This window comes from Pinus tabuliformis, chromosome J (assembly GCF_031772625.1).
Source record: "Pinus tabuliformis cultivar Carrire ecotype Pingquan chromosome J, CPIR1, whole genome shotgun sequence".
Lineage (NCBI taxonomy): Eukaryota > Viridiplantae > Streptophyta > Pinopsida > Pinales > Pinaceae > Pinus > Pinus tabuliformis.
The window spans coordinates 1,317,576,347-1,317,648,435 of record NC_142295.1 but is presented as its reverse complement, the minus strand read 5'-3'; the positions used below and the strand labels follow the sequence as shown (position 1 = coordinate 1,317,648,435).

General features: G+C 36.3%; 7 long non-coding RNA genes and 1 pseudogene across 8 annotated transcripts; all 8 read right to left on the bottom strand.

The window, feature by feature from the left end:
• Nucleotides 1-14,918: 14,918 nt before the first annotated feature.
• On the bottom strand, nucleotides 14,919-20,420 carry LOC149232113 (protein TPR3-like; annotated as a pseudogene). The gene is made up of 16 exons (XR_016248123.1): nucleotides 19,710-20,420; nucleotides 19,453-19,522; nucleotides 19,187-19,259; nucleotides 18,952-19,047; nucleotides 18,767-18,862; nucleotides 18,444-18,513; nucleotides 18,034-18,295; nucleotides 17,787-17,894; nucleotides 17,586-17,662; nucleotides 17,022-17,308; nucleotides 16,834-16,944; nucleotides 16,537-16,716; nucleotides 16,179-16,309; nucleotides 15,962-16,057; nucleotides 15,325-15,833; nucleotides 14,919-15,188 (listed from the first exon to the last, which is right to left on the bottom strand). The product of XR_016248123.1 is annotated as a protein TPR3-like (transcript).
• Nucleotides 20,421-45,537: 25,117 nt separating this feature from the next.
• LOC149232112 (uncharacterized) lies at nucleotides 45,538-46,683 on the bottom strand. The gene is made up of 4 exons (XR_016247521.1): nucleotides 46,527-46,683; nucleotides 46,305-46,386; nucleotides 45,803-45,878; nucleotides 45,538-45,587 (listed from the first exon to the last, which is right to left on the bottom strand). It is a non-coding gene; the product is annotated as an uncharacterized LOC149232112 (long non-coding RNA).
• A 172-nt stretch (nucleotides 46,684-46,855) lies between these two features.
• On the bottom strand, nucleotides 46,856-51,007 carry LOC149232111 (uncharacterized). The gene is made up of 10 exons (XR_016247520.1): nucleotides 50,931-51,007; nucleotides 50,709-50,785; nucleotides 50,208-50,287; nucleotides 49,912-49,988; nucleotides 49,335-49,665; nucleotides 48,758-49,194; nucleotides 48,536-48,617; nucleotides 47,809-47,885; nucleotides 47,229-47,554; nucleotides 46,856-47,088 (listed from the first exon to the last, which is right to left on the bottom strand). It is a non-coding gene; the product is annotated as an uncharacterized LOC149232111 (long non-coding RNA).
• A 155-nt stretch (nucleotides 51,008-51,162) lies between these two features.
• LOC149232110 (uncharacterized) lies at nucleotides 51,163-52,043 on the bottom strand. Its single transcript, XR_016247519.1, has 3 exons — nucleotides 51,966-52,043; nucleotides 51,389-51,719; nucleotides 51,163-51,248 (listed from the first exon to the last, which is right to left on the bottom strand). It is a non-coding gene; the product is annotated as an uncharacterized LOC149232110 (long non-coding RNA).
• Nucleotides 52,044-52,792: 749 nt separating this feature from the next.
• On the bottom strand, nucleotides 52,793-53,777 carry LOC149232109 (uncharacterized). Its single transcript, XR_016247518.1, has 3 exons — nucleotides 53,475-53,777; nucleotides 53,018-53,333; nucleotides 52,793-52,877 (listed from the first exon to the last, which is right to left on the bottom strand). It is a non-coding gene; the product is annotated as an uncharacterized LOC149232109 (long non-coding RNA).
• Nucleotides 53,778-54,050: 273 nt separating this feature from the next.
• Nucleotides 54,051-55,500, bottom strand: LOC149232108 (uncharacterized). Its single transcript, XR_016247517.1, has 3 exons — nucleotides 55,195-55,500; nucleotides 54,972-55,053; nucleotides 54,051-54,127 (listed from the first exon to the last, which is right to left on the bottom strand). It is a non-coding gene; the product is annotated as an uncharacterized LOC149232108 (long non-coding RNA).
• A 988-nt stretch (nucleotides 55,501-56,488) lies between these two features.
• Nucleotides 56,489-58,107, bottom strand: LOC149232107 (uncharacterized). The gene is made up of 4 exons (XR_016247516.1): nucleotides 57,791-58,107; nucleotides 57,215-57,650; nucleotides 56,993-57,074; nucleotides 56,489-56,571 (listed from the first exon to the last, which is right to left on the bottom strand). It is a non-coding gene; the product is annotated as an uncharacterized LOC149232107 (long non-coding RNA).
• A 517-nt stretch (nucleotides 58,108-58,624) lies between these two features.
• On the bottom strand, nucleotides 58,625-60,109 carry LOC149232106 (uncharacterized). Its single transcript, XR_016247515.1, has 4 exons — nucleotides 59,809-60,109; nucleotides 59,351-59,668; nucleotides 59,129-59,205; nucleotides 58,625-58,707 (listed from the first exon to the last, which is right to left on the bottom strand). It is a non-coding gene; the product is annotated as an uncharacterized LOC149232106 (long non-coding RNA).
• Nucleotides 60,110-72,089: the final 11,980 nt, after the last annotated feature.

Below are 72,089 nucleotides of genomic sequence, written 5' to 3'. Positions count from 1 at the left end.
TATCTTCTTATCTGACTTAAACGCGGATTTATTGAATTTAAGTCCAACTTGGTGAAGTATTTAGCTCATTGCAATTTATCCAACAAATAATCTATCCTAGGTGGGGATACCTATTCTTGAGCGTAATTTTTTTTAACACCATGTAATCAATACACATTCACCAATACCCATCCTTCTTTGGCACAATGATGATGGGTGGCCCACATGGTGAGGTACTTGGTTGAATGATACCCTTTTCTAGTAGTTACTGCAACATCTTCTTCACCTCACTTGCTTCTATAACATATTATATCATAATGTTTGGAAATGGAGATTCTGGCAATAATTGGATCTTGTGCTCTACTTCACTCTTGGGAGGTTTCCCTTTAGGCTCCTGGAATAGACTCTTGTATTCCTACAACAAATCTTATAGTTTTTGTTTATGTTCCTTAGTACATCCCTTTAAACATGGCTTTTCTTTCACTGAATCTTTATAAATTGGTTTTCTCTTATAAATATCAAAGCATACTTCTTGCTAGAATTGATCAATTTCTTCGATTAGTTGGCACTTACTAGTGAAATTTTGGACTTGACCTTGTGTGCATTGATGGTGAAGGATTTTCCATTCTTGATGAGGAAGTACTAATTGGCTCCACGTGAATATTACATCCTACATGTACATATGGTGACTTCCAAACACCACTCCACATACATCAAGGGGAAATACATCTTGTTCTACTTCATCAATAAAATCAACATTGATAGAAAGTCTAATTTTGCATTATTTGGTTACTGTTATTTATGCATCTTTATTTACCCATCCCAGTGGATATACACTTAGATGATCAAGGACTTCCAATCCCAATCTGTTGACCAACTTTGCAAAAATGCATTTTCCTATGATCTTGAGATGAATATATCATCAATCTTTGTCTTCTTGACTTGTATCTTTACATGGAAGAGTTTGGTCATTTCGTACTCTTCTTGTTGTTGAAAGCTACTCAGGTTCACCCTCTTCTGCACTAATGTATAGAAAATCTTCTCACCAATGTCCAAGTTTCTTTCCACCTGATTACTCAAACCTATGGCCATGAGATTTTTATTCTTAACTGTAATGATGCCTTTTGCTTCAAAATCCTTTTGAATATGTATAAATAAGATTGAAAAAGGTTCACAATTTGCACAAAATATTTTGGTGAAAGCAGTGTAAAGAGACATAGAGCAAAGTTTAATGATAACTAATTTTGAGCATAATTGTTGCAATCTTTTTTTTCAAATGTCTTATTCAATCAATCTAAATCAATAAGCTTCATTATCTTAATATCTTATTATACTCTTACTGATTAATTTTTGTAGATAATTTATTTTAGTTAAGTGATTGATGTATAATGTACAAAGAGTTGGGGTTATAATAAAAATGTATACAAGATGAATGAAAAATAAGCTCCATAATAAATGTTGATATAGAACTACAGTCAATGTAAAAGGAAGATTTCATTTATTTAGGGATTGAGGTTAAAAGTGAAAAGTAAATGAAATTATTAACTCAAAAGTAAGGGAAATGATAATGGAGATTATGACTATGATGATTTCTTTAAAAGCATGTTAGTGAAGAAAGGAAGTGTTGATGGTGTTGGACCCACCAACATTCAGGGGATCTCCATGATATGAAGTCCCAACTAGACCTCACACCGTTTGGTGTAGGAGTCTCATCCGGTACGATGGCCTGGTTGCCATTATCTTAGAAATTTTCCTTAGCTCTTGTTGTTTAGCACATGAGAGTGTTATGCTTGTAACTTCAAGAAAATGAGGTGAGTGTGCCTGGTGAGTGCATAATTTAACTCTGTGTCTGGGTTCTCTTACTGTCAAAAGGGGGAAGTAAAGTGAGCCTCCTGATGAGAGGGAATAGTCCCAACCCAGGAAGAAACACACACGAATAACAAGGGTATTTCTAGCATCCAACGGAATAGTTTGCAGCAAATGTGACAGTCATGAAAAACAAAGTTCAAGGGAAAACACGTACACCATCCAGTGGAATAGTCCACACGGGATGATGATCGTTAAAACCACAAATACGGTTTGTCTAATGTCCAGCGAAGTAGTCCACACGAACGGGACAGCAATGATAAATAATACAACACGTTTTCAACAAAATGAGTACTAAAATAATTGAAGTAGTTCAACTATCTTAGTACAAGTTAAGAAAACATGCATTACAAGCGTTTAAAGAATAGTCTTACAAACAAATACAAAACATGTGTGAAAATGTGTTGGCTTGAGACAGGCTTCTGAATTAAGCAAAATATCCAAGACACGTATCTACACCATACATCACTAGTCCCAGTAGTGGGACGTTGGAGCCACTGCTCGCTCCTCAAAGAACAGATTACAAACTCTCAAGGCTATGTGGGAGGAGCCAAGGTGAAAAGTCCTTTGCTCATACAATGAGGGGGTATATATAGCCAAGGGGGAATAACTGACCCTTGTGACTCTTCGAATTCCCTCATGATTGTTTGACTTCCTATGACTTTTCAACTTTACATGACTCTTCAACTTCATATGTGGGTCTCTTGGACTTCCACTTTACATTACATTGATTACAACAAGTATGGCCCATAATAGTGATGTGGTCGAGACAACTCATGACACAACTCGACATGACACTATTGACATGTACTGGCTAACTGTGGTGTCCGTGTCGAGTTGTTGCACTGTTGAGTGATGTTATTCTCTCAATGTAACATGTCTTCACCTCCGTATGCAAAAGTGCCCAGGGTCTTTGATGGTCTTGGTCTTTGCTTTATGGTGCATGTGTATGTGTCCCTTTTGCTCACTCACTCAATGTGATTTGTGCGTTTGTTCAACTCTAAGCAAGTCTTTTAGCATGCGCTCCTTCTCCATCTCATTCATCGTCGCGCCATGTTTCATGGATGTACTTGTTCATGCAATCACTCATGACAAGATGACATCAAATCCAAAAAATCTCCTAGTCTAACATGATGCATTGTTTTCTGTTTCGGTGCAAGTGACCAAGAGAGGGACAAGACATTGAAACTGCGCAGAGCACAACACAGGCCTGGATGCGATGCTCTAGAGCATCGCCAGGAAAAACTGCAGAGATGTCGCTAGGAGGAAAATTTGCACAATCTGAGACAACAGCGACAGCTACGAGGCAAAACCCAGCTGGGACGCAGAATTACGTAGTTTCCGGGAGGAAGGCCATGCAGGGTTTCGAGGAACTGCCAGGCCAATCTACGCAATTTTTAAGGGGAGCACTGGGCAGGGCATCTAGCTGGGATCTGCACAGTTTCTCCGTGGAAGACAATGCGGGCAACAAGAGGCATTGGCAGAAAAATCTACTCAGTTTTCCAGAGGAGGACAGGATCGAGCTACAGGAGCTATTGGTCAAAATTGCACAATTCTGGGAGACAATCTGGGCCCGGACATAACTGTGCAATTTCTGCGATGATTGTAGAGCAGAGCAGAAGGGCAAGTGACAGACAACTCTGCGCAATTTCTGGGTTGATTATAGAGCAGGCTAGCAGGGAACCTACCTAGAAGATCTGTGCAATTTCCTGCGACAGTGCAGTGACAGGTAGAAAATGCATGCCCCACATGTCTGCGCGTTGCTACAGGGAATGTAAGGCAGTCAGGCTGCACAAGTTCTGCACAGTTTGGAGATTAGTGCAGCCCTGGGTTACTGCTCAAGTCATTTTTTTCACTTAACCAATGAGAGGCTTGATGGGAGATCTTGCAGGAAGCACAAACTAGATCAGGTTCTGGGACAACTTCTGCGCAGTTCTGGGAGATAGTCAGCTGACTCCTTTTTGGAATTATGAAATGCAAGCTGCCCAGAGGACAACCTCAAGCTCTGCGCAGTTCTGGGCAGCAGTGCAAGGTCACTAAGATCGAGGTTCGGTTGGAGGGTTGTCTGGTCGACAGATTTTCAAGAAAATAACTAAGTGTGAAACTAAGTGTCATTGTGCATACATGAAAATGTGATCACACACTTAGCACGACTCGATGACAAGACACCTCAAACCAACAAGAAAAACATGTGCTCAGTGAGATTGACTCAAAGGTTAAGAGCGACAAGTGTGATAGTTGGGATATGTCTTCGAACGACTGTGACGACACTTTACAACTTTGTGTGTGAGTGCAATCGATGTCGACAAAGCGAAAACAACTCATACACACAAAGACAGACCTTCAAAAATGCCACAACAAACTTGCAAGCATAGCATAATGATCAACATGCCAAAAGACGATCGATGGTCGATCAAGCAAAAAGGGTGTAATAACTCGACAAGAGCTTATGGGATGAGCCCGAGTGTTTGCAACCATCAAGGGGGGAAACCAAGGAAGGCTCTGAAATTTGGATACAGGCCAAAATTTTGGAGGGTGTTGCAGCCGCTACAATAGGAAGATACAACAAAGTAATTAGCATGTTAGGTCGAAATCAATGTAATTAATTATGATGATTCTAAATGCATACAAATACAAATGGCTTGAATTGGGACAAGATATAAATTGTCAATATTACACTAGCATGTGGTTTTCTTGGAATGGTACAAATCCAAAATAAACTAATCATATAGCACAACTTCAAACTTACTATGGATGAGCCTTTATCTTTATTGATTAAATTAATGGCAATGTCACCTTTGGACTAATAAACATGATAATCAATAATAGATAGGAGATAGGAGGATAGATGGGCAAATCTACTTCCTTCTCGTGTACACCTAAGAACTACTATCTATGTTTTAACACACTCAACATACATACATATGTGTGACACTTTTTCTAAAACAAGATTAATTAATTAACAAGAACCTCTTAGTGTCATAGTCATTCAGACCTTCCAAAATAATATGAAAATATTGATTTATACAATCATCGTGAATAAAAAAATGTTTGCACAATGTTTTAGCTTTCAACATTGATTCTTACCTACTTTGCATATAATTTAAGGCTACATGAGCAATCTATATGTGGATTCTGATGATTCGCAATTGTGTAGTGCTTTGTAAGATTGAACCCCCACACTAAAGCACCCTATGACATATTTTAGGCAGTTGTATATTTTTTATTAGTTCATGGTTATATATTTTAGGCAATTGTATATTTTTTATTAGTTTCTAAATGCCTTTTCTTATTAGTTCACATATTTGTTTACAAGAAAAGCATGTTGGATTGCTTGAGTCATATGTTAAGCTATTTTGTTGGGCTTGGTCCAATAGCTAACTAGTGAAAGTTTTTCAGTTTTTCTACATTGACCTATAGTTGATTCCTAATAGATTTTGCTCTTGCATGTGGCCTAGGAGTTTTCTGACAATCGTGAGTTATAGTTATATTAACACTAGTCCAAATCCAATAAATTTAAGTAGTATCTTCAAGGGATCCAAAAAAATAAATTCCTTACTCCTAGGAAAAAGCAAGAGAGAAAAAATTATAAATACTATTATTCCAACTAATAATATAAAAACATTAAAAATAAATAAAAAATTAAAAAAATCATGTGATAGAACTTAGAGATAAATGCATAATTGCTGACTGATAATGTATAGCGAGGAATAAAGTGAAAAGACCTTAGCGTATGTGATAGATTTTTAACCCTCCACCCATGTTGAATGGTATATATTCAATTTTTTTTAGCTCTATTTGAAGCATTTTTAACGTATGAACTATTTAAAATCAATTATATATATATATCTAGCGTCGTTTATTCAAGATTACAGGAGAAACTCCAGCGAAATATTTTATGGTATTTGAAAATGTTTCAATCTTGAATTTATCAATCTTTTCCGTCGACCTTTTGCAAATCACTCTAAAATTCTCTGCGCAGTTATTTTTGCATTCGCTACCATGTTTATCTTCGACTGTCTGCTCTTTTGCAGGTCAATCTTTAATTCTCTTTGCAAATTTTATTGTTTTCTCTGTCTCACTGGTTTGGGCATGTGATAAAATTAACTGCATATATAATCCTATATGATAATCCTATGCAGCGCCGGTAAATTGTGCCTGCCTTACAAGCTAAAACTATTGAATGCGGATTTTTTCTGAAACCGATATCGAAGCAAGTAACGAAGCCCATTGGAGTAAGCAAGTGTTGTATCCGAGTAGGCAAGCCAAGCCGATTATCAGCCGAGTAATGCATCAACGATAAATGGAGGGGAATAATGAAGTTAACAGCATTGATGATATATCCCACATGGTAAACACTACATGGTTACCGCCTCTTTATAATTCGCCGCTGTGGGAAACGTAATAAACGTCTCCAGTTTAGCGCAGAATCTGATGTCGTGGCACCCCACGTAGAAGGGATCCAGATTTAGCGGGAGTAAGATCGGGCGGACATTTTGTCAGCGATCCAGATCGAGCTCGCCACTTGTTACTAATCGGCTGTCCAGATCGCCACATGTTATGCCTCGTCCGCCCGATCGTGTGCTGACTTGTCAACCATTGGCTCGCCAATTCGGTCCCCTGAGAGGCTGATATTTGTCAGCAATCCGGTTCTCGGTCGCCTGCAGGGCCGCCACTTGTCACCCATCTGTCCGTTGGCCAGATCGAGCGCCTGAGAGGCCGCCACTTGTCACGCATCCAACGGCCACATCGAGCGGCTGAGAGGCCGCCACTTGTCAATCATCCGATGGCCAGATCGAGCGGCTGAGAGGCCGCCACTTGTCAGCCATCCGTTGGCCAGATCGAGCGGCTGAGAGGCCGCCACTTGTCACTCATCCAATGGCTAGATCGATCGGCTGACAGGCCGCCACTTGTCACTCATCCGTTGGCCAGATCCAGTGGCTTACAGGCCGCCACTTGTCACTCATCCAATGGCCAGATCCTGTGGCTGACAGGCCGCCACTTGTCACTCATCCAACGGCCAGATCCAGTGGCTGACAGGCCTCCACTTGTCAGTCATCCGTTGGCCAGATCGCGTGGCTGACAGGCCGCCACTTGTCAGTCATCCGTTGGCCAGATCCTGTGGCTGACAGGCCGCCACTTGTCACTCATCCAACGGCCAGATCCAGTGGCTGACAGGCCGCCACTTGTCAATCATCCAATGGCCAGATCGCGTGGCTGACAGGCCGCCACTTGTCACTCATCCAACGGCCAGATCCAGTGGCTGACAGGCCGCCACTTGTCACTCATCCAACGTCCAGATCGAGTGGCTGACAGGCCGCCACTTGTCACGCATCCAACGGCCACATCGAGCGGCTGAGAGGCCGCCACTTGTCACGCATCCAACGGCCACATCGAGCGGCTTACAGGCCGCCACTTGTCAGCCATCCGTTGGCCAGATCGAGTGGCTGACAGGCCGCCACTTGTCAGCCATCCGTTGGCCACATCGAGCGGCTGACAGGCCGCCACTTGTCAGCCATCCGTTGGCCAGATCGAGTGGCTGACAGGCCGCCACTTGTCAGCCATCCGTTGGCCACATCGAGCGGCTGACAGGCCGCCACTTGTCATCCATCCGTTGGCCAGATCGAGTGGCTGAGAGGCCGCCACTTGTCATCCATCCGTTGGCCAGATCGAGTGGCTGAGAGGCCGCCACTTGTCATCCATCCGTTGGCCAGATCGAGTGGCTGAGAGGCTGCCACTTGTCACTCATCCAATGGCTAGATCGAGTAGCTGAGAGGCCGCCACTTGTCACCCATCCAATGGCCAGATCGAGTGGCTGACAGGGCGCCACTTGTCACGCATCCAATGGCCGGATCGAGTGGCTGACAGGGCGCCACTTGTCACTCATCCAATGGCCAGATCGAGTGGCTGACAGACCGCCACTTGTCACTCATCCAATGGCCAGATCGAGTGGCTGACAGGCCGCCACTTGTCACTCATCCAACGGCCAGATCCAGTGGCTGACAGGCCGCCACTTGTCACTCATCCAACGGCCAGATCCAGTGGCTGACAGGCCGCCACTTGTCACTCATCCAACGGCCAGATCCAGTGGCTGACAGGCCGCCACTTGTCACTCATCCAACGGCCAGATCCAGTGGCTGACAGGCCGCCACTTGTCACTCATCCAACGGCCAGATCCAGTGGCTGACAGGCCGCCACTTGTCACTCATCCAACGGCCAGATCCAGTGGCTGACAGGCCGCCACTTGTCACTCATCCAACGGCCAGATCCAGTGGCTGACAGGCCGCCACTTGTCACTCATCCAACGGCCAGATCGAGTGGCTCACAGGCCGCCACTTGTCACTCATCCAACGGCCAGATCGAGTGGCTCACAGGCCGCCACTTGTCACTCATCCAACGGCCAGATCGAGTGGCTCACAGGCCGCCACTTGTCACTCATCCAACGGCCAGATCGAGTGGCTCACAGGCCGCCACTTGTCACTCATCCAATGGCCAGATCGAGTGGCTCACAGGCCGCCACTTGTCGCTCATCCAATGGCCAGATCGAGTGGCTCACAGGCCGCCACTTGTCGCTCATCCAATGGCCAGATCGAGTGGCTCACAGGCCGCCACTTGTCACTCATGCAATGGCCAGATCCAGTGGCTCACAGGCCGCCACTTGTCACTCATGCAATGGCCAGATCGAGTGGCTGGCAGGCCGCCACTTGTCACTCATCCAACGGCCAGATCGAGTGGCTGACAGGCCGCCACTTTTCACTCATCCAATGGCCAGATCGAGTGGCTGACAGGCCGCCACAGTGAAGTTATATAATGATAACTTATTAGTACATAATTTATTATAGATAAGTTCTCTAATGATAATTTATTAGAATATAAGTTATCACTGATAAGTTTTATATAAGTTATCTAATGATAATTTCTTAATATATATATCGATAAGTTATTATAGATAACTTATAAACAGATAAATTGTATAGATAAGTTATCAACTATAAGTTATTATATATAAGTTGTCGAAGATAAATTATCACAATAAGTTATCAACGATAAGTTAATGAATAGAAGTTATCAGTAATAGGTCCTCTGACAATAAGTTATGGGCATATAAATTATCAGCAAATAACTGGAGGCGAGGAACTTATCGGTGGTAATAACTTTTCAGGCAATAATTTATCCAATAAATAATATTTCTCTTAATTCCCAGGGTTATCTGTCCGGCCATGGTCCGCTGGTTTTCTGCATGGCCAAATTCGCACGAGGCGTTCAACGCGCAATATATGGCCTCCATGAGCGGCGCCTCTGCAGGCGAAAATTGCAGGCTTAGAACTGGGATTTCGAAGGGCACTTCGCCGGCGACCTGGTTCATTTTTTGACTGTGCATGCCTACCATGGGTTAATTAATTTCAATAACTACAACAACAGCATATCAAACATCTTCAGCTGAGCCCTGTGCTTGCAGGGATTTTGGAGAGGATCGGTCAACGGTTCGAATCACGCGAACGATCTAGAGGCCTCTGAGTCTCTTATGCATTACTAATATTAATCATGAAAGACTCTGAATATCTTTAAGAATCGGTTTCATAGGCCAAGATAATAATAATTTGACATATTTTAGATTTATTTTTTTTATGATCAAGATATTTTAGAACGATAAAGGAGGAATGTTATTTCGTACCAAGGAAATCTTTATCCCAATCAAAATTTTATTGTGCAATATTCTATGCATTTATAATGGTTTTTTTTAATTGGAATGAGATTGCAATATTGGGTTATTTAAAATATGTTTTTAATTTTATATATGGTTTCACAAGAAATATATTAAAATTATTGAGGCATTTGGATTATGTAAATAACATGTTTAAATATTTATATTTGGATTTTACGTAGAAATTTATAAAAAAAAAAAAACACATGCTGGAAAAAAATAAAAATATAAAAAAATTAAAGTGTGATTTAAATATGTTTTAATTATCAGATTTTGAGTCAAATTTATTGAAAAAAAATGTTAGGAAAAAAAGAATATATAAAGATATTAAAGTGTGATCTAATGAAGATGCACTTTTTTTTAATTATGTACGAAAAATAAAAAAGCTTAATTGTCTATTATTATTATTATTATCTAATTTTTAAGTTCACATCCAACTCTGACACTAAATTAGTGTATGAGACCCCTTTATTTGTGAGACAAGGGACCCCTATTTGACTACTAGGCATACATACTCTAAACCCATTTGGTTTTGACCCTACGACCTTTTAGGAGGAAACACATACTCTTAACTTAGGCCTCAACTCATTATCACCACACTTAAATGGCCTGGTCTATAATAATAGAATATAATAATATAATAATAATAATTATTATTATTATTATTAATTAATAAATTTTATTTTATCTTATAAAAAATTTGCTTATTTTATTTTATTTTAATATCTATTTTATATTTAATATAATTTATATTTTAAATAAATTAAATTTAAATTTAATATATCAATATTAAAGAAATCCAAAGTTAACTTAATATAATTTATATTTTAAATAAATTTAATTTATATTTAATATATCAATGTCAACATCTTTTTTTTATATTTAATATAATTTAGATTTTATATTTCAACATCCACATATCATTCCTTCCCTTCCTTCTTAAGAGGTCATAATCTTTTTATAATAATTTATAATTATATTAAAAATAAGGCAGGGAAAAATATTACCATAATTTTATTAAGTGGAATATGACATTAAGAAAATTAAGAATTTTTTTATGGAAGAATATGACTGAGGCCAGGGTTTAGAATGGTAGAGAAAGGCAAGTGATGGAACATTGTGCAACAAATTATGTGGCATATGTGACATTGTCGCCCCTTAGTATGTTACTTCTAAGAATATCTTATTTAACTACTTAGGTGAGGCACAATTCTACGACATTAAAATGAAATAGTTGTTTCCAGATTCATGATGGGTGTAACAAAAGAGAATTGTGATCACTCACTAGGCTATAATAGATTCTAGATTTAACATATTGAGGCATATTCATGATTTAGTATGTGAGATTGACCATGGTGATGGTATTTTTAATAGTTCCTTTTGTCAAGACTTGAAGCACAGTTATGGGGAAACCTCCAACTTGAAGTACAGTTTCGGGGAAACCTCCAACAAAAATATTGAAAGGAGATCATTACAATATGTGAAGACTGGGAGTAAATTTTGAAGAAATTTCCACTAGAAATTTCAAAGTAGTCTTCTTTAGTAATTATATGTTGCTTGGAAATTGTTAGATGGTATCCTAATACCCAACATGTTAGGTTTTAATTACATGGAGGTAAATTTTAGGATCACTAGTTGATAAAGACCTCAATCCCTGCTTTACATATCTAGGTCACATTGGAGATTGAGATTGCACTAATAGTTGATATATTAATCAGAGCATCTTGTTTAGTTATCTACTAGAACAACGATATCAATCATGAATATGCAAATGCCTCCAAAGATTCCTTTGGCTCCCATCCATAAAGATCACCATCTTCCAATAGGTTATCCTATGTTGCCACATCTCTAAATGGTTCCTATGGCATGTGGACCATCCAACATTCTTGTGGTAAATTAAGCTTTTTTTCCAGTAGAACTTCCCATATTTTCAAAGGATCTCTGGAATAGATAATTTGATGGACGTTCCAATGGATGTGCCTTTGGTTTTGCTGTCACCTTCCATAGTCCACTACATTATTAACTATGAGTGACATATCATTGAGCCTAACCTCACTAATGTTAAGTAGTCCTTTTCTCATCAATGCAGTAAATTTATGTGTTATTGGCATGCCCTTTAGATGGTAACTTTTCCTCTAATGATGCTTCTGGTGGTCCAAGTGGAATTGGCACATTAACATGAGTCCAAATGGGGAAACTGGTGGTGTAATTGATTCTTTTAATTGACTCTCTCATTTGTCAATTACACCTTACTGCATATTTAACTCACCTTACCTCAATTCAATTAATGTCATCCTTTGGTGGTGTAATTGATTCTTCTAAATCACTCTCTTAGTTGTGTAATGCCATCCTTTGGTGATGTAAGTGATTCTCTCAATTGTCAAGTACACTGACTACATATTTAACTCACCTTACCCCAATTCAACTAATTCCATCTTAGAGAGTGACTTTGAAGTATTTTTTGTCTCATCATTCCTAGCATTCCTTTACCTATTGGACCTAGTCATTCATGAAACATTATGAAAAATCATGATTGTGTTGCTTTATAAGTGGTAGTGGTAGTGGGCCACTTGATCAAAAAAATTGCACTAATAAAGCTTGTAATTTATGTAAGATAGTTCATAATCAAACAAATGAATATAATAAATTGACAGTGGCTAGCATTGTAACCTTCTTCACTTGCATTGAGATCTCAAACAACTACTCCATTAGGTTCATCTATTGGTTATTTGGATCAATCTTTGTGGCTGGTGCAAATCATTTTCAGTGTTGACTTGTCGATTTATCTAGGCTTCAACAACTTGTACTCGCAGCGCCTTTATCAAACATTTATCTAGGTGCAAGAATTAGTAGTTACCCTTTTTATGTTTTATCTTCTTAGCAATAATAATTGCACTTTTGTTGTATCCTCTTCAATTTATTAGTTGGATTGCTTTTCAATTTGCTTAGGTTGGCCAACATTGTCAATATAGACAACCAGTAATTTGTACTTATCCTTTTGAATTAATATGTGACTTGTTCTAAATGGGTTTGCCTTCTTTCTCCAATTATTCTTGGCTTTAATAGTCATTACCTTACTATCAACATCTTTCAATGTCCATACCCTTTTTATGTTTTATCTTCTTAGCAATAATAATTACACTTTTGTTGTATCCTCTTCAATTTATTGGTTGGATTTCTTATCAATTTTCTTAGGTTGGCCAACCTTTTCATGTCAATATAGAGAACTAGTAATTTGTCATTTTTCTTTTGAATTAATATGTGACTTGTTCTAAATGTGTTTGGCTTCTTTCTCTTTTTATTCTTGGCTTTAATACATTACCTTACTATCAACATATTTCAATGTCCATACTTCAAATTCTTGGCTTTAATACATTACCTTACTATCAACATATTTCAATGTCCATACTTCAAACAAGTTGAACTCTCATTGGAGAGACATTTGGAGTACATAATAGCCATCACCTCACTATCAAATATCTTTCAATGTCCATTCTTCAAACAAGTTGACCTCTCATTGGAAAAACATTTAGACTACACCTCGGTATTCCAACAAGGCATACTTTTCACATTCAAGGCTGCAGCAATGAAAAAATAGGCGCAGTATCCCATCAAATGTGTTATAATACAACTTCTGAAGGAATGAACTCTCCATCAAAAACAATGACAAAGGCTGTAGCAATGGAAAAATAGGCGCAGTATCCCATCAACTGTGTTATATTACAACTTTCCGAAGGAATGAACTCTCCACCAAAAGCAATGACAAAGGCTGCAGTAATGAAAAATAGGCGCAGTATCCCATCAAAATGTGTTATATTACAACTTCCGAAGGAAGGAACTCTCCATCAAAAACAATGACAAAGGCTGCAGCAATGAAAAAATATGCACAGTATCCCATCAACTGTGTTATATTATAACTTCCGAAGGAAGGAACTCTCCATCAAAAACAATGATAAAGGCTGCAGCAATGAAAAAATAGGCGCAGTATCCCATCAACTGTGTTATATTACAGCTTCCAAAGGAGGGAACTCTCCATCAAAAACAATGACAAAGGCTGCAAAGGCTGCAGCAATGAAAAATAGGCGCAGTATCCCATCAAAATGTGTTATATTACAATTTCCGAAGGAAGGAACTCTCCATCAAAAACAATGACAAAGGCTGCAGCAATGAAAAGATAGGCAATGAAAAAATAGGCGCAGTATCCCATCAACTGTGTTATATTACAACTTCCGAAGGAAGGAACTCTCCATCAAAAACAATGACAAAGGCTGCAGTAATGAAAAAATAGGGACAGTATCCCATCAACTGAAAGATATCTTTATCAAGATGTTTAAACAATAGTCATCAAACAAGAACAGGAAGTCCATCAAAAACAAAACACAAAAATATTACAACTTCCGAAGGAAGGAACTCTCCATCAAAAACAATGACAAAGGCTGCAGTAATGAAAAAATAGGGGCAGTATCCCATCAACCGAAAGATATCTTTATATCTTTATGTTTAAAGAATAGTCATCAAAAAATAGGGGCAGTATCCCATCAACCGAAAGATATCTTTATGTTTAAAGAATAGTCATCAAACAAGAACAGCAAGTCCATCAAAAACAAAACACAAAGGCTGCAGCGGCGATGAAAAACTATGAACAACATCCTATCAACTGCTTTCAAAGATATTGCTACTTACAAAGATATCTTTATCAGATATCTGTATCAATATGTTTAAACAATAGTTATTAAACAAAAACAGCAAGGCCATCAAAAACAAAACACAAGTATCCTGTATCAATATGTTTAAACAATAGTTATTAAACAAAAACAGCAAGGCCATCAAAAACAAAACACAACTATCCCATCAACTGCTTTCAGTATATCAATGTTTAAACAATAGTCATCAAACAAGAATGTTGGTTGAGTCAATTGCAAAAAGTCATGCATAATTAACGTTTTCTCAATTGAATGCATAATTAATGTTTTCTCCATTGAACGAATTAATGTTGGTTGAGTATTCAACCCAAAATGTTGATTGAGTTAATAAAATATAATATGAAAAATACTCATAAACCAGGTTTGTCTGAATGCACATGAACATATGAAAAATACTCGTGGTACAAAGAAAGGTTTCAAAAATAGAAACTGAGAAACTCTCGGAAAGAATATTCATGAATTATGCTCCAATGACAATGACAGACTTTCAATTTTTACACAACCTAGAAACAATATAGTGACCAGGATTGCACCTAGATACTCATTTAGGTATGATTTCCAGTTGCTTAACCTCCATCTATAGGGTTGAACAATATCTGATGAAAATTACAATCTTGATAGAATGCCTCAAAAACTGGAACACAAGTGAGACATTTCACTGACAATACGCTACCATTATTCATGGTATTCTTGTAAATAAAATACAAAGAGTCGGTAGACACTTGTTCTTATGTTTCCATTGAACTACCTTGAGGGTGGTTCCGAACCTTTGTTAATTAATGTTGGATTTGATCCAACAATTCCATTATTTGGGGGAGGTCCAACACACCACTTCCCTTCTGAAGCTTCAATAACATGAACTCCGTCATTCCAAGAATGAATTGATTCGGTTCGGACGGATGTGATGCAACGACTAGAGGATATAGGCATTACTGCTGCATAAATAACCAACACAATAGATTAAATCATAAATTGCCTTGAACAATAAATTAAATCATAATATGCCCTTGTCAAAAGCCAAAACTGAAAAATAGATGTATCAACCATGACAGAATGAAAGAGCCCATTGACCTGGTCATTCCCGATGGTAAATATGCAGAAGGTGCAATGCGACAGTGAGATGTCAAACTTTCTGCACCAAACACTCCAACTATGCCATCGCAGAAGCTCCCCAACTGCACCATCACAGAAGATAGCATAAACTAGGACGCTGTCACATGAATATATGGCACTTGAAATAGGAGCAGATAAGGAATCATGAGGATACCACTGCAATGCAAGCATGTAACAAGGTTACCCAATCAGATACAGAAGGTAAGTGACATTATATAACCGTCTATGTTTGAATTCAAGACTGCTTACAAGTACTTACATAGTGCAAACGCTCCAACTTGGAAGCATCATATATAGTAAGCTGCCTCTCATGCACAACCAACAAGTGAATTTAATCATTATGAAACTGTACTGTTGTATCAGTCCAACAAGAGAATTTAATCATTATGAAACTGTACTGTTGTATCCCCGACTGGTGGTGATGATCTTCCTGGCTTGTCCCACCCGTCTATGCACCAGAGACATAACTGCCAAAAGACGTGGTTGTGAGTACATGAACATTTCTAGTCGGTAAATTTATGTAAACTTTAAAGCGAACATCACGGAGTCAGACTATAAATAATAATAAAAGAAACCATATACTTGGAGCTTATACCTGGGCATCAGCTCCAGAAGACACCAACACATTCAATACATGTGAAAAAGCCAGGCCTTTGGTTTTCTTTTGGTGGCCCTTGAGCTTTGTTTTTACCTTTAAAATTCCAACAAGTTCAAGTTCAGAGCATGCCACTTAAAGGTCATTTTTGGTAAAAGGGAACAATGAAGAAAAATGAAAAGAATTTTAAATTTAAAGATTTATTCACAGGCAGCACCTCATCAACTAGAACATTGTATGTTTGAATTGATAAATCCTCTATGCTAATTGCAATGATGTTATTGTCCTGAGGGTGGAAAGCCAGAAAAGTGGCTCAGGAGGAGGTGGTGTCATGAAAGTTGTCATGACCTGCAATGAATCACTAATTAGCATGTCATGAAACCAGTGATTTAGATAAACTTAGCCTATAGTGAGGAACATTATACAAGAACACCATTACCCACATAATATGTGAAAGTTGAAGGTGAGACATTAGAGAATAAACCCCTAAGCAGACCAATGTACCAAAACTGAAATTATATATATAATCGGAAACATTAAAATGAAACTGGTCTTTAGGTAAAAGGCTTTGTTACCTTAAATGTCATCATATTGAATAAGGAGACCTTGCCACCGGAAGCAGACATCACATAGGAATCATTCTTAGACAAAGATATACAAGCAGCGGCTTCTTCTGGATTTGTATCACCAATGTCATTATTCATAACAATCCCACTAGCTCGCTGCCACATCTATGGTGGAATACTCATTGTAGACTGGAACAAAATATTAACTCTTCGTTAGCTGCAAATTATGAATCCAAAAGTATAACAAATAAATAAAACAAGCTAAAACAAAAAGGAAGTAAACAACAACTACTAAAAAAACCCCACCTTTCTATATGGATTCCAGTCACTCCGCGGCCATTTTCATAGCTTATGGAGAGCATTGGATGCCAGTGCTAAAACAGCAACACCGGAATTGGTGTATATCAGTCTTACTACCTGCAAGAAATAGCACATTACTTGTTTGAATCAATATCGACAGAATTTGTAGCACAAAAAATTGTAAGTATGTCAACCTTTAGTGTTTTCTGTAATAGAAGGATGATTGCATGCCTTGCTCGCATGCATTGTGTCAGGCAACCTGAGAGACCTACACTGACCCGAATCAGTGATTCAGTCAATTTCCCGTTCTTGTTCGTCTGTAACCTCATCTAGAAGCCTTGGTTTAACATCTGGGATCCGACTGCTGTATATACTACTCTGCACACATGTCTTGAATGTCATATATCTGTTCTTGTTCATCTGTAACCTCGTCTAGAAGCCATGGTTTAACATCTGGGGTCCGACTGCTGTATATACTACTCTGCACACATGTCTTGAGTGTCAGATAATTGTTAGAATCCATTGATCATATCATCCTATTCCTATAAAAGATATGCCAAGGTATGCCAAAATAATGGCTAATAGAGCATTTGAAAGGGGAAAAGAACAAATATGCTATATGGAAACTTGAAAGCAACAATATCTGGACTCTGGAGTGAAAGTTTAGAAAATGATAAGACAAAATAAACTGAATATGGCTGGACAAATATGCTAGATTCTAAAGAAATAAAGAAATAAGTCTAGGGGAAAGTTCTTACAAAATTAGTCATTGACATTGCAGGTGGAATTCTCCCTGAACGTTCTATAGCACTGGGAAGGGAACCAGGAGCAGTGACTGCAGGAGGCATAACATTCACAATTGAAGTCTCCATAGTAAAAATGATCTAGTTAGAGTCTAAACTTTACCATTAATTAGCAGTGCATGTACATAGCAAATGTGCATGGAAGAAGCAATTTACCTTTGTTTCCATTTCCTCTGCCATTGTCATTCGTTGTGACTGCCAACAGGGAACCATCTTTACTGAAACGAAGGGAACCATCTTACCGAAACGAAGGCCAGGACTAGCCTGCAGCTTTTTGGAAATAAGACAAGGATTATACAGTGAGATATGATCAACAAAACTTAAAATAATGTGTCAAAGCTTTTTTGGTCAAAATCACTATCTCTCAAACTCTAAAAATAAACCATCCTCATCAACTTCTTACCGAACTACCCTCAACATCAATTGTTGTGAGGATACTGGTGTTATCCATGTCCCAAAACATTATTTGAAATTCATCACCAACTGCCAAGAAGTTTGAAATTCATCACCAGCTGCCAAGGACCTATTCCTAGTTGTATTAAATTGCACAACACCTGAGAAACGCTTCCTAAAACCATAATATGTCCGCTTAATTGTTCCCTCACTTTCATTCCACTCAACCAGGTATGAATCACCATTTTTTACTTGTTCCACAGGAGAAGATCCTAACAAAAAATACAAATGATTATATACTTCAAAAAGGGCATAGTCTTGACTCTTGACAGAGTAAATATAAAAAATTGGAGAAAGTAAAACTGAGATCCACATGAAGACACTTTACAAACTAAACACCATTCCAAGTTGACATTTTACCTTGTTGCTTCAGCACTATAAGCCGTTGTAGTGCACCATAGGCACGGAGCATTATGGTCCACACTAGACCCTGAAAGATCATACAACCAGGGTTTGATCTTTCCATCAATAGCTGTAGAAAAAATAAACTGTATATGAACAAAGAATCATAATCTATCTATCCTTAGTACAATAAAGTAAATCTCATATGGCCAAAAATTCACAAGCCAAACATCAAACAAAAATAGGATATGCAATATGTAATGTAACTTCAAAACAACTAGAATTTGATATTACTCAACTGCAATGCACATAAATTGTTCAGGTCTTAAGAAACAAAGTACCTGAATATTCTCTTACTAGTGAGGACAAACCGAATATACAGGTCCTTCATGACATTCAAATGTGTACTGCTGTTGACCAGTTATTGCATCCCACACCTACAAGCACAAACAGTTTGTTTTTTTCATATACAGATAAGTAAACGACAACTAGAATGAGTCTGGACACATATGATAAAGCAGATTACCTTGATGGTCTTATCATCCCCACATGTAATTATGCATATCTAGGAGGAAAGGTGTGAAAAAGCAATACCATTCACACCATCAGCATGTGCATCAATCTGTATAAATTATATCAATGTTAATAAATTATCAATCTGTATAAATTATATCAATGTTAATAAATTATACTATCAATACAAACTTACTTTTATAGACCTACAAGAATGTACAGGTTGGCCTTTAAGCATGTAAGCAAACCTCTAGATGTCGTCTCGAATTGCCTGCCACAGGTAAGAATATATGTGAACTATATGCTTGGAAAATGCAACTCCTATAACACATATGCAGGCAAGTCAGTATCTGAATAGAGGGAGTAGCACACCATTGTATTGGTGCGCAACCAACCAAAAGGAGATCAGAGGCATTTGTAGATGACATTATTGCAAATCACTCGCATTGTTGTATAAAGAAGGAAATGATATCAAAACATCTTATTAATAAATATAGAGTATAGATTAAGTTACCATGGACGGACCCATCTAGGCTCCAAATACAACGATTCACTGACAACGCGGGATCTTTCACAAGAGAAGCCTAAGAAAACATGTTTAGAAAACATAACAAAACATGTATAAGAGTTTACCTGAGGCGAGTGCTAATGATCAACTCCAATAAAGAACTCTAAATTCTTTTCAAAATCAATTCATACATGTACACTTTTCCAATTTAAATTACATATCATCTACTGCATAGGAATCAAACAGAACGAAATTTCCCAAACCTTAAAGTTCCTATAAGCTAATCTTTCTTGAGATGTCACTTCCCAAATTGCAGTGTCACCAACATTTTGTTCCAATCCAACTGATCGATAAAGCCAGCAATCCAAATTTGAACCACTAGCCAGTGTGAACATATTTATAAAGATAAGGTACATCTTCCAAATTAAGATAAGAAATTTATTTAAATGAAGAATTCTATTGAATGGAATTTGAAATCACCTAGCAGAATTGTTTGCTGCAGAGGATGGAAATCCATACTCATAACATTTGAACCCTGATTGAGAGTTTTTACTTTGATTGAAAATGAAGAGGGTGATATGTAACAATGCCAACTAACAAATAACAATGCGATACCTGACAACATTAAACATTCCCATCTACTCAAAGATGCAAGGCCTTGTGAATTTTCTCTGATCATATAATATTTATCCAAGTGGCCCAAGGTTATAATGTTGAGATCAATAAATTAGCAAATTACTTTGTATTATTAGGAGATGGAAAAGTATCAATTACTAATTATGATTGGTGTTCAATGCTAGATGATTGAACTTAAATGCTTGCTTAGGGCATCTGACCACTCATAACAAGACATGGGCAATAAATTGACTAGTTTGGACGATCATGGCCACTGTGAAGGATGAGGCCTTCATCCAAGATGTTTTCCATGTATCACACCTAGGCTCTAACTATTATGACTTGTAGAAGATATTAATACTAACAATACTCATACTCCTGAGCATACAATCACTCTATGAGAAATTTAGATATGTTGGATTTAATAGAACATTTATACTTTAAGATAAGATTAATATTCAGATCTTTATATAAGTTGTAGCATTAACATTATATCTTATTTGGAAGAGTGGGTATCCTGGTATCAATATTGAGTTTTAGCAATTAAGAGGAATAGAATAAGAACTCAACGAAATATCTTCAAGTATCTTTAACTTTGATAAGAGATGACCCTATATCAACATGTATTTGCTAATCTTACCTTAGCTCTTAGTTTTAGCTATTAAAAGGAATAGAATAAGAACTCAACGAAATATCTTCAAGTATCTTTAATTTTGATAAGGGATGACCCTATATCAACATGTATTTGCTAATCTTACCTTAGCTCTTTTTTCTTTCCTTTTTATCTTGTTAGTCTGTATTAGAAAATTCTAAATGAATAAAGGGCCACTTCACGTTGTGGAATATTTATGGGTCTACTAGTTTTCCATGTATCACACTCAACAAAATATCTTCAAGCATCTTTAAACTTTGATAAGGGATGACCCTATATCAACATGTATTTGTTAATCTTACCTTTAGCTCTTTTCTCTTTCCTTTTTTTCTTGCTAATTTATCTTGCTAGTCTATATTAGAAATTTTCCTTTGATTCTACATGAATAAAGGGCCACTTCCAACCAACAATGTTGTGGAAGATTTATGGGTCTCCTTGGATGCTAATATAGAGAACTAAAAGATAATTTAATGAGTTGAAAGACGCCATTAAAACACTCGACATTGAATATGATCGACTTCGCTAAAACTTAATAACTTAATAATTGAATAGAATGCAGCAGCTCTTAGCATCCACCACCAATTGCTGACAGAATAAATCAAGCATAAAATATATGGACAAGAGGATGGAAAGGGTGAAGCAAAATGTTGAAACAGAATTGGATCCTCCAAGATTGGAATTGCAAAACCAGTACCGGTCATTTGGCAAGTACAAGCTCAACATTGTTTTGAGACAAACCAACATTCAACCTTTAATTTAAACTCGAGTAAGGGAAAAAGCAAAAGCTGGAAAAATCAAAGCTGGCTAGAAGTTTCTCAGCATTTTGGTCTCATTTTCGCATGAAGCTATAATATGGAAGCTCTCAAGGAGGAGTTTCCAAAAAGAGTTCATTTCTGTTTGAAGTCCTTAACATCAATTATGTCCAATATGTATATTAGATTTGATCTGTTGTAACAAAAATTGCGAGGGAAAAATTTATCCACAGATGGAGTTTACCTTTGTCATGGTTACGCGCAAGATAAGCCTCTCGTCAGTTCTGGTGGACTATTATCCTCTGTTAGTTCTGGTGGACTACTATCCAATTGCAGGTCAGTTGAGCGCCAAGGGATACAATAGGCACCATAGAGAGATTCTCACAATCTGATCCATGTGGAGGTAAGCATAAGAGAAGGAAAGGCCCTAAACATTCACATGTTTCGTTCAAAAAAGTTAGGATTGCTTCTATCCACATCAAAGCTCTGGATGGACTCGGTCTTGAGGTTAATTAAGAAACCATAAGCTGCTCAATGGATTTGCACCAGATGTATTTCGAACAGAGCAATTCACGCAGGAAGATGTTACAGCCAAGGAGATCAAAGAATTGTTGCTACGGACTGCAGACAATCAAGATGGATTGTAGTAAATATAAGTTACTACACACCAACAAATGCCTTTTATTATTTCAGTCAAAATTTAGACTAGAACACAATAAATTCCCATGGTGGGAACCCTCTCTCCAGAGACCTTTTGATATAGAAGATCAAGCAAACTTTCTCTGAGAACTGGTGATAGGTTAGTTGAGACAACCTTGAAGCTATCCACATAGCAAATTGTTTGTAGTATTTCAGTATAGTCATGTCACAGTAATTTCAATTAATAATCTTCTCTGTACTCTTGTAAAGGCCAACATTTTGGCAGTTTGTTTAAGAGATTCATAGTGAGGAGACAATTTTTTATTGCAATGCCTCTATATACAAATAAATCCTTACCAAACCCAACTCTATGACTACCACTGATGCTTATGTTTAGTGGATGGTTCTCGATACCTTCTAGGTGATCTTAGGGCTTCCTTCAGTGGCTCATCACCTATCAAGGGGAAAGGGATACTAGTCTCGAGCTAAAACTTCTGGGAGAGACATCTATTGCTTCAACAACTTCTTATTTAGATAGTGGATTTGTGTACATAAGGTCGAGCTATGGAGATTTATAACTTATTAAATTGCATCAGGAACTAGATGTCTCAAGCACACAGGTAGAAGTTTTGGAAAGATATGCAAATATCGATTGTATAACAGAATTCTATATTTTAGAAGAAAGTCAAGCATAAGGTCAAATTTTTACTTGTTATGGAGGCATTTAAAGAGGGTTTTCTCTCATAGTCAGCAGTGATGAGCAAGCATCAATAGAGCTGTAGGGAAAAAAGGAGAATTGGTCATATTTGATAGTACCCACTAGATTTTCTATTATTAGTCACAATATTACTTGAATTCTTTTGGCCATTACATGGGGTAATATTGTCTATTTGGAAATTGGAGAAACATTTGGCCATTGAGTTTGACATAAATCCTATTGGTGATGATCCTCTGCGATTGGATGGTCATATATTTAACTTTATATTTCATATAAGCAAAAGGAAATTATTTGATGAGAAAAAAGATTCCATTTGGTATGAAAGCTATCAGTCTTCGCACTTCTCAGTCTGGGAATTCAACGCATATGAAACACCGAAGCCCGGCTATGATGAAATGCGAGTAGGGATCCCTGCAGCTACAACTGTATCTCCACAAAATTGTACCAAAGGATCCTTATATGATCTTTATAACAAAATTGTACCTCTCGAAAAGAGGAATCCAATGCAATAATCATCTCCATCATATGAGTTGTCCTAAGGTGGAATTTGGCCCTAGTTGCCAATTTTAACACTCCCTCTCAACTAGGGAGAATTCCACCTAGCAATCCATCATCATGCCAACCTGTCATCCTGTACCATCCCTACCATCGTTGCCCTATACTGCTCTGCTCTTCTCTGTTGAACCATGAAGAAATAATGAAGAAGTCATCGAGAGTGAGACATAAGATCATATCACTCTCCACTGACAAAAGTCAAACCTTGATCCCAGATCAGGTTGTTGGACACCATGCATCTTAATCATAGGGAGTACGGCAGTACATGATGCGTCCATCGGTAGTGCTATGGTCCCTAACCATATTTTCCCAACTCATTGGCCAGATGAGACGTACTTCCCATGAGTCTCAGACTCTATGGGTAGGATGTGTGTCGCAGCATCAACAAGAGAAGGTGAACCACTCATCCTGCTCATATGCCTTAGGAGAAGGTGAACCACTCATCCTATGCATATGTCAATCGTAGGGGAAGGTGAACCACTCACCCTACATGCATGTCCAGGTAGGGGAAGGTGAACCACTCACCCTACACACAGGTCAACCATAAAGGGGTATCATAGGGGAAGGTGAACCACTCACCCTGTATCCAGCGCACCACTAGGGGAAGGTGAACCACTCACCCTGTATCCAGCGCACCACTAGGGGAAGGTGAACCACTCACCTTATGGTCGCTCATAGCTCCAAGAAGTACCCCACGCCCCCAAGAGCTCTATGGCCAACTCATACGGGACGCTCATAGGAGGGTCGTTCCACGACTCCAAGTATCTCTCAGAAGGTTAAGAATTTGACTTTCCCCAAAGGTTTCGTGAGAATGTCTGTAGCCTACTCATCTGTCCTGATGTGATGGAGCCTAACTGCTCCCCATTGTACCATATCTCGGATAAAGTGGTACCTGATATCAATGTGCTTGGAGCGGTCGTGGAACACGGGATTATCTAATAGACAAAACCCACTTTGGTCGTCACAAAAGATCACTGAAGAGCTTCCTCAACCAGACTGCTTCACAACAGGCCATACTCACAACAATGTACTCGGCCTCAACAGTGCTTAGTGTGACAAATTTTTGCTTCCTACTCATCCAAGATATAGAGGCAGCACCCAGACGTACTCTTACGATCCACCACACTGCCAGCCCAATCAGCATCATGTATATCCATGTAGCCTCAAATTCCTGGTAGTGTATCTCAGTCCATAGTGGATAGTGCCCCGGAGATATCTCAAGAGATTTTTGGTAGCAATCCAATGAATGTGATAAGGCTCGACCATATATTGACTCAATGTGTTCACAGCGAAGCATATGTCAGGACAGGAGTTGACCAAAAATATCAATGCCCCACAAGTTGACGATACTCAGTAGGGTTTGGTAATCTGTGCCCAGCAGCACTTCCACATAGCTTCTTAAAGTTGAGTTCCATCAGAGTAGTCACAAGCTTGCAGTCCACCATCCCACATCTCTCAAGTAGCTTCACAATATATTTTCCTTGAGAAAGAAAATCTCACTTGGCTTTTTCCAGACCTCCAACCCTAAGAAATAATGCAGCAATCCTAAGTCCTTCATCTCTAACTCGGAAGCCAACTCCCTTTTGCATTGATGAATGAGAGGGTCATCACCTGTCAGAAAGAGATCATCCACATAAAGGACTAGAATGAGAGGTCTGTCCTTTTCAACCTTGAAGTAAAGGTTCGGGTCAGCATCGCTTCTTGTAAATCCTAGCTTCATAAGATAGCTATCGATCCTCTCATACCAAGCCCAAGGGGCTTACATCAACCCATAGAGGTATTTCTTCAACCTACATACATGTGTCTCACGATCTTGAACCTCGAACCCCTCGGGTTGTTCCACATATACTTCCTCCTTAAGCGAACCATGCAAGAAGGAATTTTTGACATCCATCTGGTGGTATATCAGGGAACAAGTGCAAATATTTGATCATAGTCTACTTCTTCCTTTTGAGAGAAGCCTCGAGCTACAAATCTAGCCTTGAATTCCTCAGCACTCCCATCAGCTCTAATTTGATCTTGTAGAGCCATTTCAAAGTGACCACTGACTTGTCCTTGGGTCTAGGAACCACTTCCCAAACATCATTCTTCATGATTGACTCATATTCCTCGTTCATCGCATCCTTCCAAACTTGTTGCTTCACAGCTTCTTCAAATGTACAAGGCTCAGGTTATACAATGGTACTCATGGCAGCTAAGTACCCTTGGTACCTATTTGGCTTCTTGCTTTCACGAAATGTCCCCCCCCCCGGGTGCAATATGTTTCTCAACATGTTCAAGAGTATCTTTGAGCCACAAGGGTCTTTTTCTTGAAGTAGAGGGCTCACTAGGAAGTGGATCAATAGGATTCATCGAACCTTCAACATCAGGCATCGGTTCATCAAACAGAGGTTCATCCTGCTTTTCTGGATCAGCATCATCATTGTTCTTCCTAGGAATAGGAAGATCTCGAATCTTTCTAAGAGCAGAATCTTCATCGAAAGTGACATCATGTCTTAATTCCACTTCCCTTTGACTAGGCACATAAATTCTATATGCCTTTGAAGTTTCATTGTAGCCCACAAACATTCCTTTCTTCCTAGATACATCTAGTTTGTTTATTTTCTCTTTCGGCACATGAAAATATACGGGACAACCAAAAATTCTAAAATGAGAAACATCAAGTTTCTTCCCGGTGAAAACTTCTTCGGGTGTCTTGATGTCCAAAGCTTGATGTGAGCATCAATTTTGGACATACACAGCGGTGTTGGCAGCTTCTCCCCATAAGAACTTCGGAAGACCTTGATCATGTAGTATGGCACGGGTGGCTTCTATGATAGTACGATTCTTCCTTTCAAAAACACCATTTTGTTTAGGAGTATATGCGGTAGTGGTCTCCTTCTTAATTCCAACTTCTCCACAATAGTCTTTGAATTCATTTGACTCATATTCGGTACCATTATCGGTCCTCAATATTTTGATCTTCTTCCTTATTTGATTCTCGACCAAGGCTTTGAAATAGCAGAACCACTTGAATAATTCATACTTCTTCTTTAAGAAATAGATCCATGTTTTGCGAGAGAAGTCATCCAAAAAAATAGCATAATACAAATATCCACCCAAAGATGTCACGAGAAACATACCTGATAGATCAGAATGGACCAATTGAAGAATATATGTGGTTTGAGTCTCACTTGAGGGGAATGGTCCCCTTGTATATTTTCCAGCTTCACATCCCTGACAAACTACTTCATGATTTAAGTTGAATTCGAGCATCCTTGTGACCATCATCCTTACATCAAGTAAGACTTTGAAATGAAGATGAGCAAATCTTCAGTGCCATAATCCAGATTGAAGAGAAGTATCACAAGTCATTGCTCCCAATAGTTTTCTTCCAACCTGATAGAGACCTTCAACCCTGAATCCAAGAGTGAATGCATCTCTTGGGTTCCTTTGCCAAACACGAAACTTCTCATCAATGAATGTCACCTTAAAACCTTTGTCTTCCATCGCACAAATAGAAACTAAGTTCTTTTCAGATCAGGTACCTATAGCACTTCTTGTAAGTGGAGGGTTTGACCTTGATTTAAGTGAAGAGTAACAGTCCCAATTCCTTTCACAAGATAAGTGGCATTATAACCAAGTATAATCTCCATATTTGTCTTCTTTTCAACCAAGTTTGAGATAGCTTCTTTGTACCCAGTGAAGTGCCTTGAGGCACGATTATCAATCAACCAATGGTCCAATGTATCCAGAGGAGAGGCAGTGGAGAGAGAAGAAATAAGATAATATTATTTTTTCTTTACGACATTAACTTCTTCATACCTAGAGTTTCTCGACTTCTTGGGAGGACAACCATTTCCATTTCGAGCAGCGAGAGCATTCCTCTTTCCTTTGTTGTTGAACTTGTTGTTCCTTTGATTGCCATTGCCCTTGAAGTTTTTTTTATTGTTGTCAATATCTCTTGGAGTATCTTTCTTACGAGGACACTCTCTAGCAAAGTGGCCAAACCTGTTGCAATTGAAGCACCTTCCTTTCCTTCTTTGAAATCCAACTTGAACCCTTGTCCTTGATTCCTAGGACCAGCATTGTTCCTTCTCTTAGAATGAACAGAGAAGGCGATAGGATTGGTTCCATTTGAGGACTTGTCTCTTTACATCATCCTTATTTCTTCTTGAGTGCATCTGGCCAATAGTTCATCAAATCCCGGAATCCTGTCATTGTTGAGGATGATAGTGTTGAACACATCCAAATCTCTTATAAGGCCCCCAAGTGAAATAAGAGAGAGCTCTCTATCACTAGTGACTTCACCAATAGATAGGAGATCATTCTTGATTTCGGTAATCCTCATGAAGTAGGATTTGATGGATTCTCCTCTATCCATCTTGATATCTTTCAGCTTGTTCTTGAGAAAGTGAATTTGATTTGGCATTGTTTACTTTGAACATCCTAACCAGCTTTTCATACATCTCCTTCGATGTTTCCAAATCAGAAATATAGGTAACCGAAGGCTTATGAATGGAATCAACAATAATCTTCTTAGCTTTAACCTCACCTTTCTTGTACTTTGTTTATGCAGCAGCGAATGCATTTGAAGGAGGCTCTATTATTCTTCCTTTTACATAATCCATGGAATCATTTTTTGTAATGTCAAATCCAAAGTCATCTTCCATTCATGATAATCGGATTTGTCCTTAAGCTTGTCCTTGGATTTGAAGAAAGATGTAGACGTCATTGGGACTAGTTCCAAGTCTTTGTCCAACAGCTTCCCTTACTGATTGCTTTGCTTCACTCTTGCTTGGGCTTTGGCTTCACTTGAGTTCTGATACCATGTTAATTTTAGATAACAATGGTATGTTTTTTATGCTTTAGCACAATTTACTTCAATGTTTCTTATCAACCCAATGACAATTTCCAATTATCTTCAGAAGCAATCACATTAACTTATACACATTGACAGTAAATGAAGATAGAACGTAAAAACATATGCAGAAGACAAGCCAATACAGGAGGACACAAGATGTGGTAGATGCCAAGGATAAACTCCAATGTGGGGAAACCCTTTGATCAAATCTTCTTATTATTTTTCAATAGTTCAGCAAAGAAAGAGAGATAGTACAAATATCAGAAATACATGCTAAAACCAATCAGCCAAATCAACAGTCAAATCAGCAGTCAATGCAACCCTAACCAGAAAGTCAATGGTGGTTAACGCTGCCCCAAAATGTCCTCTAATCAGCTCAGTCAATAGCAGAAGAATGTGGCCTGCCAAGGGAGTCAAAGTCAACCCAGTCAGTCTATTGTATTTCTGTTGTCAAACCAAAAAGTCAACACAACAGTCAACTCGATCAAATAATGCCCAATCACCTCGAAATTCGTGCCAAATAATGCAGCCTATAGAAATTGAAATTTTGCCCCCAAACAGAAGTCAACGCTAGTCAAATACTCCAAGTCAACGTTGGTCAACACATGCCCTAGCCCTTGCTAAATTTGGGTACCAGAGGACAAGTGGTTCCCTAAGGCTTTGATCTTTGGCCTAGGGAAAAGTGTTCAAATTTATTTGTACTTTTCTCCTAAAGTGACTTTATAAGTGGTAAAGTTACATTCTAATTTAAAGGTGACTTTATTAGAGTCAATGAAGAATTAGAAAGTGAAAAAGTGACTATGGAAATAAAAGGTTAAGTGGGTCTTTATTTAAGTGGGTGAGTTAAAAAAAATAGGAAGTGAGAACTAAATGCACATTTATTCTCATCCGTAGATCTAAATAAATCTTAGCCATTAGATCTTAGGGTAACCCAAGAGGTCATTAAGAGAGAAAAAGGAGAAGAGAAGAGGAAAAGATCATTCATTCTTTCATGAGCATTTGAGAGAAAGAGAAGAGAGAGCAAGGAGAAAATTTCTGAACAGTGAGGAAGTGAAGGAGAGCAGCAAGAAGACATTTTAGCAAATCTGGGCAACAACATTTATTAGCACGCATCCCAAGCACTGTTTTTAAAACTGTTTTTAAAAACCGGTTACCGGTCTAACCGGCCGGTTAGCAAGGCCGTCGGTCTAAACCGGCCAAAAAACCCGGTTTGAAAGGCAGTTTCTCCAATTTTTGGCCCTAACCGATGAAAACCGGCCGGTTTAGGACGGAACTGTCGGTTTGTATCAAACCGGCCGGTTCCGTCCTAAACCGGCCGGTTTTAGGCATGCCCACCATAACTTGCAAAAAGAGGATTTCTAAATATGGTTTTGAGGTTTTGGGGGGGAACTAAGGGTGTTTTCCCTCCAAAAACACCCTCTCCAAGCTATAAGAGGCCCCTCTCACTCTCATTTGTCTCACACAACTGATTTGGGGTGTTTGTGAGTGTTTGTGAGTTTGTTTGTGAGCTTGGAGAGTGTTGAGTTTTTGCTGAAATAGTCATCTTGGAGTTGGAGTTGGAGCTATTTTGGAGATAGTGTGTAGCTGTCAGTGGAGTTGCCATCTTCAAGAGGAGGCTAAGGAAGCTATTTTGCATTTCCAGGTAAGGATTTTCACTTGAAAATTCCTTATTTGACTGTTGTCTATGAATTAATTTTTTTTATGTGTTATAAACTTCTCACTTCTATGATCTACCATCTAGTGAGTCAGCCTGCCTCCAAAAGCCAGAGATACTGCATGGGCTCATTGTGATATGATTGATGGCAAAATGATCTGCAAATATTGCCAAAAATCCGTTCAAGGAGGGGGTATTAACAGGTTCAAGCAACACTTGGCTGGGATAGGAGGCCATGTAAAGCCATGTGGAGCACCAAATGAAATAATAGGGCATATTAGGGCAGAATACCTTCAGAAGTTTGAGACTCAAGTCACTGAACCAATAGAGAAGTTTGTGACTGCAAAGTTTGGGAGTCGAGACTCAACCAACTGAGTTTGATCATGATGACTGAGACTCATGAGAAGTTTCAACTTCAAGTGATAATGTTGATCACTATTATAGTATTTACTATTATCATATATGTAGAGTCTAGACTGAAGTCTTGTAGTAGGCCACTGGCGCCATAGTTTGTAGGCTTTGTTTTTGCACTCTAGAGGCCATTTAGAGCCTCATTGCTTATGTATTTTGTCGATGATATGTATTGCACTCGGTGCCATTTTGATATATTCACCTTTACATGGTATATAAATGAGCAATCTTTGCATATTTTGTCTCTATTGGCTTGGAATCATGGTTTTAAATCTTAAAAATAGTTTTTTTCATTAAAAAATAATTATTTAATGTATTTTTCTAAAACCGGTTCGTTTACACCAAACCAATCCCGGTTAGACCGGTTCCGGTCGGTAAACCAGTTCATTAGGTGGACCGGTCCGGTCACCGGTTCCGGTTTAAAAACATTGATCCCAAGGCAAAACTGTACAACAGGAGAAAGGCACAGAAATCTATACGGTCCATACAGGTCGTACAATAAGTTTTGGGCACATTTTTCGAGGGAAGTCGTACAACATTTAATCAATGTTCCACGGAGACTCGCCCCCCCAGGGGTCTAGTTTCCTCGCTCCCCCGCGCTCCGGGGACTTGGGGACGAGTAGGGGACGTTTCCCTGCGCTCCCAAAAATCAAGGTACGCAGGGGGACGTGCCAGGGGGTCGTTTCCCTGTCCTGAAGGGACATTTCCGAAAAGGGGGATGAGGGGGGTCGTGAGGGGTCGTGGGGGGACGAGGGGGGATGAGAGGGGACGAGAGCACGCTTTAAAAAAAATTGTTTAAATTAACAATTTTAAAACTAAACTAAAGTTAAACTTTAATTAATTTATAACTAAAATTTAATTAATTTAATAGACACGTAGGGTTTTAAGTTATAACGCGTAGGACATCTATGCTTGACGTTAGATCGAGATGAGAACTTGGAGAAGAGAGATGCCATCAGCTTGTAAATGATTGAAACTGCTTCCTGGAACACTGGAACTGACTACTGCACTGCTGCTACAAGCTGTGTATGCTGAGAATTTGGTGATTTGAATTTTGGACGACAAAAAGTTCTTTGTTTTATGTCAATGAAGTTAATGAACACTAGAAACCCTAGGACTGTACGCTGGTAAAGCTGTGTTCACCTGTGGGAGCTGAACTGGGCAAAAATCTACACAAAATAATGAGCGCAATGAAGATATTTTTTGTTGTTGGTTTTATATAGAAAAACATCTGGAGTTTTTGATTGGGCTTGTGAGTCTGAATTGCTGAGCTGTGAAAAACTTTGCGATACTCACCAGTTAGATAACCTGCAAGTGCTCGCATGTGTATTTTCTTGCTGGTAAGTTAGACTCACTGTTAGCTAGTCTAGCCTGTAGTTGTTTCATAATGGCTTGTTTCAGCAGCTGGGCCGAATTTGACTCTCGAGTCTGAGCCAAACTTGCCAGGATTTTCTGCTGGTTTGGACCCAATCTACTGTGTTAACTTTTTGCTCCAGAAGACCTTGTTTTTTCTCCAAGCAATATTATCTCTGTTAGATTAGAAATTACTTAGAACTGAATGCTATCTCTTGTGGTTCTTCTGGGTGCAACAGATGACTAATGTGTGATCTATTACTGTGTCTATAGAATATACATCTATGAGCTCCTATGAATTCATATTACTGACTGATTTACATCTTCTTACACAGACACACACTAATACACACATTAGTTACTTCAAATCACACCACAAATAAGTGGAAGAGAAAACTTCAGCTAAAGTCTAGAATAGAAACTTGCCCTTAGGGATCATCACATTGTTGTGTCAAGTTATATTGATAAGTCAAAGCAAATTGGTTGGTATTGAAACCGTATTTTGTGTGGTTCATGGTAAAAGATCTTTGCGGTTAAAGACCTTTCAATCTCATAGTAAATTTCCTCCTTGTTGATCATAAAATTTAATGATATTTGAAGACACATACCCTCAACGTTATATGTTATCTTTAATCTTTAAATTTATATGATATTAGATAATGATATTCATATCAATGATCATGCTTTGCAGCTTTTCAATTCAAACCCAATTGTCATAGTGGACTCAATTAATAAATTATATTTTATATTTATAAGTTTTTAAGACCCTGACGCTCCCCCACATTTCCTAAAAATTGGTGGGGAGCTTTTGCATAGGCCGCTCCCGCGTATCCTCGCTCCCTCGCCCCCTCGTCCCGGAACCTTGGTCGAACATTGCATTTCATGTTGTTTTTTTGCTATAAAAAAATTGTTTTGGCTATTTGTTGATTGGCACAATTTTTGAGGCAGAGTTCAAGCACAAAAATCGAGATAAGTTGTAATTTGTGGTTGTCGGAATTTTTATTGTGTATTTCAGTTTCTCTGTAAAAGCATTTTCAGAAATAAAGAAGAACTCTCAAACTAGTTTTCCCCAAGAGTTGTAGGGGGGTTATTCCAAGGTCACATTGACCAAAAATCACTGTGTTATTTTCTATGTGTGGCTATCATAATTTTGCTGTGTTTTATTTCTGCAATTTCAGCAGTTGTGAAATCTCTAAATTTGTGTTTTCAGAAAAATATTGTCATTTCCAAATTTTAGAATTTTGATCATACTTGGATTTAAAACTAAATGCATGGAGTGATAAGAAAAACTGATAACAAGAGTGGGGATTCAAATTCTTCATGGTATCAGAGCTTGGTTGGATGAAAAGTGCAGTTTGGAATAGCAAAGTGAAAATTACAGCAAGCTGATTTTTACACAGAAAACAGAAACCTTTACCAGAGATTTGAAAATTTCAGTTTGGTAGAACAGTGAAACATGTCTTTGGGTTTGAGAGTTGAAGACAGGTTGGATGGTCAGAACAACTACAGTGCATGGAAGGAGAGAATCCAAAGCATCTTTGAAGAAGCAGAAGTCTGGGGCATTATGGTAAATAACACACAAAAACCAGTAGCAGTCCATGTTGACCCTGTACAGTTGGCGAAGTTTAATAAAAGAAATGCTAAGGCAAAAAGATTGATTCTGGAAGGAGTCAAAGATCATGTCATTCCTCATGTGAGAGGAAAGACTTATGCACATGAGATGTGGACAGCTTTGACCAATCTTTACCAGAGCTCAAATGAAAACAGAAAAATGGTCTTAAAGGAAAAACTGAAGGCCATTAAAATGGCTAAGACTAACAGTGCTACAACATACCTCATAAAGATCACTTCAGTGAGAGATGAGTTGGCAGCCGTAGGTGAGATCATTGCACCCACTGAGTTGGTGAGGATTGCTTTGAATGGTCTTCCCAAGACTTGGGAGAATTTTGTGGATGGCATTGTTGCATGGGAAAACATTCCCGATTGGGAGAGGTTATGGGATGATTGCATTCAGAATGAGATCAGAAAGAACCATCTTGGGGCAACCAAACAGGTGAAGGAGGATGACAATGTAGCATTGTTAGCAAGAGGCAAGAAGGGCAGAGCAAAGAAGGAAGCTTCCAACAGTGGAGGCAAAGGCAAAGATAAAGGCAAGCAGCAGAACAAGGGGAAGGACTATTCCAAAGTCAAATGTTGGAATTGTCAAAAGTTGGGACACTATGCTATTGTGTGTCTAGAGAAAAAGAACAAGAAAGGGAAAGACAAACCCATGGCAGCATCTGCGGAGATAGAGAGTTTCTCAGAGAGCTTTGATCGAGAGTTTGGGTTCATAGCTTGTGAGGCCACTAGTGCAGGATCACCTGCCATACAGGTTCAGAGGGAGTGTGCATTCCCCGCTACAAGCAGAGCATCTTCTAGCATTTGGTATGTTGACAGTGGCGCTTCTCGCCACATGACAGGAGTCAGAGAGTACTGCTCAGAGCTTTCAGAGGGTGATACTGATATGGAGGTAGTGCTTGGTGATGACAGCATTGTTAGAGTAGTCGGTGTGGGGATACTGACATTTGATAGGGGACCCAAACCTCCCTTGAAAGTGTCAGATGTTCTATATGTGCTTGGAATGAAGAAGAACCTGATATCCGTCTCAGAACTTGAGAACAGAGGGTATGATGTGTTGTTCAGTAGAGGGCAGGTGCTTATATATCCTAGGGGAACTCCAGCTTCTCCAGCTAGAGAGATTCGTGTGCGCAATGCCAAGGTGTACAAGTTCTCATTCTAGCCCCTAATGGAATTGAGTAGCAGCACCCGAGCCAGGACCGACAGCAGATCTAATACTTCAGAGTTGTGTGAGATTTGGCACCACAGGATGGGGCACATGTATCATGGGGCCTTGAGTACACTGCGGGAGATCACCACTGGTGTGCCAGATTTCAGTTCTGATCACCTTGATGTATGCAAGAGATGTGATATGGGGAAGTTTGTCAGATCCCCTTTTCCCAGCAGTGGCAGCACAGTGACCAGGATCCTTGACTTGATTCATACCAAAGTGAGTGGTTGGATGTCTCATGTATCCTTGAGTGGCTATGAGTACTATGTTTTATTCATTGATGACCACTCCAGGAAGACCTAGATTTATTTCTTGAAGACCATGAGTAAGGTCTTCAAGCGGTTTCAAGAGTTCAAAGCTCTTGTGGAGACCCAAATAGGAAGGAAGATCAAGGTCCTCAGGTCAGACAATGGAGGGGAGTATACCCTTGGTGAGTTTGTTGATTTTTGTGCTAAGGCAGGCATTAGAAGGGAGTTCACAGTTCCTTACAATCCCCATTAGAATGGGGTTGCAAAGAGGAAGAACAAATCCATTGCAGGGGTTACCAAAGCCATGCTTCATGATCAAGTGTTACTTTTATTTTTGTGGGTAGAGGCCTGCAACACTGCTGTGTACTTGCAAAACAGGAGTCCACATCGTGCCTTGGGGAATGTGACTTCGGAGGAGGCTTTTTCTTGGAAGAAGCCTGATGTTGGGCACTTTCGTATCTTTGGGTGCCTTACATATTCCTATGTCCCCAAGGAGAACAAGACCAAGCTAGATCCCACTGCACACAAGGGCATCTTTGTGGGTTATAGTGAGACCTCGAAAGCTTATCGGATTTATATTCTTGCACAAAGGAAAGTGGTTGTCAGGCAGGATGTGAAGTTCAAGGAGGAGAGAGCTTTTAGGAGGTCATGGGAGTTAGAGTATCCAGAGTCACCAAACCCTCAAGAGCAACTGAGTCAGTCACAGGGATCCAATGGTCAGGGATCAAGAGGTACATCGATTACAACGTCAGGTCCATCAGTGAGTAGTGGCTCTCAGAGTCAAGTGGGTGGTTCTCCGGGCAGTATGCAGGGCAGTGCGCAGAGTAGTTCACAGGGTAGTCCACTAATGGACAGTTTTCACTGTACTTCAGCATCTACAGGCACGAGGTCAGTTGGTAGGCCTTCAAGAGTTCAGGCTTCTAATGATAATGAGGATTCTTTCACTCCAGTGGGAGAAGTATGCTCAGGGAAGAGGAAGCCCAAGTGGCTTCAAGATACCTTACGCGAGGCCACATCAGTTGCTAGGCCAAAGAGACAAGTTAGAGAGAGTAAACCACCTGAGCGGTTTTGTAGTTACATGGCATTGGTAACAAGCATTGCTGACTCCGAGGCAGCTTGGCAACAGGTCTGGAGAGAGGTCATGATGGAGGAGTATTCTTCTATTATGAAGATTGATGTTTGGGAGGTACTGTCGAGGCCTAAAGGTAAATCACTTGTTACTTCCAGATGGCTCTACAAGATAAAGCATGCTACAAATGGCAGCATCGAGTAGTTCAAAGCTCGATTTCTGGCGAGAGGGTTCTCACAGGTAGAGGGAGTTGATTATGAGGAGACCTTCACTCCTGTAGCTCCATTAGATTGATTGCAGTAGAGATGGGTTGGAAGATCCACTAGATGGATGTGAAGACCGCATTTCTCAATGGCTTCATTCAGGAGGAGGTTTATATTGAGCAGCCGCTAGGCTTTGATGTGCATGGGAAGGAGTCCCATCTATGCAGGTGTAAAAAGGCACTCTATGGCCTGAACCAAGCTCCTAGAGCTTGGTACTCTAGGATTGATACATACTTGCAGCAATTGGGTTTCACAAAGAGTGAGGTTGATCCGAACCTATACCTCATTGTGGTGGGTGAGGAGCCTCTCATTCTAGTGTTGTATGTTGATGACTTGGTCATCACTGGTGTAGAGAGACTCATTGAAGGCTACAAGAGAGATCTTGCTTCAGAGTTTGAGAAGGATATCGGCTTGATGCATTATTTTCTAGGATTGGAGGTGTGGCAAGAGGAGGGGCATTTCTTCCTAGGAAAAGGGAAGTACATTGTGGATATCATTAGCAAATTTCACATGGAGGACTGCAAACCCATGTCTACACCTATGATCACTAACTGGAAGAAGCTTCATGCTTTTGATTCCAAGTTGGAGGATCCTACTCTATACAGACAGTTTAATTGGTTGTTTGATGTATTTGGTCAACACTCGACCAGATATATGTTTTGCAGTTAACACTATGAGTCAGTTCATGTGTGAGCCCAAGAGAGTGCACTGGGTGGCTGCAAAACACATTCTTCGTTACTTGCAGGGGACTGTCGATTTTGGTCTGGATTATAGATAGGGTGATGGAGTGAAATTGGCAAGGTACACGAATTCAGATTGGGCAAGTTGTGCTTCAGATAGGAAGAGTACTTCAGGGTGTTGTTTTGGGTTGGGTTTGGCAGTTGTGTCGTGGATCAGCGGGAAACAACAGTCAGTTGCATTGAGCTCAACTGAGGCAGAGTATATGGCTGCTAGTTTGGCTAGTTGTGAGGCCATATGGCTTCGCAAGATGTTGTTTGGTCTATTTGGTCAAGGATTGAGACCTTCAGTAATTTACTGTGATAATCAAAGTTGCATAAAACTCACAGACAATCCAGTTTTTCATGACAAGTCAAAGCATATTGAGATAAGTATCACTTCATTAGAGACTATGTACGAAAGGGAGCTATCAAACTTGAGTACATTTCCACAAATGAGCAGGTAGCGGACATTTTCACCAAAGCCTTACCATGGGGCAAGCATGTCTACTTCAAAAACAATATGGGAGTGGTGAGGAACACTTTCCTTGGTAAGAGGGTGTGTTAAAATTTGGGTACCAGAGGACAAGTGGTTCCCTAAGACTTTGATCTTTGGCCTAGGGAAAAGTGTCCAAATTTATTTGTACTTTTCTCCTAAATTGACTTTATAAGTGGTAAAGTCAATTAATTTAAAAGTGAATTTATAAGTGGTAAAGTCAATTTAATTTAAAAGTGACTTTATAAGTGGTAAAGTTACATTCTAATTTAAAAGTGACTTTATAAATGGTAAAGTTACAGTCTAATTTAAAGGTGACTTTATTAAAGTCAATAAAGAATTAAAAAGTGAAAAAGTGACTCTGGAAATAAAAGGCTAAGTGGGTCTTTATTTAAGTAGGTGAGTTAAAAAAATAGAAAGTGAGAATTAAATGCACATTTATTCTCATCCTTAGATCTAAATGAATCTCAACCATTAGATCTTAAGGTAACACAAGAGGTCATTTAAAGAGTAAAAGGAAAAGAGAAGAGAAAAAGATCATTCATTCTTTCATGAGCATTTGAGAGAAAGAGAAGAGAGAGCAAGGAGAAAATTTTTGAGCAGTGAAGAAGTGAAGGAGAGCAGCAAGAAGACATTTTAGCAAATCTAGGCAACAACATTTATTGGCACGCATCCCAAGGCAAAATTGTACAGAGAGAGAAAGGCATAGAAATCGAGGAAAAGGGACAGCAACAAGGGCACAAATTTCAAGGCAGATTTGGGCACAAATTTCAAGGCAGTCGTACTGTTGAAATCTGTACTGTCCGTACAGGTCATATAGCAAGTTTTGGGTACGTTTTTCGAGCCAAGACGTACAACATTTAATGTTGTTTTATTGCTAGAAAAAAATTTGTTTTGGTTGTTTGTTGATTGGCACAATTTTCGAGGCAAAGTTCAAACACGGAAATCGAGATAAGTTGTAATCTGTGGTTGTTGGAATTTTTACTGTGTATTTCAGTTTCTCTATAAAAGTATTTTCAAAAATAAAGAAGAGCTCTCAAACTAGTTTTCCCCAAAAGTTGTAGGGGGTTTTTCCAAGGTCACATTGACCAAAAATCACTATGTTATTTTTCTGTATGTGGTTGTCATAATTTTGTTGTGTTTTATTTCTGCAAATTCAGCAGTTGTGAAATCTATGAATTTGTGTTTTCAAAAAATATTGTCATTTCCAGATTTTAAAATTTTTATCATGTTTGATTTAAAACTAAATGCATGGAGTGATAAGGAAAATTGATAACCGAAGTGGGGGTTCAAATTCTTCAGTCCTAAAATTTTCGGCCTCCGAAACCAATCCATAAATCTGCCTTCCTTCCACACGTGCGAAGAAGAGAGCCTCCAAGTTGTACGAACCAATCAAGAGAGGAGAGAGAAGATGATGTGATGAGATAAGTGATGTCCAAATCAGAGAAGGGTCACTCCTATTTATACAATTCATTGAGGGTGAAGAGACACATCCACTGGGCTTCATGAGCCTACATTTGACTGAGGCCGACATTGACAATTTGTCCATGAGAAAGAATAAATTCAAAAGTCCATTTTTGCTTGTCAGAATGAGATGATCTTTATATCAAAATTATACCTCTCAAAAAGAGAAATCCAATGCAATAATCATCTCCATTATATGAGTTGTCCTAAGGTGGAATTTGGCCCTAGTTGCCAATTTTAACACAAAATGATAAATCATTGTGCAAAAAATAAATATTTCAATGTATTAAACGACAAAAAGTATCTTATAGGAGAAAAGCATGCCTTACCCATCCTTTGGGCCACGTTTATAGAATGTTTAGTGCATATTCACCATTTCACCTTTGTAGACTGTACAATTGTAGTTCTTCACTAGATAAAGAAGATCAATATAGTTTATTATGAGAGCATAGATAAAACATATAATAAATTGAATAGCAAACAAATGGAGCCACAAATTAGCAAAAAGATACTTTTAACTGAAGTGCATTGTATATAGGTATGTTGAATCACCTTCATTTATGAACAATAATCTCCATTTTCCATGCTTGCTTCCTTCATTTCCGTTTCCACATCCAACAAACAAAACAAAGAACAAAGTACAAAAAATGTGAACAAAAAAACCAAAACAAAGGAAAACAAGTACAACTCACCCAAAAAAACGAAATCAAGACCAAACTACAAAAAACAAAACAAAGGAAAACGAGTACAACACAAAGCATGGCCATGCTCAAACTCAAAAAAACATGCAAACAAGAACAAAAAAAAAATGTGAACATCCCCCCTACACATCAGCGCTCCTATAGTGTGCTCTCCTTCGCTGAAAGGAACAAATGTGGGCTGGAAAAGGTTAAAATGCACACACAATTAGTAATGGTAAGCATATTTCAAAACCAATAATTATTCATAATAAGAAACGCACCTCCCCAAGAGTTTGTTTTGCATCTACAATACATAGAAAACAAGATAACACAAGCATTGTATAAGTTAAACTGGAGAGTTAAATGCAATAATTAATCATAATAAGAAACACATTTCTTTGAGATTGTTATATAAAATGGGAGAGTCCATTTTGTATTGCACGTATTCATGCTCCCTGGGAAAAAGCCCTCTGCAATAAATACACAAAAATATATTATATTTCTAAAATATATTAAACTAGAGAGTTTCAATTCATGAACTTGTCATGCAACTTAGTCCAAGCCTACTTATATTCCATGCTATACCTCAAGAAAATATAGATTTTCTAAACTAGATGTACTTCTACTAGGGATAATACAAATAATGTTTTCATAAGAGGTAATCCTTTTAAGAAAATGAAAACATGACTCACTCATCCTCTATGTTGCATTTGCATTGTGTAAGGTATCTTCTCCACTTAACCATCCCAGACATTACAACTGTGGTCACTCACTACACAAATAAATATTATATATGAGATCATGAATAAACCATGAGAGAAATTAAATAATAGACACTATATTTGTAGTCACTCACGGCACAAAGAAATATTATATATGAGATCATGAATAAACCATGAGAGAAATTGAATAACAATTATACAAAGCAATGAATTAACCACACATACTTGCTCACCCTCAGCTAATGTTATAGCAGCAACAAGCATGAACAATAAGCTCTAAAAATGTGAACCCCGGTGTAACTTTTCCCTTTATTTCATATCAAAGTTCTCGGAAAATCTCAAACCTCACACCCATTAACAAGATCATACTACCCTAAAGCCATGACAAAAGGATAAATCGTTGCATAAACAACAAATATTTCAATGTCTTAAACCACAATATTATTATGTAGGAAAAAATTATGGTTCACCAAATGTCCGTGTTGCTTTTGTAGAATGTCTAGGGAATCTTCACCACCTGTCCTTGATGGTCTATACAGTCGTAATTACTTTCTACACAAAGCATATCAATATATATGAGTATGAGATCACATCTAAAACATATGATAAATTGAAAAACAAGTAAATGGTGTCACAAATGAGTAAAAGATAATTGTGAGTGAAGTGCATTGTGTATAGTTAAGGTGATTCACCTTTATTTATGAATGATAACCTCCATCTCGTCAATTTCATTTTCTCTCCCTGCTCCCTTCCTTTCTTTCTGAACATCCAAAAAAAAAACCAAATACCAAACTACAACAAATCAAAAAAAAATACAAAACAAAGCAAAATGAGTACAACACAAAGCATGGTCATGTTCAAACTCAGCAATAACAAAACATGTTGGAAACAACAAATTAAAAATCATGAACTTCCTCTTTGCACATTATCTCTATTGCAGTGTCCTCTCCTCCTCTCCACAACTGAAATGGAAAAAAAAGTAGGGCGAATAAGGTTAAAATATCAACACGGTAATTGGTAAACAAATTTCAAAACCAATAGTTATTCATAATAGGAAACATACCTCCATTCTATATTCCACTTACTCGTACTCAACAGAACAAGCCATCTACAATAGATACATAATAAAGATATTAGAATCATTATGCATGTTAAACTGGAAGGTTGAAAGTAATAATCAATCATAATATGAAACATTCTTGTTTCCAAGTTCTGTTATATAAAGGGGTATATAATCCATTATGTATTTCACACATTTGTGCCCATTGGAATCAACCATCTGCAATAGATACAAAATAAAATATTTAAATTCTAATAAAAGTTAAACTCGAGAGTTGAAGGCATAAACTTGTCATCCAACTTAATTCCAGCCCATTTATGAAATCTTCTAAACAAGATGTAATCCTACTAGGAATAAGGAAATCAATGCTATCATAAAAGATAATTCATTTTGTGAGAGGGATCTAAACATATTTAAACATATTGAACAACCAAAATCCAAGGGGCCACAAGGCTAAAAGGAGAAAATGTTGAGCAAATGAATAATAATAACACTATTTTGTTGGAAAACAACATGACTCACCCATCCTCTACATTGCATCTACAATGCCAAGGGCATCTTCTCCGCTCAACCCTCCCAAACAGTACAATTATAGTCACACACTGCACAAAGTAATATTATATATGATATCAAATAAACCACAAGAGCTTAAACAACATACATATAGAGCGATGAATTAACCATAAACATACCTACCCTTCCCTGGCTAATATTATAGTTGTGACAATCATGAACAATAAGCTCTGAACATGTAAATCCTAGTATAACTTTTCCATTTGTTTCATATCGAAGTTATGGAAAAAGTCTTGAACCTCACACCCACGAACAAGATCATACTACCTCAAAACCATGACAAAATGATAAATCATTGTGCAAACAACAAAATATTTCAGCTATTAAGGAAAAAAGTGTGTCGTAGGGAAAAAGTATGTCTCACCCATCCTCTGTGCCACGTTCGTAGGATGTTTAGTGCATCTTCACCACTTTAACTTTGTAGATTATACAAATGTAGTTCTTCACTACATAAAGAAAATATATAAAGTTGATTAATATATAAAGTTGATTATGAGATCATCGGTAAAACATATAATAAATTGAATAGCAAACAAATGAAGCCAAAAATTAGCAAAAGATTTTTTTAACCGAAGTGCATTGCATATAGGCATGTTGACTCACCTTCATTTATGATTCATGAGCAATAATCTACATTTTCCTTGTCTGCTTCATTTTCATTTCCACACCCAGCAAACAAAACCAAGACCAAAGTTCTGCAAAAAGTCTTGGATCTCACAGCCATGAACAAGATCATACTATCTCGAAACCATGACAAAATGATAAATCATTGTGCAAACAACAAAATATTCCAACATATTAAAGGACAAAAGTAATTTGTAGGAATAAAGTACGTCTCACCCATCCTTTGTGCCATGTTTGTAGAATGTTTAGTGCATCTTCAACACGTCACATTTGTAAACTATACGATTTTAGTTCTTCACTACATAAACAAGATATATATAGCTGATTATGACAGCATCAATAAAACATATAATAAATTGAATAGCAAACAAATGAACCCACAAATTAGCAAAAGATTCTTTTACCTGAAGTGCATTGCAGTTGGGTATGTTGACTCACCTTCATTTATGAACAATAATTTCCATTTTCCTTGTCTGCTTCATTTCAGTTTCAACACCCAAAAAACAAAACCAAAACCAAAGTACAAACAATGTGAGAAAGAAAAAAGGATAACGAGTACAACGCACCCAAAAAACGAAACCTAAACCAAACTCCAAAAAACAAGTAAAAAAAAATCAAAACAAAGGAAAACAAGTACAACACAAAGCACGGCCATGCTCAAACTCAACAAAACACGCAAACGAGAACAAAGCAAAAATTGCAAACATCCCCTCTGCACATCATCTCTCCTACAATGTGCTCTCCGGCGCTGAAAGGAAAAAAAGTGGGCTGAAAAAGGTTAAAATGCACACAGTTAGTAATGTAAGCATGTTTAAAAACCAATAATTATACATAATAGGAAATGCACCTCCCCTAGAGTTTATTTTATAACAATGGACACTCTCTTTTGTATTCCATTTACTAGTGCTCATCACACCAAGCCATCTAAAGCAGATAAAAAATAAGATATTACAATCATTATATAAGTTAAACTAGAGAGTTGCATGCAATAATTATTCATAATAACAAACACACATTTCTTTGACATTGTTATATAAAAGGGGAGATCCCATTTTGTATTGCACGAATTCATGCCCGCTAGAACAAGCCATCTGCAATGGATACACAAAAAAATATTAGATTTCTAAAATACGTTAAACTAGAGAGAATTTGAATTCACAAACTTGTCATGCAACTTTGTCTGAGTCTAGTTATCTTCGATGCTATACCTCAAGAAAATATAGATTTTCTAAACAAGATGTACTTCTACTAGGAATAATACAATGTTTTCATAAGAGGTAATCTTTTTGAGAAAATGAAAACAACATGACTCACACATCCCCTATGTTAAATCAGCATTGCCTAAGGTAATGTTCTCCACTAAACCATCCCAAACACTACAATTGCAATCACTCACTACAGAAATCAATATTATATATGAGATCACGAATAAACCATGAGAGAAATCAAATATTAGGAACTATATTTGTAGTCACTCACGACACAAAGTAATATTATATATGAGATCACATATAAACCACGAGAGAAACTGAATAACAATTATATAGAGCGATGAATTAACCATACACATACTTCCTTGCCCTTGGTTAACATTATAGCACCAACAAGTATGAACAATAAGCTCTAAAAATGTGAAACCAACTATAACTTTTCCCTTTATTTTGTATCAAAGTTGTCCAAAAATATCAAACCTCACATCCACTTAACAAGATCATACTACCTCGAAACCATGACAAAATGATAAATCATTGTGCAAACAACAAAATATTTCACCTATTAAGGACAAAAGTGTTTTGTAGGAAAAAAGTATGTCTCACCCATCCTTTGTGCCACGTTTGTAGAATGTTTAGTGCATCTTCACCACTTTAACTTTGTAGATTATACAATTGTAGTTCTTCACTACATAAAGAAAATATATATAGTTGATTATGAGATCATCGGTAAAAACATATAATAAATTGAATAGCAAACAAATGAAGCCACAAATTTGCAAAAGATTCTTTTAACCTAAGTGCATTGCATATAGGCAGGTTGACTCACCTTCATTTATGATTCATGAACAATAATCTACATTTTCCTTGTTTTCTTCATTTTCGTTTCCACACCCAACAAACAAAACCAAGACCAAAGTTCTGCAAAATGTCTCGGATCTCACACCCATGAACAAGATCATACTATCTCAAAACCATGACAAAATGATAAATCATTGTGCAAACAACAAAATATTCCAACATATTAAAGGACAAAAGTATTTTGTAGGAATGAAGTAAGTCTCACCCATCCCTTGTGCCACGTTTGTACAATGTTTAGTGCATCTTCACCACTTCACTTTTGTAGACTATACGATTGTACTTCTTCACTACATAAAGAAGATATATATAGTTGATTACGACAACATCGATAAAACATATAATAAATTGAATAGCAAACAAATGAACCCACAAATTAGCAAAAGATTCTTTTAACTGAAGTGCATTGCACCTAGGTATGTTGACTCACCTTCATTTATCAAAAATAATCTCCATTTTCCTTGTTTGTTTCATTTCCGTTTCCACAGCCAACAAACAAAACCAAGACCAAAGTACAAAAAATGTGAGCAAAAAAAAGAAAAGAAAACAAGTACAACACACCCAAAAAATTGAAACCTAAACCAAACTACAAAAAACAAGAAAAATATCAAAACAAAGGAAAACAAGTACAACGTACAACACACCCAAAAAACGAAACCTAAACCAAACTCCAAAAAACAAGGAAAAAAATCAAAACAAAGGAAAACAAGTACAACACAAAGCATGGCCATGCTCAAACCCAACAAAACACACAAACAAGAACAAAGCAAAAATTGCAAACATCCCCTCTGCACATCATCTCTCCTACAATGTGCTCTCCGCCACTGAAAGGAAAAAAAGTGGGCTGAAAAAGGTTAAAATGCACACAGTGAGTAATGTAAGCATGTTTACAAACCAATAATTATACATAATAGGAAATGCACCTCTCATAGAGTTTGTTTTATAACGATGGACACTCTTTTGTATTCCATTTACTAGTGCTCATCACAACAAGCCATATAGAACAGATAGAAAATAAGATATTAAAATCATTATATAAGTTAAACTGGAGAGTTGAATGCAATAATTAATCATAATAACAAATACACCTTTCTTTGACATTGTTATATAAAAGGGGAGATCCCATTTTGTATTGCATCTGCAATAGATACACAAAAAAATATTAGATTTCTAAAATTAAACTAGAGTTTGAATTAATGAACTTGTCATGCAACTTTGTCTGAGTCTAATTATCTTCGATGCTATACCTCAAGAAAATATAAATTTTCTAAACTAGATGTACTTCTACTAGGAATAATACAATGTTTTCATAAGAGGTAATCTTTTTGAGAAAATGAAAACAACATGACTCACCCATCCCCTATTTTGCATCCGCATTGCCTAAGGTATCTTCTCCACTAAACCATCCCAAACACTACGTAGTCACTCACTACACAAATCAATATTATATATGAGATCACGAATAAACCATGTGAGAAATTAAATATTGGGCACTATATTTGTAGTCACTCACGACACAAAGTAATATTATATAGGAGATCATAAATAAACCACTTGAGAAACTGAATAACAATTATATAGAGTGATGAATTAACCATACACATACTTCCTTGCCCTTGGTTATATAGAGTGATAGCACCAACAAGCATGAACAATAAGCTCTAAAAATGTGAAACCAACTATAACTTTTCCCTTTATTTTGTATCAAAGTTCTCCGAAAATGTCAAACCTCACATCTACTTAACAAGATCATACTACCTCAAAACCATGACAAAATGATAAATCATTGTGCAAACAACAAAATATTTCAGCTATTAAGGATAAAAGTGTTTTGTAGGAAAAAAGTATGTCTCACCCATCCTTTGTGCCACGTTCGTAGAATGTTTAGTGCATCTTCACCATTTTAACTTTGTAGATTATACCATTGTAGTTCTTCCCTACATAAAGAAAATATATATAGTTGATTATGAGATCATTAGTAAACAATATAATAAATTGAATAGCAAACAAATGAAGCCACAAATTAGCAAAATATTCTTTTAACCGAAGTGAATTGCATATAGGCATGTTGACTCACCTTCATTTATGATTCATGAACAATAATCTACATTTTCCTTGTCTGCTTCATTTTCGTTTCCAAACCCAATAAACAAAACCAAGACCAAAGTTCTACAAAATGTCTCGGATCTCACACCCATGAACAAGATCATACTATCTCAAAACCATGACAAAATGATAACAACACATATTTCAGTAAATTTAGAATAAAGTAGTGGATATAGAATTTCAAAATAACCAAAAACATCAATTCTAGTGGTGTCATTGTAATAAAAAAATTCCAAATTTAATGAAATATGTGTTTAACTCATTGTGCAAACAACAAAATATTCCAACATATTAAAGGACAAAAGTATATTGTAGGAATAAAGTACGCCTCACCCATCCTTTCCAACATATTAAAGGACAAAAGTATTTTGTAGGAATAAAGTATGCCTCACCCATCCTTTCCAACATATTAAAGGACAAAAGTATTTTGTAGGAATAAAGTACGTCTCACCCATCCTTTGTGCCACGTTTGTAGAATGTTTAATGCATCTTCACCACTTCACTTTTGTAGACTATATGATTGTAGTTCTTCACTACATAAAGAAGATATATATAGTTGATTATGATAGCATCAATAAAACATATAATAAATTGAATAGCAAACAAATGAACCCACAAATTAGCAAAAGATTCTTTTAACTGAAGTGCATTGCATATAGGTATGTTGACTCACCTTCATTTATGAACAATAATCTCCATTTTCCTTGTCTGTTTTATTTCCGTTTCCACACCCAACAAACAAAACCAAAACCAAAGTACAAAAAATATGAGAAAAAAAAAAGGAAAACGAATACAACACACCCAAAAAAAGAAACCTAAACCAAACTACAAACACAAGAAATAAATCAAAACAAAGGAAAACAAGTACAACACAAAGCATGGCCATGCTCAAACTCAACAAAACATGTAAACAAGAACAAAGGAAAATTTGCAAACATCCCCTCTGCACATCATCTCTCCTACAATATGATCTCCGCCGTTGAAAGGAAGAAAAGTGGCCTGAAAAAGGTTAAAATGCACACAGTTAGTAATGTAAGCATGTTTAAAAACCAATAATTATACATAATAAGAAATGCACCTCCCCTAGAGTTTGTTTTATCACGATGGACACTCTCTTTTGTATTCCATTTACTAGTGCTCATCACAACAAGCCATCTAGAACAGATAGAAAATAAGAAAATAAGATATTAAAATCATTATATAAGTTAAACTGGAGAGTTGAATGCAATAATTAATCATAATAACAAATACACCTTTCTTTGACATTGTTATATAAAAGGGGAGATCCCATTTTGTATTGCACAAATACATGCCCACTAAAACATGCCATCTGCAATAGATACACAAAAAAATATTAGATTTCTAAAATTAAACTGGAGAGAGTTTGAATTAATGAACTTGTCATGCAACTTTGTCTGAGTCTAATTATCTTCGATGCTATACCTCAAGAAAATATAGATTTTCTAAACTAGATGTACTTCTACTAGGAATAACAATGTTTTCATAAGAGGTATCTTCTCCACTAAACCATCCCAAACACTACAATTGTAGTCACTCACTACACAAATCAATATTATATATGAGATCACGAATAAACCATGAGAGAAACTAAATATTAGGCACTATATTCGTAGTGACTCACGACACAAAGTAATATTATATATGACATCATAAATAAACCACGAGAGAAATTGAATAACAATTATATAGAGCGATGAATTAACCATACACATACTTGCTTGCCCTTCGTTAACATTATAGCACCAACAAGCATCAACAATAAGCTCTAAAAATGTGAAACCAACTATAACTTTTCCCTTTATTCCGTATCAAAGTTCTAGGAAAATCTCAAACCTCACACCCGTTAACAACATCATACTACCTTTGAAACCATGACAAAATGATAAATCATTGCGCAAACAACAAAATATTTCAGCTATTATGGACAAAAGTATTTTGTAGGAAAAAAGTATGTCTCACCCATCCTTTGTGCCACTTTCGTAGAATGTTTACTACATCTTCACCATTTTAACTTTGTAGATTATACCATTGTAGTTCTTCCCTACATAAAGAAAATATATATAGTTGATTATGAGATCATTGGTAAACAATATAATAAATTGAATAGCAAACAAATGAAGCCACAAATTAGCAAAATATTCTTTTAACCGAAGTTAATTGCATATAGGCATGTTGACTCACCTTCATTTATGATTCATGAACAATAATCTACATTTTCCTTGTCTGCTTCATTTTCGTTTCCACACCCAACAAACAAAACCAAGACCAAAGTTCTGCAAAATGTCTCGGATCTCACACCCATGAACAAGATCATACTATCTCAAAACCATGACAAAATGATAAATCATTGTGCAAACAAAAAAATATTCCAACATATTAAAGGACAAAAGTATTTTGTAGGAATAAAGTACGCCTCACCCATCCTTTCCAACATATTAAAGGACAAAAGTATTTTGTAGGAATAAAGTATGCCTCACCCATCCTTTCCAACATATTAAAGGACAAAAGTATTTTGTAGGAATAAAGTACGTCTCTCCCATCCTTTGTCCCACGTTTGTAGAATGTTTAGTGCATCTTCACCACCTCACTTTTGTAGACTATACGATTGTACTTCTTCACTACATACAAAAGATATATATAGTTGATTATGATAGCATCAATAAAACATATAATAAATTGAATAGCAAACAAATGAGCCCACAAATTAGAAAAATATTCTTTTAAATGAAGTGCATTGCATATAGGTATGTTGACTCACCTTCATTTATGAACAATAATCTCCATTTTCCTTGTCTGTTTTATTTCCGTTTCCACACCCAACAAACAAAACCAAAACCAAAACCAAAGTACAAAAAATATGAGAAACAAAAAGGAAAACGAATACAACACACCCAAAAAACGAAACGTAAACCAAACTACAAACACAAGAAAAAAATCAAAACAAAGGAAAACAAGTAGAACACAAAGCATGGCCATGCTCAAACCCAACAAAACATGCAAACAAGAACAAAGGAAAATTTGCAAACATCCCCTCTGCACATCATCTCTCCTACAATGTGCTCTCCGCCGTTGAAAGGAAGAAAAGTGGGCTGAAAAAGGTTAAAATGCACACAGTTAGTAATGTAAGCATGTTTAAAAACCAATAATTATACATAATAGGAAATTCACCTCCCATAGAGTTTGTTTTATAACGATGGACACTCTCTTTTGTATTCCATTTACTAGTGCTCATCACAAAAAGCCATCTAGAACAGATAGAAAATAAGATATTAAAATCATTATATAAGTTAAACTGGAGAGTTGAATGCAATAATTAATCATAATAACAAATACACCTTTCTTTGACATTGTTATATAAAAGGGGAGATCCCATTTTGTATTGCACAAATTCATGCCCACTAAAACATGCCATCTGCAATAGGTACACAAAAAAATATTAGATTTCTAAAATTAAACTAGAGAGAGTTTGAATTAATGAACTTGTCATGCAACTTTGTCTGAGTCTAATTATATTCGATGCTATACCTCAAGAAAATATAGATTTTCTAAACTAGATGTACTTCTACTAGGAATAATACAATGTTTTCATAACAGGTAATCTTTTTGAGAAAATGAAAACAACATGACTCACCCATCCCCTATTTTGCATCCGCATTGCCTAAGGTATCTTCTCCACTAAAGCATCCCAAACACTACCATTGTAGTCACTCACTACACAAATCAATATTATATATGAGATCACGAATAAACCATGAGAGAAACTAAATATTAGGCACTATATTCGTAGTCACTCACAACACAAAGTAATATTATATATGACATCATAAATAAACCACGAGAGAAATTGAATAACAATTATATAGAGCGATGAATTAACCATACACATACTTGCTTGCCCTTCGTTAACATTATAGCACCAACAAGCATCAACAATGAGCTCTAAAATTGTGAAACCAACTATAACTTTTCCCTTTATTCCGTATCAAAGTTCTAGGAAAATCTCAAACCTCACACCCGTTAACAAGATCATACTACCTTGAAACCATGACAAAATGATAAATCATTGTGCAAACAACAAAATATTTCAGCTATTGAGGACAAAAGTATTTTGTAGGAAAAAAGTATGTCTCACCCATCCTTTGTGCCACGTTCGTAGAATGTTTAGTGCATCTTCACCACTTTAACTTTGTAGATTATACAATTGTAGTTCTTCATTACATAAAGAAAATATATATAGTTGATTATTAGTTCATTGGTAAAACATATAATAAATTGAATAGCAAACAAATGAAGCCAAAAATTAGCAAAAGATTCTTTTAACCGAAGTGCATTGCATATAGGTATGTTGACTCACCTTAATTTATGATTCATGAACAATAATCTACATTTTCCTTATCTACTTCATTTTCATTTCCACACCCAACAAACAAAACCAAGACCAAAGTTCTGCAAAAAGTCTCGGATCTCACACCCATGAACAAGATCATACTAACTCAAAACCATGACAAAATGATAAATAATTGTGCAAACAACAAAATATTCCAACATATTAAAGGACAAAAGTATTTTGAGGGAATAAAGTATGTCTCACCCATCCTTGTGCCATGTTTGTAGAATGTTTAGTGCATCTTCACCACTTCACTTTTGTAGACTATACGATTGTAGTTCTTCACTACATAAAGAAGATATATATGGTTGATTATGATAGCATCGATAAAACATATAATAAATTGAATAGCAAACAAATGAACCCACAAATTAGAAAAAGATTCTTTTAACTAAAGTGCATTGCATATAGGTATGTTGACTCACCTTCATTTATCAACAATAATCTCCATTTTCCTTGTCTGTTTCATTTCTGTTTCCACACCCAACAAACAAAACCAAGACCAAAGTACAAAAAATCTGAGAAAAAACCAAGGAAAACAAGGACAACACACCCAAAAAAACGAAACCTAAACCAAACTACAAAACAAGAAGAAGGAAACATCAAAACAAAGGAAAACAAGTACAACACAAAGCATGGTCTTGCTTAAACTCAACAAAACATGCAAACAAGAACAAAGGAAAAATTGCAAACATCCACTCTGCACATCATCTCTCCTACAATGTGCTCTTCACTGCTGAAAGGACGAAAAGCAGGCTGAGAAAGGTTAAAATGCATATAGTTAGTAACGTAAGCATGTTTAAAAAGCAATAATTATACATAATAGGAAATGCACCTCCCCTAAATTTTGTTTTATAACGATAGACACTCTGTTTTGTATTCCATTTACTAGTGCTCATCACAACAGGCCATCTAAAACAAATAGAAAATAAGATATTACAATCATTATATAAGTTAAACTCGAGAGTTGAATGTAATAATTAATCATAATAACAAATACACCTTTCTTTGACATTGTTATATAAAAGGGGAGATCCCATTTTGTATTGCTCGAATTCATGCCCGCTATAACATGCCATCTGCAATAGATAAACAAAAATATTAGATTTCTAAAATACGTTAAACTAGAGAGAGTTTGAATTAATGAACTTGTCATGCAACTTTGTCCGAGTCTAGTTACCTTTGATGCTATACCTCAAGAAAATATAGATTTTCTAATCTAGATGTACTTCTACTAGGAATAATACAATGTTTTCATAAGAGGTAATCTTTTTGAGAAAATGAAAACAACATGACTCGCCCATCCCCTATGTTGCATCCGCATTGCCTACGGTATCTTCTCCACTAAACCATCCCAAACACTACAATGGTAGTCACTCACTACACAAATCAATAGTATATCTAAGATCACGAATAAACCATGAGGGAAATTAAATATTAAGCACTATATTCGTAGTCACTCACGGCACAAAGTAATATTATATATGAGATCATAAATAAACAACGACAGAAACTTAGTAACAATTATATAAAGCGATGAACTAACCATACAGATACTTGCTTGCCCTTGGTTAACATTATAGCACCATCAAGCATGAACAATAAGCTCTAAAAATGCTAAACCAACTATAACTTTTCCCTAAAAATGTGAAACCAACTATAACTTTTCCCTTTATTCTGTATCAAAGTTCTAGAAAAATCTCAAACCTCACACCCATTAACAAGATCATACTACCTCGAAACCATGACAAAATGATAAATCATTGTGTAAACAACAAAATATTTCAGCTATTAAGGACAAAAGTGTTTCGTAGGAGAAAAGTATGTCTCACCCATGCTTTGTGCCACGTTCGTAGAATGTTTAGTGCATCTTCACCACTTTAACTTTGTAGATTATACAATTGTAGTTCTTCACTACATAAAGAAAATATATATAGTTGATTATGAGATCATCAGTAAAACATATAATAAATTGAATAGCAAACAAATGAAGCCACAAAATAGCAGAAGATTATTTTAACCGAAGTGCATTGCATATAGGCATGTTGACTCACCTTCATTTATGATTCATGAACAATAATCTACATTTTCCTTGTCTGCTTCATTTTTTTTCCACACCCAACAAACAAAACCAAGACCAAAGTTCTACAAAAAGTTTCGGATCTCCCACCCAAGAACAAGATCATACTATCTCGAAACCATGCAAATGATAAATCATTGTGCAAACAACAAAATATTCCAACATATTAAAGGACAAAAGTATTTTGTAGGAATAAAGTACGTCTCACCCATCCTTTGTGCCATGTTTGTAGAATGTTTAGTGCATCTTCACCACTTCACTTTTGTAGACTATACGATTGTACTTCATCACTACATAAAGAAGATATATATAGTTGATTTTGACACCATCGATAAAACATATAATAAATTGAATAGCAAACAAATGAACCCACAAATTAGCAACAGATTCTTTTATCTTAAGTGCAATTACATATAGGTAAGTTGACTCACCTTCATTTCTGAACAATAATCTCCATTTTTCTTGTCTGTTTCATTTCCGTTTCCACACCCAACAAAGAAAACCAAGACCAAAGTACAAAAAATGTGAGAAAAAATAGTAAAATGAGTACAACACACCCAAAAAAAGAAACCTAAACCAATCTACAAAAACAAGAAGAAGAAAAAATCAAAACAAAGGAAAACAAGTACAACACAAAGCATGGCCATGCTCAAACTCAAGAAAATATGCAAACAAGAACAAAGGAAAAATTGCAAACATCCCCTCTGCACATCATATCTCCTACAATGTGCTCTCCGCCACTGAAAGGAAAAAAAAGTGGGCTGAAAAAGGTTAAAATGCACACAGTTAGTAATGTAAGCATGTTTAAAAACCAATAATTATACATAATAGGAAATGCACCTCCCCTAAAGTTTGTTTTATAACAATGGACACTCTCTTTTGTATTCCATTTACTAGTGTTCATCACAACAAGCCATCTAAAACAGATAGAAAATAAGATATTACAATCATTATATAAGTTAAACTAGAGAGTTGAATGCAATAATTTGTCATAATAACAAATACACCTTTCTTTGACATTGTTATATGAAAGGGGAGATCCCATTTTGTATTGCACGAATTCATGCCCGCTAGAACATGGCACCTACAATAGATACACACAAAAAAATTAGATTTTTAAAATACGTTAAACTAGAGAGAGTTTGAATTAATGAACTTGTCATGCAACTTTGTCTGAGTCTAGTTATCTTCGATGCTATACCTCAATAAAATATAGATTTTCTAAACTAGATGTACTTCTACTAGGAGTAATACAATGTTTTCAAAAGAGGTAATCTTTTTGAGAAAATTAAAACATGACTCACCCATCCCCTATGTTTCATCAAGAAAATATAGAATTTCTAAACTAGATATACTTCTACTCGGAATAATACTATGTTTTCATAAGGGGTAATCTTTTTGAGAAAATGAAAACAACATGACTCACACATCCCCTATGTTGCATCTGCATTGCCTAAGGTATCTTCTCCACTAAACCATCCCAAACACTACAATTGTAGTCACTCACTACACAAATCAATATTATATATGAGATCACGAATAAACCATGAGAAAAATCAAATGTTAGGAACTATATTTGTAGTCACTCACGGCACAAAGTAATATTATATATGAGATCATATATAAACCACGAGAGAAACTGAATAACAATTATATAGAGTGATGAATTAACCATACACATACTTCCTTGCCCTTGGTTAACATTATAGCACCAAAAAGCATGAACGATAAGCTCTAAAAATGTGAAACCAACTATAACTTTTCCCTTTATTTTGTATCAAAGTTCTCTGAAAATCTCAAACCTCACATCCACTTAACAAGATCATACTACCTCGAAACCATGACAAAATGATAAATCATTATGCAAACAACAAAATATTTCAGCTATTAAGGACAAAAGTGTTTTGCAGGAAAAAAGCATGTCTCACCCATCCTTTGTGCCACGTTCGTAGAATGTTTAGTGCATCTTCACCACTTTAACTTTGTAGATTATACAATTGTAGTTCTTCACTACATAAAGAAAATATATATAGTTGATTATGAGATCATCGGTAAAAACATATAATAAATTGAATAGAAAACAAATGAAGCCACAAATTAGCAAAAGATTCTTTTAACCTAAGTGCATTGCATATAGGCATGTTGACTCACCTTCATTTATGATTCATGAACAATAATCTACATTTTCCTTGTTTGCTTCATTTTCGTTTCCACACCCAACAAACAAAACCAAGACCAAAGTTCTACAAAATGTCTCGGATCTCACACCCATGAACAAGATCATACTATCTCAAAACCATGACAAAATGATAAATCATTGTGCAAACAACAAAATATTCCAACATATTAAAGGACAAAAGTATTTCGTAGGAATGAAGTAGGTCTCACCCATCCCTTGTGCCACGTTTGTACAATGTTTAGTGCATCTTCACCACTTCACTTTTGTAGACTATAAGATTGTACTTCTTCACATAAAGAAGATATATATAGTTGATTATGACAGCATCAATAAAACATATAATAAATTGAATAGCAAACAAATGAACCCACAAATTAGCAAAAGATTCTTTTAACTGAAGTGCATTGCATATAGGTATGTTGACTCACCTTCATTTATGAACAATAATCTCCATTTTCCTTGTCTGTTTTATTTCCGTTTCCACACCCAACAAACAAAACCAAAACCAAAGTACAAAAAATATGACAAAAAAAAGAAAAACGAATACAACACACCCAAAAAAACAAAACCTAAACCAAACTACAAACACAAAAAAAAAAATCAAAACAAAGGAAAACAAGTAGAACACAAAGCATGGCCATGCTCAAACTCAACAAAACATGCAAACAAGAACAAAGGAAAATTTGCAAACATCCCCTTTGCAAATCATCTCTCCTACAATGTGCTCTCCGCCGTTGAAAGGAAGAAAAGTGGGCTGAAAAAGGTTAAAATGCACACAGTTAGTAATGTAAGCATGTTTAAAAACCAATAATTATACATAATAGGAAATGCACCTCCCCTAGAGTTTGTTTTATAACAATGGACACTCTCTTTTGTATTTCATTTACTAGTGCTCATCACAACAAGCCATCTAGAACAGATAGAAAATAAGATATTAAAATCATTATATAAGTTAAACTGGAGAGTTGAATGCAATAATTAATCATAATAACAAATACACCTTTCTTTGACATTGTTATATAAAAGGGGAGATCCCATTTTGTATTGCATCTGCAATAGATACACAAAAAAATATTAGATTTCTAAAATTAAACTAGAGAGAGTTTGAATTAATGAACTTGTCATGCAACTTTGTCTGAGTCTAATTATCTTCGATGCTATACCTCAAGAAAATATAGATTTTCTAAAATAGATGTACTTCTACTAGGAATAATACAATGTTTTCATAAGAGGTAATCTTTTTGAGAAAATGAAAACAACATGACTCACCCATCCCCTATTTTGCATCTGCATTGCCTAAGGTATCTTCTCCACTAAAGCATCCCAAACACTACAATTGTAGTCACTCACTACACAAATCAATATTATATATGAGATCACGAATAAACCATGAGAGAAACTAAATATTAGGCACTATATTCGTAGTGACTCACGACACAAAGTAATATTATATATGACATCATAAATAAACCATGAGAGAAATTGAATAACAATTATATAGTGCGATGAATTAACCATACACATACTTGCTTGCCCTTCGTTAACATTATAGCACCAACAAGCATCAACAATAAGCTCTAAAAATGTGAAACCAATTATAACTTTTCCCTTTATTCCGTACCAAATTTCTAGGAAAATCTCAAACCTCACACCCGTTAACAAGATCATACTACCTTGAAACCATGACAAAATGATAAATCATTATGCAAACAACAAAATATTTCAGCTATTAAGGACAAAAGTATTTTGTAGGAAAAAAGTATGTCTCACCCATCCTTTGTGCCACGTTCGTAGAATGTTTAGTGCATCTTCACCATTTTAACTTTGTAGATTATACCATTGTAGTTCTTCCCTACATAAAGAAAATATATATAGTTGATTATGAGATCATTGGTAAACAATATAATAAATTGAATAGCAAACAAATGAAGCCACAAATTAACAAAATATTCTTTTAACCGAAGTGAATTGCATATAGGCATGTTGACTCACCTTCATTTAGGATTCATGAACAATAATCTACATTTTCCTTGTCTGCTTCATTTTCGTTTCCACACCCAACAAACAAAACCAAGACCAAAGTTCTGCAAAATGTCTCGGATCTCACACCCATGAACAAGATCATACTATCTCAAAACAAGACAAAATGATAAATCATTGTGCAAACAACAAAATATTCCAACATATTAAAGCACAAAAGTATTTTGTAGGAATAAAGTACGCCTCACCCATCATTTCCAACATATTAAAGGACAAAAATATTTTGTAGGAATAAAGTATACCTCACCCATCCTTTCCAACATATTAAAGGACAAAAGTATTTTGTAGGAATAAAGTACGTCTCACCCATCCTTTGTGCCACGTTTGTAGAATGTTTAGTGCATCTTCACCACCTCACTTTTGTAGACTATACGATTGTACTTCTTCACTACATAAAGAAGATATATATAGTTGATTATGATAGCATCAATAAAACATATAATAAATTGAATAGCAAACAAATGAACCCACAAATTAGCAAAAGATTCTTTTAACTGAAGTGCATTGCATATAGGTATGTTGACTCACCTTCATTTATGAACAATAATCTCCATTTTCCTTGTCTGCTTTATTTCCGTTTCCACACCCAACAAACAAAACCAAAACCAAAGTACAAAAAATATGAGAAACAAAAAGGAAAACGAATACAACACACCCAAAAAAACAAAACCTAAACCAAACTACAAACACAAGAAAAAAATCAAAACAAAGGAAAACAAGTAGAACACAAAGCATGCCCATGCTCAAACTCAACAAAACACGCAAACAAGAACAAAGGAAAATTTGCAAACATCCCCTCTGCACATTATCTCTCCTACAATGTGCTCTCCGCCGTTGAAAGGAAGAAAAGTGGGCTAAAAAAGGTTAAAATGCACACAGTTAGTAATGTAAGCATGTTTAAAAACCAATAATTATACATAATAGGAAATGCACCTCCCCTAGAGTTTGTTTTATAACGATGGACACTCTCTTTTGTATTCCATTTACTAGTGCTCATCACAACAAGCCATATAGAACAGATAGAAAATAAGATATTAAAATCATTATATAAGTTAAACTGGAGAGTTGAATGCAATAATTAATCATAATAACAAATACACCTTTCTTTGACATTGTTATATAAAAGGGGAGATCCCATTTTGTATTGCATCTGCAATAGATACACAAAAAAATATTAGATTTCTAAAATTAAACTAGAGTTTGAATTAATGAACTTGTCATGCAACTTTTTCTGAGTCTAATTATCTTCGATGCTATACCTCAAGAAAATATAAATTTTCTAAACTAGATGTACTTCTACTAGGAATAATACAATGTTTTCATAAGAGGTAATCTTTTTGAGAAAATGAAAACAACATGACTCACCCATCCCCTATTTTGCATCCGCATTGCCTAAGGTATCTTCTCCACTAAACCATCCCAAACACTACAATTGTAGTCACTCACTACACAAATCAATATTATATATGAGATCACGAATAAACCATGAGAGAAACTAAATATTAGGCACTATATTCGTAGTCACTCACGACACAAAGTAATATTATATATGACATCATAAATAAACCACAAGAGAAATTGAATAACAATTATATAGAGCGATGAATTAACCATACAAATACTTGCTTGCCCTTCGTTAACATTATAGCACCAACAAGCATCAACAATGAACTCTAAAAATGTGAAACCAACTATAACTTTTCCCTTTATTCCGTATCAAAGTTCTAGGAAAATCTCAAACCCCACACCCGTTAACAAGATCATACTACCTTGAAACCATGACAAAATGATAAATCATTGTGCAAACAACAAAATATTTCAGCTATTAAGGACAAAAGTATTTTGTAGGAAAAAAGTATGTCTCACCCATCCTTTGTGCCACGTTCGTAGAATGTTTAGTGCATCTTCACCACTTTAACTTTGTAGATTATACAATTGTAGTTCTTCATTACATAAAGAAAATATATATAGTTGATTATTAGATCATTGGTAAAACATATAATAAATTGAATAGCAAACAAATGAAGCCAAAAATTGGCAAAATATTCTATTAACCGAAGTGCATTGCATATAGGTATGTTGACTCACCTTAATTTATGATTCATGAACAATAATCTACATTTCCTTATCTGCTTCATTTTCATTTCCACACCCAACAAACAAAACCAAGACCAAAGTTCTGCAAAATGTCTCGGATCTCACACCCATGAACAAGATCATACTATCTCGAAACCATGACAAAACGATAAATCATTGTGCAAACAACAAAATATTCCAAAATATTAAAGGACAAAAGTATTTTGTAGGAATAAAGTACGTCTCACCCATCCTTTGTGCCACGTTTGTAGAATGTTTAGCGCATCTTCACCATTTCACTTTTGTAGACTATACGAATGTAGTTCTTCACTACATAAAGAAGATATATATGGTTGATTATGATAGCATCGATAAAACATATAATAAATTGAATAGCAAACAAATGAACCCACAAATTAGCAAAAGATTCTTTTAACTAAAGTGCATTGCATATAGGTATGTTGACTCACCTTCATTTATGAACAATAATCTCCATTTTCCTTGTCTGTTTCATTTCCATTTCCACACCCAAAAACAAAACCAAGACTAAAGTACAAAAAATGTGAGAAAAAAACAAGGAAAACGAGTACAACACACCCAAAAAAAACGAAACCTAAACCAAACTACAAAAACAAGAAGGAAAAATCAAAACAAAGGAAAACAAGTACAACACAAAGCATGGTCTTGCTTAAACTCAACAAAACATGCAAACAAGAACAAAGGAAAAATTGCAAACATCCCCTCTGCACATCATCTCTCCCACAATGTGCTCTTCGCTGCTGAAAGGAAGAAAACCGGGCTGAGAAAGGTTAAAATGCACATAGCTAGTAACATAAGCATGTTTAAAAAGCAATAATTATACATAATAGGAAATGCACCTCCCCTAAATTTTGTTTTATAGCGATAGACACTCTCTTTTGTATTCCATTTACTAGTGCTCATCACAACAAGCCATCTAAAACAAATAGAAAATAAGATATTACAATCCTTATATAAGTTAAACTCGAGAGTTGAATGTAATAATTAATCATAATAACAAATACACCTTTCTTTGACATTGTTATATAAATGGGGAGATCCCATTTTGTATTACTCGAATTCATGCCCGCTAGAACATGCCATCTGCAATAGATAAACAAAAATATTAGATTTCTAAAATACGTTAAACTAGAGAGAGTTTGAATTAATGAACTTGTCATGCAACTTTGTCCGAGTCTACTTATCTTTGATGCTATACCTCAAGTAAATATAGATTTTCTAATCTAGATGTATTTCTACTAGGAATAATACAATGTTTTCATAAGAGGTAATCTTTTTGAGAAAATGAAAACAACATGACTCACCCATCCCCTATGTTGCATCCGCATTGCCTACGGTATCTTCTCCACCAAACCATCCCAAACACTACAATGGTAGTCACTCACTACACAAATGAATATTATATCTAAGATCACGAATAAACCATGAAAGAAATTAAATATTAAGCACTATATTCGTAGTCACTCACGGCACAAAGTAATATTATATATGAGATCATAAATAAACGACGACAGAAACTTAGTAACAATTATATAAAGCGATGAACTAACCATACAGATACTTGCTTGCCCTTGGTTAACATTATAGCACCAACAAGCATGAACAATAAGCTCTAAAATGTTAAACCAACTATAACGTTTCCCTAAAAATGTGAAACCAACTATAACTTTTCCCTTTATTCTGTATTAAAGTTCTAGGAAAATCTCAAACCTCACACCCATTAACAAGATCATACTACCTCGAAACCATGACAAAATGATAAATCATTGTGTAAACAACAAAATATTTCAGCTATTAAGGACGAAAGTGTTTCGTAGGAGAAAAGTACGTCTCACCCATCCTTTGTGCCACATTTGTAGAATGTTTAGTGCATCTTCACCACTTCACTTTTGTAGACTATATGATTGTAGTTCTTCGCTACATAAAGAAGATATATATAGTTGATTATGCCAGCATCGATAAAACATATAATAAATTGAATAGCAAACAAATGAACCCACAAATTAGCAAAAGATTCTTTTAACTGAAGTGCATTGCATATAGGTATGTTGACTCACCTTCATTTATGAACAATAATCTCCATTTTCCTTCTCTGCTTCATTTCCGTTTCCACACCCAACAAACAAAACCAAGACCAAAGTACAAAAAATGTCAGAAAAAAAAAGGAAAACGAGTACAACACACCCAAAAAAAACGAAACCTAAACCAAACTACAAAAACAAGAAAAAAATCAAAACAAAGGAAAACAAGTACAGCACAAAGCATGGCCATGCTCAAACTCAACAAAACATGCAAACAAGAACAAAGGAAAAATTGCAAACATCCCCTCTGCACATCATCTCTCCTACAATGTGCTCTCCGCCGCTGAAAGGAAAAAAAGTGGGCTGAAAAAGGTTAAAATGCACACAGTTAGTAATGGTAAGCATGTTTAAAAACCAATAATTATACATAATAGGAAATGCACCTCCCCTAGAGTTTGTTTTATAACGATGGACACTCTCTTTTGTATTCCATTTACTAGTGCTCATCACAACAAGCCATCTAAAACAGATAGAAAATAAGATATTACAATCATTATATAAGTTAAACTGGAGAGTTGAATGCAATAATTAATCATAATAACAAATACACCTTTTTTGACATTGCTATCTAAAAGGGGAGATCCCATTTTGTATTGCACGAATGCATGCCCGCTAAAACAAGCCATCTGCAATAGATATACAAAAAAATATTAAATTTCTAAAATACATTAAACTAGAGAAAGTTTGAATTCATGAACTTGTCATGCAACTTTGTCTGAGTCTAGTTATAGATTTTCTAAACTAGATGTACTTCTACTAGGAATAATACAATGTTTTCATAAGAGATAATTTTTTTGAGAAAATTTAAACAACATGACTCACCCATCCCCTATGTTGCATCCGCATTGCCTAAGGTATCTTCTCCACTAAACCATCCCAAACTCTACAATTGTAGTCACTCAATACACAAATCAATATTATATATGAGATCACAAATAAACCATGAGAGAAATTAAATATTAGGCACTATATTCGTAGTCATTCATGGCACAAAGTAATATTATATATGAGATCATAAATAAACCACGAGAAAAACTGAATAACAATTATGTAGAGTGATGAATTAACCATACACATACTTGCTTGCCCTGGGTTAACATTATAGTACCAACAAGCATGAACAATAAGCTCTAAAAATGTGAAACCAACTATAACTTTTCCCTTTATTCCGTATCAAAGTTCTCAGAAAATCTCAGACCGCACACCCATTAACAAGATCATACTACCTCGAAACCATGACAAAATGATAAATCATTGTGCAAACAACAAAATATTTCAGCTATTAAGGACAAAAGTGTTTTGTAGGAAAAAAGTATGTCTCACCCATCCTTTGTGCCGCGTTCATAGAATGTTTAGTGCATCTTCACCACTTTAACTTTGTAGATTATACAATTGTAGTTCTTCACTACATAAAGAAAATATATATAGTTGATTATGAGATCATCGGTAAAATATATAATAAATTGAATAGCAAACAAATGAAGCCACAAATTAGCAAAAGATTCTTGTAACCGAAGTGCATTGCATATAGGCATGTTGACTCACCTTCATTTATAATTCATGAACAATAATCTACATTTTCCTTGTCTGCTTCATTTTCGTTTCCACTCCCAACAAACAAAACCAAGACCAGAGTTCTGCAAAAAGTCTCGGATCTCACACCCATGAACAAGATCATATTATCTCGAAACCATGACAAAATGATAGATCAATGTGCAAACAACAAAATATTCCAACATATTAAAGGACAAAATATTTTGAAGGAATAAAGTACGTCTCAACCATCCTTTGTGCCATGTTTTTAGAATGTTTACTGCATCTTCACCACTTCATTTTTGTAGACTATACGATTGTAGTTCTTCACTACATAAACAAGATATATATAGTTGATTATGACAGCATCGATAAAACATATAATAAATTGAATAGCAAACAAATGAACCCACAAATTAGCAAAAGATTCTTTTAACTGAAGTGCATTGCATATAGGTATGTTGACTCACCTTCATTCATGAACAATAATCTCTATTTTCCTTGTCTGTTTCGTTTCCGTTTCCACACCCAACAAACAAAACCAAGACCAAAGTACAAAAAATGTGAGAAAAAAAAAAGGAAAACGAGTAAAACACACCCAAAAAATGAAACCTAAACCAAACTACAAAAAACAAGACAAAAGAAATCAAAACAAAGGAAAACAAGCACAACACAAAGCATGGCCATGCTCAAACTCAACAAAACATGCAAACAAGAACAAAGGAAAAATTGCAAACATCCCCTCTGCACATCATCTCTCCTACAATGTGCTCTCCACCGCTGAAAGGAAAAAAAGTGAGCTGAAAAAGATTAAAATGCACAAAGTTAGTAATGTAAGCATGTTTAAAAACCAATAATTATACATAATAGGAAATGCACCTCCCCTAGAGTTTGTTTTATCACGATGGACACTCTCTTTTGTATTCCATTTACTAGTGCTCATCACAACAAGCCATCTAAAACAGATAGAAAATAAGATATTACAATCATTATATAAGTTAAACTGGAGAGTTGAATGCAATAATTAATCATAATAACAAATACACCTTTCTTTGACATTGTTATATAAAAGGGGAGATCCCATTTTGTATTGCACGAATTCATGCCCGCTAGAATAAGCCATCTGCAATAGATACACAAAAAAATATTAGATTTCTAAAATACATTAAACTAGAGAGAGTTTGAATTCATGAACTTGTCATGCAACTTAGTCTGAGTCTAGTTATCTTCGATGCTATACCTCAAGAAAATATAGATTTTCTAAACTAGATGTACTTATACTAGGAAAAATACAATGTTTTCATAAGAGGTAATCTTTTTGAGAAAATGAAAACAACATGACTCACCCAAACATTGCCTAAGGTATCTTCTCCACTAAACCATCCCAAACACTACAATTGTAGTCACTCACTACACAAATCAATATTATATATGAAATCATGAATAAACCATGAGAGAAATTAAATATTAGGCGGCACTATATTTGTAGTCACTCACAGCACAAAGTAATATTATATAAGAGATCATAAATAAACCACGAGAGAAACTTAATAACATTTATATAGAGCGATAAATTAACCATACACATGCTTGCTCTTGGTTAACATTATAGCACCAACAAGCATGAACAATAAGCTCTAAAAATGTGAAACCAACTATAACTCTTCCCTTTATTCCATATCAAAGTTCTCGGAAAATCTCAAACCTCACACCCATTAACAACATCATACCCTGAAGCCATGACAAAAGGAGAAATTGTTGCATAAACAACAAATATTTCAGTGGCTTAAAGCACATTATTATCATACAAGAAAAAATTATGGCTCACCAATTGTTCTTGTTGCTTTTGTAGAATTTCTAGGGTATCTTCACCACTAGACCTTCATGGACTATACAGTTGTAATCACTTGCTACACAAACCAGATCAATATAGTTGAGTATGAGACCACATATAAAACATATGATAAATTGAAAAACAAGTAAATGGTGTCACAAATGAGCAAAAGATAATACTGAGTGAAGTGCATTGCGTATAGTTAAGGTGATTCACCTTCATTTATGAATGATAACCTCCATCTCGTCACTTTCATTTTCTCTCCCTGCTCCATTTCTTTCCTTTCGCACACCCAACGAATAAAACCAAATACCAAACTACAAGAAATGGGAAAAAAATACAAAACAAAGGAAAATGAGTACAACACAAAGCATGGCCATGTTCAAACTCAACAAAATCAAAACATGTAGGCAACAACAAATAAAAAATTACAAACTTCCCCTTTGCACATTATCTCTACTGCAATGTCCTCTCCTCCACTGAAAGGAAAAAAAAGTGGGGTGAATAAGGTTAAAATATACACAAATAGTAACGGTAAGCAAACTCCAAAACCAATAGTTATTCATAATAAGAAACATACCTCCTCTAGAGTTTGCTATATAATGATAGACACTTCATTTTATATTCCACTTACTCGTGCTCACTAAAACAAGCCATCTACAATAGATACATAATAAAGATATTAGAATCATTATACAAGTGAAACTGGAGGGTTGAATGTAATAATCAAAATCATTCATGCCTTCAAGTTCTGTTATATAAAGAGGGATAATCCATTTTGTATTTCACGTATTTGTGCCCACTAGAATCAACCATCTACAGTAGATACACAATAAAATATTAGAATTCTAATAAAAGTTAAACTCGACAATTGAAGGGATGAACTTGTCATCCAACTTAATTCAAGTCCATTTATATTCCATGCTATATCTCAAAATATATAAATCCTCTAAACAAGATGTAATTCTACTAGGTATAACGAAATCAATGTTATCCTAAGTGATGATTAGTTTTGTTGGAGGGATGTAAAGATATTTAAACATATTGAACACCCAAAATCATACAGCCAAAAGGCAATAGTGTTGTCTATTAGCACAATGGTTGATTGGTTGAAGGATCGATATGCTTGCTTGCTCGACCTTCCGATCCTCCTCTCCAAACCACAATGTGTGGGGTTGTGTGTGGGGTTGTGTGTGTGATGTGGAGCAAGAAAGCGTATAAATTTAAATATACCATTTGATGTATATGTCAAACCACTAATTAAGTGGTACTACCCTAGAACCACACTAGAAGGAGAAAACATCAAGCAAATGAATAATAATAACACTATTTTGATAGAAAACAACATGACTCACCCATCCTTTGCGTTGCATCTACAATGTCTAGGGTATCTTCCCCACTCAACCCTCCCAGACAGTACAATTGTATTTAATCACTGCACAAAGTAATATTATATATGATATCACAAATAAACAACAAGAGCTTAAATAGCATAGATATTGTTGAAGAATGTAACGAGTGTTGGTCTTCATAATTGTACTTGAGTCATAATAAAATTTATTTATCAAAGGAAGAAAAAATAAATTGACTTATTAAAGCATGGGTTTCATGCTTGGGTCAACTGTTTTTAGGTGAAAGCCTCCATTGAAGGATTCTAGGGTTTATGTCAAGTGTCCTTGTCCATGTCATATTGTAAAGAAACTTTCTTGGGATATCTTTGTCAAAGAAGAAATTTATTTTGTTGTAAAATAGGTAAGTAGACCTCTTCACCAAGTTGGCCTCAAACTGGACAAGTCGGCCTAAAACTGGGTAGTAGAATCACTATATAAAGGCAGCAACTCGACCTCATTTGTCACTCACTCACAAAAAATTCGATCTACAACTTCTGGGGCCAGAAAAATGTGTATTTTAAGGAAGAAGAAGAAGAAGGGGGCGAAGGAGAAGGAGGTATCTCACAAACATAAGAAGTCGAAATTTTCTCTCTTTTTCCCACACGTGTGAAGTTGTGAAGCTATTGGAGGGGCCGAAATTCTGCAGTTGCTGGGAAGCCCGTAATTTTGAAGTTGTTGGTGAAGTTGGGACTGAAATTTCTAGGTTGATGCTGGGTTGTAGTTGCTGGTGAAGCTAGGACCGAAATTATTAGGTTGATGCTGGGTTGTAGCTGCTGGATAAAAAGAGACTATTGAAGGTTGCAATATCTCATTGGAAGGTTGACTTGTTGAAGGAGGAAGGTCTGTTAGTAAAGGGTCTTGGTCTATTTCATTTAAATTACTAAACGAAGAGTTATTGATTGGGTTTTCCCCTATATAGGGGTTTTGCCCTAGCTATGCACCTACATCTGGTGTCCTTGATCTTTGTGTTTTGGTTCTGGTAATTGCTTGATGAACTAAGATAAAAGAAGAACATAAGAAAGATAATAATAATTCAAAAAAATCACAAGTAATTATCAACAAGGGTAAATCTTTATGTCCTTCTGATTTTTTGACATGGTATCGGAGCTAAGGTGAAAAAGGAAGAAAAGGTATTGAAGAAAAGAATCAGGGAAAGGTCATTAAAGAGGATCATATAAGGAGATAAGTCTACCATCTACAGGAACTATGTCAAACTCAATGAAGGGAGAAAACAAATAGGAGCCTCCAACTACAGGGCCTAGAAAAAGAGGATAGACCTCATTCTCGAAAAGAACAAATTTTTGGATCTCGTTCAAGGAAAAATCAAGAAGCCTACAGATGAATCAAGTGAAGAAGAAAAAGCAAAGTTTAGAGAAATTAAAATCTTGGCTATGAACCTTATAGTGGATGGAGTTAAGGATAACCTAACTCCATACATATCCAACATAGATTTTGCTTAAGAAATGTATGAGGCTCTATCTAAATTATTCACCATCAAGAATATTGGTCAAATAGCTAGCAAGTCTCAAGAATGAATTAAGAACTATCAAGATGATGAAAGACAATACTCTGGCATCCTAGTTTATAAGGGTATCTAGAATTAGAGATGAAATCCAAGCAATAAATGAAGTTGTCCCAGAAAATGAACTTGTAATTACTGCTCTTCTAGGACTACCAAAATCTTGGAGTGTCTTTGCATTAGGACTTAACAGTTGGAAGGATACACCTACATTTAAGCAAATTTGGAATGCATGCAGTCAAGAAAAAGCTCAAATATCGTTGACTAACAACAAGGAGGATGCAAAAGAAAACATCTCTAATGCCTATTTCGCTCATCACAAGAAGGGAACCTTCAAGAAGTTCAAAGGACCAAAGAAGAAAGTTGACCTATCCAAGATCGAATGTTACAATTGACACAAGATGGGTCATTAAAAATTCATTGTCCAGAGATTCCAAGGAATAAGAAGAGAGATAGGGATCAAGCAAATATTATCGATGAAGCTCCACTAAAGAAGAACAAGATGGAAGCATCTGAAGTCAAGGACTTATTTGCTAGGGACTCTTAGGCACTCTATCCCTTACATATCCTTCTATTCTAAGTTTTGAATTGTTTCCTTTATGTTTTGATTTCTAAGGTTTATAGGTCTAACATGTCTTGTTAGAACAATTTTCATTTTGATAAGGTTGTAGGTATCCCTCAAAAAGATTGGGGTTAAGAGGGAAGCCTCCACCATTTTACCAAAAGATAAGTATTCTATTCTTGGTTTCATCTTTTCATGTTTGGTTTCCTCCTTACATCAAGACTTGTTTGTATTGTATACTAATAACCTTTCTCTTTATATTTTCCTTATATAGGAAAGCTTGTTGATTGCTCAAGGGTTTTGGAGGAGACTTCAAAGGATAGACTTGAAGCATGAAAGAAGTTTTATTGAAGCTCATCAAGATTCGATACAAGGTTTTTTAAGGAACAACTCAAAGATATGCCTTAGACTATAAACTTTGTTATAAGGTTCTCTTCATAAAAGGTATGTTCATTCTATTTTAAATTTGCTTTACATTACTGAAATCGTTATGTCTAGGGTTTTGAAGATTCTTGTTAGGGTGATTAATCATTAGATTGAATCTACCCTCATTATATTATCATTCTTGTGGAACCCTAAAAGGGTTCACTATAAAAGCCTAACCTAAGGGTATGTCGATGCTAGTATTGAAACCGTAGTCTACCTAGGGTTGTTGATGAAATCTAGAATTCTTATTTTTTTAAGGTTTTGAAATTGTTATAGAAACCCTAACCCTTTAGCGTTTGCTGTTAATATCTAAGTCATGTATTAAAACCCTAGATCTTTAGGGTTTGGTAATTTAGAGTTTATGAACTAAACATGTGCAATATCTATAGAAAGGTCATATGAATGAATCCCTAGGTATATGTTCGTTTGTCTGATCGAAACCCTAGCCTTATCAAAATTGTTATATGTCTAACTCTAATGTATTGATGTTTGTTTAGATATTGGTGTGAACTGTTAGTGCATGAAATCCTAGATATGTATTTGCAAGTATGTTGACCTAATTATTGATGCTCATAGATAGATCTCTAGTATAGATCTCGGATTCATCTTGTATTTCGGAGGGCAGTTTCAGGAAACAATTCGGATATCACTTCGGTGGACTGTCCTGTAGTAACACAAACAATCTCGGCATATATATATGATGAAGGGGGGATCCTTGTATAGCACACATGGTCTCAGTTATCCAACAGTGACGCTCTGCCTCGGCACGCATTTTGGATGATGGTTCTTATAATCTCAGTCATGATCTCGGCATAAAGATAGTCATAATCCTAAGGGAGACATAGATACAATGTTGAATATCTAAGTGAAGGAGCAGCTATGGTGCAGCGACAATGATCTCTTTGTTATGGTGAAGTCCTCAATGAAAATTCAACAATGGTGTTACAGCAATAATGAATATCTTGGCGGTGCAGTAGTGATGGCCTCAATGGTGCAGCAATGATGATGATCTCAACAATGACAAAGAAGAGAATTGGGGCCTAGGTCTTGGAGTGGCATAGTAAGTTAAGGGTCATGGTCTTGGTTTTCGTCAATTGGAATCTCTATAGGAAGAATTATGTGCGGGTTTTCCTCTTCAAGAGGGAGAGGTTTTGGCCCTGGAAGAATGCCAACATCTTGTGTTCTTGTCTCTTTGTTCTTTGGTAGCTATTTGATTAAATAAGTAACACACACTCTAATAATATCAAAGAGAAGATTGTGCTAATAAGAAAATTAAAATGCCTCACAAATAGTTATCAAGTCAAGAAGAATCTCATTAACTACATGTGCCCTAGACTCTTCAACATGGTATCAGAGCTAAGGTGTTGAAGTCAAAGGAAGGGCAGCAAAAAGAGACATACAAGGACCTGTTTTCAAGAAGGGCATCAAAACAAGTTGTGGGGCTCTAACAAAATTGTAGGATCAGTCTACAACAACAGTCTACATCTACAAGGGTTTTTGCCTATACAATCAAGGAGACAGTCTACAACAGCAAAAACCTCTATGTTCACAATCATCATCAAAAGGCCACTAAGACCATCATCAAATTGTCTACAAAGTAATGAAGCTCAAAGACCTCAAAAACAAAGATTACATCATCTCGAAGAAGGTCGAAGTCCTAGAAGCAATCTTGATTGAAACTACAAATTGAAGGCAATAAGGCATGGACATCTTCAAAGGATCATCTTCGTGCCCTAGAAGAAGGCCATCCGAAGAAGCAGCAAATCATCCTCATCAAAAGAGAGCAACCTTGTCTATTGAAAGGCTTTCTCACTTAGAAGAAGCCCTCATACATCTTCTTCATCAACATGATCTAGGTAATGATTTCATCTTCACATGACAAGTATCTTTCCATTCTATAATTAAGTTTGGATAAATGACTTCATGATTCCAAGGACATCTATAGGTTGATAGGTCATCAAGATTCCTTGCATGAAGGAGGATAGTCATAGTCCTCTAAGAAGCTGAAGTCGTTAAACATATCAATAGGTCTCCTCTGAATTTATGGAAAGGGATTCTTATGAAAGATCCCCTCACATAGCAATATTTAGACATCAAAGTGATGTAAATGATAAACTCATTCTCTGAAGGTGCAATAAAGAAGGTCACATGAAATCTAATCTTCATGAAAGTAAAGGTATCAAAGGATGTAGGATATCTTCATAAGATCCCATCTACAAGATCTAGGAAGGAAGATAATCATCATCATTCTAACTGATAAACAAGGTAACAATTGTCCATGAACAAGAAGGTTACCTCATTCAACAATTTGTGGTCTCTATGCTAGATAGAGTGTTAAAATTGGCAACTAGGGCCAAACTCCATGTGGGTCATCTTATTTATGGCAGCTGATATTTTTCTTGAATCCCTCTCATCGAGAGGTATAGATCTAAAGATCATCTGATTCCGATAAGTATTTATGAAGATGTGAATTAATTTTGATTATGGACAAATTGTCAAGTCGGCCAGCAACTTATGTAGGCTCAGAATCCCAACAGTCATGTCTATTCAACCTCTACGTTTTAGTATAAATAGAAGAGGACTTGAAGTCATTTGTCACACACACGCTCACTCTTGTGATCTTGCTTCATCTTATTTTGGGTTTGATGAAGATGAGAGCTAGAGGGAGTGCCCTAGGGTATACGTTGCCCTAGATAACATGCCCTAGATCTAAATGCAGTCATGGGAGAATAAGCTCTACGTTTCTCAAAAAGCCAGAAAAGCCGGAAAAGTCGAAACTGCCAGAACTACCAGAAAAGCCGGAACTGTCGAAACTACCAGAAAAGCTGGAAAAGCAGGAAAAGTTGAAACTGCCAGAAAAGCCGAAACTGCCATAAAAGTCAGAACTACCAGAAACGCCGGAAAAGCCGAAATTGCCAGAAAAGTCAGAACTGCCGGAAAAGACGGAACTGCAGGAAAAGCTGGAATTGCCGGAAAAGCTAGAAAAGTCGGAACTGCCAAAAAAGTTGAAAAGCCGGAAAAGTCGAAACTGCCGGAAAAGCCGGAACTGTCGGGAACTACGGAAACAGCCGAAGCATCTGTCTCCGAAGGAGAGCAGCATGCAAGGCACAGCTAACTAACATTGGGACAATTGTATGGTACTTAGCAGCAAATACACCAAGCATGCAATGTTACAACGAGCATGCAAGGGACAACTAGCATGCAACAACAAGCATGCTAGGGACAACAAGCAAGCAAGGTGCAGTGAACACATAGGTCAGGATGGCAACATGGTGCAGCAATGGCACATAATGCAGTACAGTGATGGGTATAGTCATGATTAATGAAGCGTGATGAGATGCAGCATAGTGATGATGGGTGCAGCGC